The sequence below is a fragment of the Diadema setosum genome, chromosome 13, assembly GCF_964275005.1.
Source record: "Diadema setosum chromosome 13, eeDiaSeto1, whole genome shotgun sequence".
NCBI lineage: Eukaryota > Metazoa > Echinodermata > Echinoidea > Diadematoida > Diadematidae > Diadema > Diadema setosum.
In genome coordinates this window covers 12,816,321-12,888,409 of record NC_092697.1, presented here as the reverse complement: position 1 = coordinate 12,888,409, position 72,089 = coordinate 12,816,321, and the positions used below count along the sequence as shown (strand labels likewise).

Here is a 72,089-nt window from a genome sequence, read left to right as displayed (position 1 = left end):
CCCTTTTCAAACTGCGATATCTCCATGACTAATCAATGCTTTTCAACGATTTCTTTTGCATCTTTATGTTTAAGGACAAAATGTACTAGACATGTAAAAATAAAAATTTTCCTCACTCAGAAAAATATAGTAAATGGAGGATAAAAGTGAGATCAAAATCACAAGATCAAAAATTGAGAAAGGACTGTATATTTCAATATCATTTGCTTCTGAGCCCACTAAAATCATACATCATTCGAAGCGAAATTTATCTAGGTTTTCAGAAATACCACTATCTTTTAACCATTGCTTGTAGAAGGGTCAGGATCCAGCAAAATAGCATCCATGTACACATCCAAAAATGCTCAAAACTTGGCGAAGTCGCAGACGACCTTAGTTAGCCAATCACAACCCCGCGCTGTGACATCATTGGCATGGCGATTCTGCTGAATGAACGAGGGCAACTCGAAGCACTCCAAAAACGCTAGAATCGCTTCAAATTCTGTTCATTGTTGCTTTTTTGTGTAACAATTATCAGAATGATATTTTCTGTCTTTTCTTTTCTTATATCACTGTCGTAAATGAGAGAAAATGACTCACGTCCACAAAAACTTACATCAGTCCCACATATTGAAAATTGTGCTGTTCAGTTGCACTACCAGGGGGCCATACATACTGTATAGCTCGGCCTTGGTCGTGTGATCGTGTACATCACGACTTGTTGACAAGATACAAGTGTTGCCATGTAATTGTTGTTTTGATATATCTAGTTAAAATGGGTATCTGATTCTACACAAAAATTAACAGTGGCCAAGATAAAACTTACAGGTTATAAACCCTGTCAGACTTTTATACTTTTTGTGAATGAATCGTTTGTTATGAGTTATATGATACCAGTATGTAGAGTCGGTGGGGGAATGGTTAGCATCTTCAGGGAATTTACCGACACATCTGCACAAGAAACATACAACATATCAAATTCGGTAGAAGCATGCATATCACACACACACACACACACACACACAAGGGTAACTAATTGTCCTGTAATCGAGTTAATGACGACTACCGTAGTTGAGAAAATACTGAACAAGCATAGCTGTGCTATTCAATGTGTTGATTAAACAAGTTTTCTTCAAATTACACATGTATATAGGAACTGTATTCTGGTTATAATTATTTGTTTGTCTTGAATTTTGACAAGCTTCTTTTTTTTGATAGTTGTGATTCTTTGTTATATTGCGTGTTGAATTGTTGTTATTTATTAATAGGCTTCTAAATTTCAACCGCTGATTAGAAAAAAAAAAATCTATGTAGATCATTTCATTGAGATTATACTTAAATAAAAATGTGTGACTGTAAATATACACAGCTTTAAATGGGCAAAATATAATCACACCCTTGTCACACTTCATACAATGTACATTTGTGAATAATAACATTTGATGGTACATGTACAGTTTATGAAGGGATAAGCCTATACCAGGTAGTGCTGGCGGTGGAGGTGGTCGAAGTCTTCAGGGAATTTATCAACATACAAACTGATATTCTCATTCTGCATTGGAGACATGCAACACACTTTTTTCCCCAAAAGAAACATGCTCATATAAAACACAAGAAGCAAGTCCTTCCAATCATCACAAAATAACATAGAGACAGCACACATGAATCCCAACATAACTTATGTTTAATAATATATGTGAAAACAAAATCACATACATTGTGCCAATAACTGCTTCTCTTTCAGAAAAAAAAAAATCAAATGCAAATACAATGCACCAAAATACTGTATGCACTTATCATTTTGCTTAATCATGCAACACTTAGAAAACTAACAGTTTTTCAAAATCGGTAAACTTTTGTAATGAAATCTTGATAATGTTAATTGCATTTTTAGGAAGCTCAATGTGCATTGTACATGTACATACATGTATTATATCTAACTTTACTGAAACGGACTTCCGGCTTATATTTTGTACATTATACAGGCATACCTGTGGGTGCCTATAGAATCTTCTCGAACATAGCAAATGATTAAAAGCAAGAATGTTTATTTTTACAATGGCTTAAACAGGAAAAGTGTAACAAACACATACTTTCTTTCACTGTCTCACATTCCGTTACTGTGTCAGCATCCGTCTCCAGATGAAATATACAGTTGTACTCATACGGGATGTAAACCCCTTGAAGGGGTTGGGTGACTGAGTTGGAAATCGGGAGGCTTTAGAAGAGGGGCCATCCTTCTTCACCGGCCACTCTTACGTTTTTTCCATTTTTGTTTGTTTGTTAGTTTGCGATTTTTTTTAAAGTTTCTTCTTTCACGCTTCCTAAAGGTTGCCTTTTCATGAACAGCCTTTGTATTTGCTGTAATGAACAAAGTAAAATTTTACACAAGTTGATGCAAGAGCAGTTGAACAATTTGGTTGCAACGTATTATCATATGTACCGGTAAACCCGGGTATCTATCGTGCAAACAATCACAGCCCAACCTGGCAAGAATTCCACTCAAAAGGAGTTTTGTTGTTGGGTACTTTTCACGTGCTAAGTTATATAACTTCTGAGAAGAATGTCTATCAATATTCCGCACACTTGACGAAAGGCCGTTTGTACCTACATACGCGTAAATGTGCTGCATCACCTCCACTAGTGTCAATGTCACACAGTTCAATCTTTTCCACTAAATAAGAGATTTTTTGCTCCAGGGTAACAAATACTTGTGCATCATTCCGATCCAGTTCCAGATTCTGTACCATTGAAACACCATAGATGTGAACCTTCAGCCATCTGTAAAAGAAATGCAGAAAAGGAAAGAAAATAAACATCATGACTGCACTGTTAAACATCAAAGAAACTCAAGAAAAATATTTTCAAAAAAAAAATGTTTCAATGAATCTATAAATGCTATACAAGCAAAGATAAAGAACAAATTTTATATTTCAGGAAAAGATTTTAATGAATTTCATAGTTTTAAATTCCAGTGCAAATGATTGGACCCCTCCCCCCCAAAAAAAAAAAAAAAAACAAAAACAAAAACAAAAACAAAAACAGAAAAGACAGAAAGAGAGAGAGATAAATTCTCACAGGATTTTGCTCAATACCCGCCAACACACACACACAACAAATGTCAGAATTATTACCCTTTTGTTTAGTGAGTATCATTCAGGAAAATGATGGGGGGGGGGGGGGGGGGTTGACACCCCCTTTCCCCACTGTTATGCTAATGGTACCAGCCATCTTCAAGTGCTATGGACATTAATGTTGACATGCATAAACAAACAAAACCCTACAAAAGTATAATTATTTTATTTCATTATTTAAGGACATAAGTTACAGTACTATAGACTTTCTTTTACATACAGTGTGCCTACAAATTGTACATAGGACATTAAAAGATGAACAACACTACTTGTGAAGATCAGGGTGAAAACCCCAGGTGGAGTAGTACACTATACAGTGTTATACATATTATATCTTCATATGACAACCCAGACTACTGCAAGAATCTTCAGAACTGGAGTCTGAAGGAGGGACTTAAATCTGCAGAAGAAAAAAAGGAGGAAAAAAAGAAAGATCAGAACATGAATTTACTTACTCAGTCATTTTGCTTGAAGGAGCTATCCCACAGTGGAGTTTCTGCATTTCTGGGAACCGACTCAGTAAGTGGAATGTGCTACATGATGAAGTTCGAAGCCAGGAACTTTCCTTGAATGTCCAGTATTTTGACTGCAAGGAATTCAGAAAGAAGATGTTAAACAATCAAAATACAATGTATGATAGATTCCAGTTACCATGGTTACTGATCTATTCTCTAATACTTATATGAATGTACAATGATAGCCTAAAGCTTCGAATTGACGGGTAAATATAGACACCCTAAAATTTTTTAACGCGGACATACTTGTAGTTAGCCTAATTGAAAACCAAGGTCTACATGTACACATTAGCCTGAACAGATGCAATGCGGCAACAGTGTACAGCTGTTTGTACATAACAACCTGTGTACAGCCAGGAAAATAAAACAAAAATTAATTTGATGAAAAATAAACTCTGAAAACAGTCAATCAATGTGCTACATTTGTACATGTAGGCCCAGCCGTGTGCCTTTACTACAGTTGTACATTCAGTTCTTCTTCTTCTTCTTCTTCTGTATGTGGTATATATCACTTTGTAAAAGTTAACATAAAACAATTTTTGTTTGTTGCGATTGGGATGAAACTATCATTTGGTGAGGTACCAAAAAAAGTTAGACCGACAGTATCTGTCTCTTCACGACAGACTTCTTATCTTACATTGGGACATGTATGGTCAGCTGTACGTGTCCCAATGACAGTGATGAATGTCAGTAATTTATTAAGAATCCCACAGTGAAGAGACGGATACCGATGGTCTAACTCTAAGAAAATATTACGCCAAGGACCGTACAATTTTTATGATCGAACCACATGTAATTCACGATTAATAACTCTTGGTACTAGTACTACTACTTTATTTTGCTTGATCATGATTCATGGATAATTATAGCACTGTAAGAAATATCACATGTGGGTGGGTAGATCTTGTACAACTGTAGATCAAACTTCAAAGAAAGGCATGCGCGATGCGCAGATTAATAGTATGAAATAAACAGACAGACCAAAAACTTTTTTAAAAGTTACCATTTGCATTCTTTATCTTACCGGACTTCCACAAATTTAAACATTTAACTAGGCCCCCTAGCCCTACATAAACTTGATGCATCGGTTTTATAATAAGACTCAAGAGCATCGGCTACAACCTACTAAATCTACAACTTTTTTTTTATAAGATCTATCTAAAGGTTACTGACTGTATTCAACACGCCTTAGATCTGTAAATTTATAGATATTTCATGCAAGTCAGAAACAAACATGCACGAATTACGAGTGCAACCTACAAATTGTAGGTTACTGTTACCAGTTACACTTACAGCTAATCTACAAGTGTGTAGAACTTCCGTTCTACGGTTTTTAGACTTTTAATAGACAACTGACAGTGTGTTATCTACACTGACTTTAAGCTAAGATAGTTACAGCTGTATTAGATTTAATAATCCCCCATGGTTCTTTATGTACGGGACTACAGTCGCACAGAATGCACTGCGTCGCACAACTAAAAAATAACGATAAAGTGACGTAATATGGACACGTACCGTAGAGTAACAGTGGAAGCCGGTTTCGGAGTCCGCGTCGTTTCACAAAATTTCCGTCACTTTGAAGACAAATAGCGAAAATGTTTTATTTTTGAGCCCAAACGAGACTGCTATCAAAATGTTCGCTGGAGTTTTGGCTTTCCAACGATGCAATTGGTGTTACCGTCCAATTTGTAGAAGGGTCAGGATCCAGCAAAGTCTGACACCTTACAAAATGCAGAAAAAAAAAAAGAAAGCCAGTTTTCTTCCTCAAATAAATTGTTTTGGTTTTGATAATATTTTTTTTAAAAAGATGTACATATTCTGTAAGGTATTATTTCAATATTTGTCTAAAAATAATGCGAGCAGTGTACTTCTAGAAGACATCAGCAATTGATCTCGCAAAGCCTGTTGCCTTCTCTCATAATCTCGTGCACCGAAATCTGCACGCGAGACTTCGCGAGACGAAAAATAAAATGTTCACGTTTTGCACAGTGCGAGCGAACGCTGCCGGTAGACTGGTGTATCAATTTGAAGAGAGATAGCCCATTGAGGACGGACTGATTTTGCTACAACACGCATTTCCCATAGACACCTGCCCGAGTATACTCAGGACTTGTCCTGAACAGGTTAATGGTCTTCAAGAAAAGATGTAGATCAGAGTCCTGTGATGAGTTATGTGATGTCACAGAATATGAATATTTGCATATGAAATACATATTTATGAATAATCATATTACTTATTAAAAGATACCACTTATTAAATCTTTTTTTTTCTTTGTATGGAAAGACAATCATCTTGAAAGTGATCATGAGGTATTAAGGGTAGGGGATACATTTTACAGACCTCCCAAAATGCAGCAAAACATTAAATATGAACCTCAGGGGACTTGTTTAGGCCACTGCTGAGAAATTTGGAAGTCAACAGTTATCTACAGTTTTAATGCACAAAACTCAACTACTCAGTAGTTCTGTGTGTCAGCCACACTTAAGCCCTTTTTGTTGCAGTCTTCTGTATTTTTTTTTATCTATAAACACAAATCTAAAAGTATAAGAGCTGATGTAATAACATATAGAGTGTGTGGCAAGAATGTATATCTAATGTTTGTAAGTTTTGATGAACTTTCTTCACAAAATATACATGATGGACACACATGCAGTGCATGGGTCTGCAAAGGTAGCCTAGTAATAGACTGATGTAAATTCTTCTCATTCATCCAGTCGAAGTACAAGATCAAAGATTAGTTGAATCAAGAAACTGGAAATAAACTCACTGTTGCGACGTTTCGCCAATTATCAATTGGCTTCTTCGGGCGAATGAAGCTCCCGATGATGGAATGGCCCTTAAATAGTGCGAGATTGTGCAGAGCGATCCACGAGATCCACAAGGAAGGTGGTTTCAGCGATAGACAAAAACAGTTCTTGACTCCACCTACAGAACCTACAGTACCAGGATTTTATGGCCTGCCAAAGGTACATAAACCTGATCCCATTCCAGTGAGACCTATTGTAAGCTGCATTGGCTCTGTGACTTACAGCCTTGCCAAACACCTTGCCAACATTCTAAGTCCCTTAGTAGGAAAGTCCCCTCACCACGTGAAAAACAGCCAAGACTTCGTTGAGAAGATTTCACACATCAAACTAGCAGATAATGAAACATTAGTATCATATGATGTAAGTGCCTTATTTACATCGATTCCCTCATCTGAAGCAGTTAATGCGGTTAGGACATGTCTTAGTTGGGATGACAGCTGGAAGGATCGTACTTCACTTTCCATAGATCAGATTGTTGAAGCGCTAGGGGTTTGTTTGAGTACAACCTATTTTTCTTTCAACGGCAAGCACTACATACAACAACATGGATGTGCTATGGGTTCACCAGTTTCTCCCATAGTGGCCAACATCTACATGCAAGAGTTTGAGGCCACAGCACTGAGTACCTACTCTGGACACAAACCACGTATCTGGCTCCGCTACGTGGATGACACTTTTGTCATCCTCCATGAGGAAGAGAGTGCGTCTTTCTTTGGTCATATCAACTCCTTGGACACGCACATTTCCTTTACACAAGAAACATGCAAGGATGGACATCTGGCATTCCTAGATGTTGAGGTCCACGTCGATTCAAATGGTACCCTCTCCACTTCAGTGTACAGGAAACCGACCCATACGGACCAGTATCTTAATTTCCAGTCACATCACCCCTTGGTTCACAAACTTGCAGTCATCAGGACCCTCTTCCACAGAGCAGACACCATAGTTCACAGTCCACCTGAGGTTGAAAAAGAAAAGACCAACATCAAAAACGCCCTGGCTGGATGTGGATACCCAGACTGGGCATTCTCTAAAGCAGACACCCCGAAACGACAAAACAAGAACACACAGAGAACCCACGGTACACAGGGACGGAAAGTCACCATCACTATCCCGTACGTGCATGATCTGTCGGACAAGATCAAAAGGCTGTTTCAGAAACAGGGCATCACTACTGCCTTCAAGCCCCACAACACATTAAGGCAGAGATTAGTTCACGTCAAGGACCGAGCCGCCAAAGAAAAACAGAGAAACGTAGTCTATGGCATCCGATGTTCCCAGGAGGATTGCCATGATTTCTACATAGGGGAGACACAACAATCACAAAAAGCTCGTATGAACCAACACAGAAGACCCAGCAACTCAGAAAGCATCCCGGATTCAGCAGTATACACACACATCAATGCCAGCAAACATTCGTTTAACACCAATCAAGTGATTATTCTGGATAGAGAATCCAAGTGGTTTGAGAGGGGCGTCAAGGAAGCCATCTGAGAACGTGTGGAGAGACCTACACTTAACAAGAGAGGAGGTCTCCGCTTCAATTTATTGCACGCGTGGGACCGGGCCGTTCGCAAAATCCCAAGCCGTCTTTCGCGCGCTGGACAAGGTCCAGTGCGCTCTGCACAATCTCGCACTATTTAAGGGCCATTCCATCATCGGGAGCTTCATTCGCCCGAAGAAGCCAATTGATAATTGGCGAAACGTCGCAACAGTGAGTTTATTTCCAGTTTCTTGATTCAACTAATCTTTGATCTTATAGCCTAGTAATGTACTGGAATTTACGGTGAGCCCCGAAAAAAATTCAATTCAAAATCTAACGGTCAATAAAAATGTACTAAATGTTACCTTCCACTTTTAATACTTTATGGGAGTTTCTAAAATGATACTCTCTTCAACATACCACTGTATTTATACAACTCTTCATTTAAGGCATGCAAATGGGATTCCCTACCTTTAAAGCTTTCCATTAGTATATCAACTCTTGGGGTATTAATGCTTATGCACTTGTCAATGTAATGACTCGCCCCACTACCCCCGGATATGGGTGCGTCATTTCCTCGTTTGGTCCATCAAATTTGTGACCCAGGTGTTCGTCATTTTACCAGCTTTGTCCGTCAAATTTTTGACCGAGGGGTGCGTCAAAATCCCATCATTGTCGGTCAAATTTTTGACCGAGGGGTGCGTCATGGTACGTCACTTGGCTATGGAAAATAACACGCATTATTTTGAACCGAGGGGTGCGTCATGGTACTCACTTGGCTATGGAAAACTGCACGCATTTTTTGCACGCCACCAGCAGTGCCCTACGTACCGCGAGTGAAATTACAGTGAGCGCTTTCCCACGGCAAGTAAAAATCAAAGTCGGGAAGCGTTTTGGAATAAGAGGGAAAAATGCTTGCCAGAATCTGGCAAGCAAATAAAGAAGCCACCCTTTCTCCTCACATTTTCCCTCCAACAAACCCATGAAATCATGCATAGATAGGCAATCTCAAAGTAACAAACCAGGGACTGTTCAGCGATGTAACAATTTCAACCTTACTGTCAAACTTAGTGCCTATTGCATATTGCGATGCAACACGTACCAACACACATTGCTATCGAAGAAAGTTCATTTATATTCCAATACAATGTGCGTCTAAATAATGTTCTGTGCATGTGGTGACAAAGGCGAATTTTTTACAGTAAAAGAAGCGGCAGTAGAAGAAACTGCCTGCAGCATGCCATTTTCTGCTCGCGGGAAACCCTGACAAGACGCACGACGCTGTTTAGTACGCACCCGCTGTGCGAATCTCTACGTACAGTAGCGACTGGGCTCGCGGGAATGCCGTAGCGTGGTGTGTAGTTACCTGCGCTGCTGTATCATCCACCGGACTAGCAATGGCCGCGCACACATAGCGCATCGGCACACATGTGTTTGTATTGTCATGTACATGTATGGATTGCATGCACAGCATACATAGGTACTACTAACTGTACGGAATATCGTAGCAGCAGCGTGATGTACGGTGAATGACGGTACGGTGCTTACAGGGCCAGGGTAAGGGAAACTTGCCAAAACTTTTACAAATTATATTTACGAACCAAAAGAAAATGAAATTGCTTGAATAAAACGTACAGTATGCAAAAATCGTTTCTGTACTTTCGGGGGTGCGTCAAATGTACCGAGGATGTCCGTCAAAAAAGTGACCAAGGTGTGCGTCACTTTCAACGTGTTGTCCGTCAAAAAAGTGACTGTGGTGTTCATCACTTGCAGCGTTTTGTCCGTCAAAAAAGTGACTGTGGTGTCCGTCAAAAACCCCGTGTTGTCAGTCAAAAAATGACCATGACGCACCCATATCCGGGGGTAGTGGGGTGCGTCATTATACATTGACAAGTGCATTATAAATAAGATATGAAGAAATGGAAACTACTATGTGTAGATAGCTGTGGACTGGTGTGGTCTGTTTAAAGTCACTATCCTATGGATAGGACTACAGTAAAGTAAAGTACGCTTTATATGGCGTTGTTTCGTTGGCTGTAAACTTCAAAAGTAATTTCTAATCTAAATGATAGTGACAAGAAGTGAGACCAGGGACTGTGGGATGCTACTGCAAGTAGCATAGCCGGGGGCGGTCCAAGAGCCTTAATTATTGTGTCTACATGTATAATGTGTACTATGTGTAGCAGCACATCATTTGATCAGCACCTTATTCAGATAGCTCGCACACAGTCATACTCCACGTCTATATACGGGCATTAGGACTCACTAGGTGCATTAGAAACCAGGCATTCTCCCAATTAACCATACAGCAACCCATTCACAGGGTCTAGTACCAAAGACTACCAGTTGCAAGAAGGAGGCTGGTGTGGAAACGACAGTCCGAAATACATTCAGTGCAGCATTGCTATATTGTAGTTCCTGCTGTTACAACCGATGGTTTTCTCTCTGCTAAGCTCTGTTACACTGGCCTAGTGGTTCCCCATTAATTTTATAATTTATTACCAAAAAGGAGAGTGCTGTGGACCCGCTCCTACCCCCCTACCCAACTGAAAACTTCTGCAGTGAGCTCGCGGTATTTATATCCTCTCTAGCCAGAGTCACCTGACTAATCCTGTCTTATTAACCCATCATGTATCAAAATGTATTGGAGTACTATACAACCCGACTTCGATGGCTTGATATTTTCCGGGCCCTTTTCCCTAGGGCTTCTGGCCTTTTTTCCCTACTCAAAACATCGTTAATCTTGGTCTCTGCACAGTAGTATCATAAAACTATAGGGTGTTCCAAAACCTTGTATACAATTTCTCCATTGGAAAAGCACAGGGGCAAACTCTATGGGATTTTTACACATGTTCAAAAATTAAGGGCATGAGTCGCATATTTTAAAAGAAAACTGTACTGACATTTTCTAATTGTCTGATAATTCTAATCTACATTTTTTGACGCCTACTACTGGAAAGAGAGGATTGTAAAACCCAGGATAAGCCTGTAATGATTTTTTGAAAAAAATGAAAACGAGCAAGCCATGGAACGATCCATGCAATTTGGCCTACGTCACAGGTCCTCTTTGTGCACAACTCCGACATTAGCAAGACGAACTACATAATGCCAATTTACTGATGAAATCTCACACGAAGCACTCCAAAAGCTGTTATTCAGTATAATTGCAATATGGAGCTATAATAAATACGTTAAACAAGATCTATTAATCTTTAAAAGCATTCTCTTCAACAGCTTTTTATTTAGATAAAACTTGTGGGGAAATTCCAGATATGCAAAATGAAATTGGCATCGTTATCCGAACGTGCTGCCCATAGAAGACCGTGTGTAAGTAACATTACGCATTGATGATCATGATCGAGCGATGGTTCGCCAGTTCAAACTATCTGACGTAGATGAGGGCTGGGTGAATCTCGAAAATCCAAATGTAGATAGACTCTCTTCAACGGCACGCACGATTTACGCTTAGTGAGATGAAAGCGGTACCCAGTACACATAGACTCTGAAATACTAGAACTAGGACTAGGACTACTGAGCAGTCAAGGAGTAGGTTCTACGTGGTAGTCCAAGTTTTGATGAGTAGGCCCTACACTCACTCACCGTCGACATTGCAGCTGTAGGCCCTATGTGCACAGCGCTAAGGCACAGCGTAACATTACATACCCTGCTGCCAGAACTTCAAGAAAGTCCAGACGAAAGTCCAGACCCCGGATCTAGATCTGGACCCTTGTCCTGCAGGCACTGTTGTTCCTGTGCTGAATTTTTCAGGTAAGGTATCTGCTTTATGGATTTCCGATGTTTTGTAGTCGAGTAAATCTCATAGTGGTGTTCTTTACACCAAGGACTAATGTTAGATCTAACAGTTTGTTTCAGTAGGCCTACTAGGACCCATATCTCGGAAGAGTGGCCTAGCGCCTGACCACGTAGATTCTACCACAGTGTCGCCGCTTCGCGATCCCAGCGCTGGTGTAGGTATAGTGCTAGCGTACTTCCGTATCCATGTAGATATCTCAAAATTCACCTTGCCAAATGGCACCAAACTCACAGGAAGTACTTTATGATTCATATCCAACAGCTCACATTAATTGGAAACAAATCACGTGTCGGGAAGCGTAAGTGTAGATGTTGACTTTCCTGTCGGCGTCGCTAAAAATAATCTGCTCTACGAGTACGACTATCAAACATGAGTGATTGCGGCCAGGCCCTACCTAGAGGGTCTATCTGCTGCGCACGCACAGACTGAAGTTAGCCATTTAATATCATGAGACAAATCTTTCAAGTAATCGGGGGCAATAAATAAATTTACAAATTATTTGTGGTAAGTTGAATGAAAAATGTAGTTCCTACATCACACGAGTCGCACAAATCATTACACTTTTGAGTTCAGTTCTCGCGTAAATTCCCCGTTCGCACAGTACTAGTCGGCTAACTTCAGTTCTAGATTGTGCATCTTGCGTTCGACAAGATCTCTCGCGAAGAGTGATTTTTTTTTTGAGTGACGACTTGAAAGTCGGCGTCAATATTGATACTTCTCGATTACTGATTGCGTTCAAATATAAGAGAATACTTTGAAATATGCTATTAAGTATATCCTGTAATTTTGGTGCGATTTGGTTTAGTGAAATTTGAGATATCTACATGGATAGAACAGAACACAAGCGCCGCCTGCTAGCTAACTTAGGCCTAAGCGTCGTCTGCTACTCGATACGAATTAACGCACGCGTATGCAAGCACTTGTAATCAGTAATAGTGAGAGCACCTGTGACATCATAACATCCGGGCTTGTCAGCTCATTAGCATAATACTCACCTAAAAAGTTCCATTTTTAACATTAAATTACATTATGAAATTTTGATTCTGTTTGCACCGCTGGGTCTTTTAGAATTAAAAGAACAACATATAAAAAAATTAAAAACCGGTAAAATGCCCTTTTAAAGGTGCTCTATCGCATTTTCGCCACACTACGTCCAAGTTCTCTAGCTATGAACAGCTATTTAAATGACAGCATTGTCAAAGTAATTTCTGCTATGCGGATTATCCATAGATGGGTGATTGCAGTGTTTGTGCATACTATGGCATATCCCGTTGATTGGCATACATGTGTTTTTAATTACATTTTTGACCACATTTGAGTACTGAACTGAAATGTGTATAACACTACAGGGTTGTTGTTGTTCGGTTGTTGTTGTTGTTCATTTTCCATCTGTGAAGATGGCTGGATAGCCCATATTCAGCTACACTAAGCTGGTCTTCCATGGGGTTCAGTTGGATGTGGGGTGGGGACCACTTCACCGGGTTAGACACCCTGCTCTTTGCGATGAATGAATGAAGTGGGATCTTTTACGTGCATGAGCTGCGACTCTCTCATACACGGGACCTCCATTTTATGTCCTATCCGAGGGACAGAGTGTTTTGCCTCTTGCTAGAGGGGACGGTATGTTTACACACAACATTGCTCAGTCCAGACTCGGGTTCGAACCCGGGCCGCGTGATCGTGAGGCAGACGCGCTACTGACTGAGCCAACTCACCGCCCTGTGATTCAATGCAGGTTTACTTGTACTTTTAGTGGCCTTCAATCTGCTATGTACCAGCACACATTGTGTACGTTGATTGAAAAGAAGCAAATTCAACACACAGCTACATTGTACATTAGATGAAATGGCCTCAGTTTTTAACCCTGTTTTCACTGTCTTTGGCAATGTATCTTGCATTGTACTTCAAGCATCTCCAGATCTGATAACTTTGAGTCTTGCCAAAAGAGGTAGGCTACCGTACTAGTTGAGCAATGTTGGCACCAAGCTGCTTGGTCTTACAGGGAGGAAATTATGTGATTTTGTCCGTTCAGATTTCTGTTTGTTAGCATGAAAACAACACTTAACCCGTTTTCGAGTCCCCTGAAACATGACACAATCTCTGGAGGTTGTGCTATGTTCACACCAGACGATGGGGACTCTAAACGTATGCAGCAGAAAGCATCTAGCACGAGTCTGGAGTCTCCATATCATACTGCTTGTTATATGTTTGTTGTGATTGATTCACAGCCCAAATGAGCTGTTTTGATTTGATTGTAATCATTTGATTAGATTTGATTCATTTTCTGTGTGACAGTGCTTTACAATTCCATCAATTCAATTTCAGCAATGTTATCAAAATGCGCACAGTATGATTGTTTTGCACAACTTCAACCATTTTCATCACACTTTTTCAACATCTTTGATATAATTTCATGGGTTTAATACTTATATATTTGCTCAAAATAATTTCCTGAATGCATAACACGTCCCCAAGAGAAATGCATAAAAAGAAGCCATCATATTATTGCAGCACATCCCCTCCATATCATTAGGCAGAGGAATGCCTACATACTGGTAATGAGTCTGTACGTGATAAGCATATTATATGACAAATATCACAGTGGAGTGTTTCCAAGAATCACAGAATAGGGACTGAGGTATGAGAGGGATTTTGAATTACCTTGAGTATGCGGCAGCACTTGGATAATGTTACCATGTACAGTATAGCCTTTGTCAGGGGCCCTCTTACTGTTGCACAGTAATGATCACAAGAGGAGAAAGCAGAGGATTATGGCATAAAAGTAGTCAAAGACCATATTCACATGTGCAGAGAGTGCATTTTTAAACCCTGCAAATGTAGCAATTGAAGATTCAGTACATCATGTCAGAATGGCTCCCTGGGAGATATAGCAATATTGCTCTCATTTCAACAATTTTCTAAATGATGTATGTAATAACTGACTGCATGTTTATTTGTCTTTTGTAAGTTATATTTATTTGAAAGACTATTAAGACTTTAATTACCAAGAGAATTGTGTATTACAGAAGTATTACCTCCACCAAGGGAGGAGGTTATGTTTTCGTTACCGTTGGTTTGTTCGTTAGTTAGTTCGTTAGTTCATTTGTCCGTGTGCAAAATAACTCAAAAAGTAGTGAATGGATTTGGATGGAACTTGCAGGAAAGGTTTAGAATGACACGAGTAACAAACGATTAACTTTTGGTTGTGATCTAATAATTTTGGGGGAATTTATGAAGGATTTTTGATATTGTGTAGGTAGGTTCATTGAATTTGGGAGTTCAGGCTGCACGTATTTGAGGTTTGCATGCGCGCACTAAAGTGCGTGCTCTAGTTTCTGCTAGGGCAAGGCGCGCCGTGCAACTGTGTTTATAACGTAACAAAGGCTTCTATATTGGGAAATCGGGAGACTTTCAGCACACAATGCTATATTAGTAAGTATGGGTGGAAATCACTGATATCTCTATGGAAGAACAAGATCAGTGAAGGAAATGAGCTGCATGCTTGGCGGAGATCTGCGCTCTCAGAGTGCTTTTCTAGCTCTGACATACTTTTATTGACCTTTGACTTCTTTCCAATTATGTAATTACATATTCTATATGAAAGCCCCGAAAAAAATTGTACAGCATAAAACTATTGTAAAAAAAAAAAAGAGAGAAAGGATGGGGGGGGGGGGTTCAGTGACTAATGGGTTTCAATAATGAGTGATGATTCTAGAGAATGCATTCTTAGAATCATTGTGCTAATGATGCATTTTGGCCGCATGTACTGCAACTGAAATCTCGGAGGGAAATTTAAAGTCGCACGATCCTAACCACTAATGGTACGTTATTATGTAACTCCTCCGAACGAACGAAATTTGTGCATGCAATTGCGCAGTGCCAGACTGCAGTGCTATCCATAAACATGTGGGACAATTCACATGCAGCCGCTGAGACACGTGTGCGTGTGTGTGTGTACGCATCATACTCAAATATTGTGACTGCGAGCTGCGGTGATTGGAGGAGAGAGGCCAGAAGACGAGTGGCTCTTTTGGTCTCTCTTCATGCGCATGCGCACTGTGAGTGTGCGTCCATTCGGAAGCTCGTGAGGCTCGGACAGCCATTTTGGGTCGGGTGATTTTGAGACCAGTGTGTGTTCGCTGACCCATTGAGCCGGCGCTATTCTCATGCGGTGTCACGACATTTGGTAGAGAATGGGGGAGGCAGCGTGTTGCGTTCCATCTCCTTGCTGCACAAACCACTCGCCAGGATTGTAAGGCTTTAAAGGGACTGCACAGTAGGCTACTGGTTGAGGTGGGGATTCATGTTTTGAACATTCCTAAGTGAGATAATGAGAAACCTCTTATGAAATATGACAGAGCATGTAATGTTAAGAAGGATTCAACATTTATTAGATGAAAATTGGTTTTCAAATGGCTGAGATATCCAAAAAAAATGATGATAATGAAAGGCGGCAGGCCACACCTTTTATTAGGATCTCTTTGTTTCACCTTGTTTTTGGATATCTCAGCCATTTCCAAACCGATTTTCGTCAAATAAACTTTTGATACCCCTTAGAATTGCATGCTCTTTGACATCTCATAGAGTGGTTTCTGAATATCTCACAAAACGTTAAAAGTTAAATCCTCACCTCGACCAGAACTGTACACACCCTTTAAATTGTGCAATTCAAATGATGGTTCGGAGGGTTTGTTTGTTTGTTTGTTTTTGTGTTTTTGCTTTTTGTTGTTTTTTGTTGTTTTTTCTGGTGACGATTCTCTTGAGTGATGGAATAAAACAGTCACGTGTACCAACTGACCTCAACATTTTGATTTGGGGATGCAGCTTACTGTGACCTTTCAACTACATAGGAAAAACATTCGCCTCAACTGCACGCACTTCATAAAGTTTTACTGTATCTCGAGTGCTGAATTCGAATTTGGATGATGCACCTTTTGCATTCTTAAGGATTCTAAGATATTCAAGATGGCTGCCAAAAATTGAAATCCCGCATATTTCCTTTGAGATGATGTGAAAAAGATTTTAAATATTTGATTGGCTTCCCCTATTTTAGGGGTGCTCACTCTGAATCTTGATGAAGCAACTCTTTTATCCTGATGTTTTTGAGATGTTCAATATGGCCACCAAAAATGTACATTTTGAAATAGGTATTTCCTTATAAAATGTAAATGAACTGGAAAGAATATGATGGCTTTACCCAATTTTGAGTGTGCTGAATCCAAATCTGGCTGATACAAGTCTTGCATCATTGAGGTTATTGAGATATTCCAGATGGCAGCCCAAATAAATGTATGATAAAAATCTTGAATATACATATCTAAAAAATTTCAAAGATTCAAAAGTTGCATCAACCAGATTCAGATTCAGCACCCTTGAAATAGGAAAGGCCTCATTTTTGTATTGATTTAATTCATCATTTATATTGGAAATGCCTAAATTAGAATTTCAACTTTTTGCAGCCATCTTGGATGTGAAAATATCCTCATTGATAGAAAAGTTGCCTCATCCAGATTTGAATTCAGCATCTTGGAAATTGGGTAAACCAATCAATTTATTTTCAGTTTTGTATGATTTATACAGAAATATTCAACATTAAAATTTCAATTTTTGCTGGCCATTCTGGATATCTCAAAACCCTGAGGAAAAAAAGTTGCTATATCCATATTCAGATTCAACACCCTTGAAATAGGTAAAAACCATCATTTTTTTTTAAATAAAAAAATACATAAATACATGAATTTAAAGGACAAGTTCACCTTCATAGACATGTGGGTTTTAGTGAATGCAGCAATATTAGTAGAACACATCAGTGAGAGTTTGAGTAGAATCGGACAATCCGTTCAAAAGTTATGAATTTTTTAAGTGTCTGCTCAGTCACGGCTGGATGAGAAGACTGCTATAGTTAGTGATGTCACATGTGTACAATGATATAAAGAAAATATAAAGAAAATTCAACATATTTTCACTTTTCTCACATAACTAAAGAGCACTCGACCTCTCTCTTTCAGAAGGCAGGGTGAATAATATTGCCCTTAACATACATCAGTAACAAGTTGATGAAATGTGCACTTTTTTCAAAAAGCAAAGTTTTGTGAAATTCTCTTTTTATTTTCCTTATATCGTTGTATGCATGTGACATCATACACTGTAGTAGTCTTTTCATCCAGCAGTGATTGCGCAGATGCTTTAAAAATATATAACTTTGAAACGGATTGTCAGATTTTCTCCAAATTTTTACTGATGTGTTCTACTAATATTTTTGCATTCACTCATTCAACATGTATATAAAAGTGAACTTGTCCTTTGATTTTTTGGCTGCCATCTTGAATATCTTAGAATTCTCAAGACTGCAAAAATGGCATAACCCGTATTCACATTTAGCACACTTGAAGTACGGTAAAACTTCATTTTAGTGTCAAACGTTTCACCATTTATAAGGAAATATATAGGAATTTCAGATTTTGGTGGCCATTGTGGCTGCCATTTTGAACTCTCTAAACCCTCAAGGATGCAAGAGTTTCATCATCCAGATTCGAATTCAGCACCCTCGAAATAGGGTAAAACCATCAAAAACATTGAATGGACAATTTACAAGGTTAGGCCCAAACTCTGACTTCTGCGCCCAGACTAACAGTGAAGTCAGAGACTACTCAATGACATACATATTTACTCCTGCTACTACTAGTGGATCATGCTGAACAGTTAAAAGAGAAATTCATATTCACTGCTTGTATGTTGTCGCAAGCTCTGTTCAAGAGGGATGGATGGATACACATATTTAAAGAAGATACACCTCCTCTTCTCACTCTGAAATGCAAATGCAGAATTTGTGTTAAGCCTTCCTCGGTTGTGTGTATGGACAATGATTCTAATAGCGTAATTATAATTCAGCATTGCTTGGCTATAGTGTGAAAATGGGGAAAGCCATCAGCGGGAGCCAGTAGAGCCAATTTAGACCTTGTGCTGATGTGCTCTGGTTCAACTCCCCAAGGTGCATAATTATATCAGTAATGATATCACCCATCACCTTTCTCCCTGGATACAGGTACTGTAACCCAACTTGTTTGGCATGTTAGTCTTGTGTTTGAAGTGGGAATGTCACCTTCCTCAGCCTCAACTTTGACATTAATATTCAAACCAATGTGTGGACGATCACTAGAACTTGTCTTCCCCACCCCCAAAGAAAGCAGATCCTAGTCGAAGTGTGGTTTTATATGCAGTCCCCCCCCCCATAATAATAATTTGATAATAATGATGATAATAATAACTACACACATTGTAATAAACAAAGAAAGATCTCCAGTGTCTATGACTGTCTCCAAAACCCAGGGTCCAATGTGAATTAATGCACTCCCTTGGAAAGGACGGGCTTCACGTCTTCTAAATTTTTGTTTTGTTGTTGATCAGTAAATTTAATGAATTGTGATGAATTATAAATTTGTAATGACGTATGTGTTTATTGTATTGTGAGTATCGTATTATGCTTGTATGATTGTGTATATTGAAAATTGTATTTATTACGTGTACATGTACATGAATCTACGTATGTATGTATGTATGTAATATGTAATCTACGTATGTATGTATGTATGTATGTATGTATGCAGATATTCCTATGTGTACACCCATATTCCAACATGAAGAATTTCCTATATGGACAATAAAATGAATCTGAATCTGAATCTGAATCTGAATCTGAATTAATGCAAGGCAGGTCGCCAGTTCTAGGCTCACGTGAGATTTTCGGTATGAGGGCCTTTTAAGAAGACTAGGGTACACTTGGTGGAGCCGTGGGTTCATGACATCTATTCCAAAAACTGGAGAGGCTACTCATGATAAATGATGGTATCCATGTATCAACAGTACCTCTCTAGGTTTTTTATGGGTCTCAAGGGCATTTTCCTGACTCAATCCTGCCTGGTTAATGGCAGAAATGTAGAATGTCTATCACCAAAATGTCTTTGCATAAGAAGGTAATTAAATCATATGCTCCAGCTCTCAAATCATAGCAAAAGTTGGTACAGTGAGCATTTCAATTCAGTATTTTATATGCCTGTCTCATATAAGAATAGAATATAATAAGAATAAGAATAGAAATATATTAGAATAGAATACATCGATCCCAAGGCACAGCTGTAGCAGAGATTCATAGAAATAGAGGGATTGATAATAACAAACAATATACTGTGGAAGTATCGAGTTGTAAGTCAAATTGTCATGTACAGCAGATGAGGGGTGCCATGTACAGTGTATTTGCATGCAGGTGTGCAGTGGCGGGTCCAGGGAGGACCGCACTGGGCGCCCCCTCCCCTTTATTTTTTGTAAAAACAAAAGAACTAAAAAGGAAAAATGGGGGAGGGATGCATGCGCTTATGGTGCACCGTTTGACCAATAATGCCGATAAACACTATTTATCGCCGAAAAAACAGTGTTTATCGGCGATAAACAGTGTTGGTGATAAACAGTGTTTATCAGCATTATTGGTCGAACGCTTCCCTTTGATTTTGTAAAGGCGCCCCCTCTTTACAGAATTCCTGGATCCGCCCCTGGGTGTATGTTTGTGTGTCCTCGTGTGTGACTGAATATGATAAGAAAATTTTACAAAATTTATGATTAACAAGCATGTGTATGTGATTGTTAGTGCATGAAATTTGACTGAAGTATAGTATACTAACATGGTCGTACATGATCATCCTACTGCTGAGTCAAATTTCTATTTAAATGACAGTGATAATCATATCCAGATTTCAAAGTGAAATAAGTGAAATACAACTCTATTCTCATTTACAAATTTTTAGACAATATGTCTTTCCCTGTATACACAATTACAAATTTAAATGCATTATAATTAACCAGTGGAACAAAATTGAATAATGGAATATCTGAAATAAATGCTTGTTGCAAATTGGAATAACACTTGAAGATGAAATATACCACCAAAAAAAAAAAAGAGATGGAATTAGGAGAGAAAATGAAAATACTAATGGGTGTGAATAATCATGAAAACTCCTTAATGTGTAGAATTTGCATATGCTCATAGAAAGATTTTAAAAAAAAATTATCTTACTGTGAAAACATATGCTTGAATAACAAAATCAACTGTGTAACACTTTGCCCCTCATAGAACTTATCCTTAACATTAAGGATTACCATCTAAACATAGCTTCTTTGTTTTGAAATATGGGGACTACACTGTATTTGACAGACATCTAATGGAGAAAGAGTGTAAAAATAATCTATGCAGTATACATTGAACAACTTCATTAAGTGGTGCAAGACTAAGTCTTTAGAGCTGAACACGACAAAAAAAAAAAAAATAACAAAATGATTATTGACTTCAGAAAGCATAAACCCGTGGAACCAAGCAGTTGCCCAATGAAGATTAATGGTGAGATTACTGAGATAGTAGACACAATGAAAATAAAAATGAAGATACGAATGAGAACCTTACAATATACAAAAGGAAGGTTGGCAGGGATGACATTATTTAAAATTTAATTAAAGGCATAATTTACCATTTGCAGATGAAAGCATTAGTGCTTTAAAACAGTTCTAAAATGTGAGTTAGGGATAGAAACAACCACTGTAAAAATATGAATCCGTATAATCGATGTTAAGTGTTGTTAAATACACGAAATGTGAACAATAGTTATAATAAAAATGTTTCCAGACTAAACCGTATACAGTTACGGTTTATTGAGAAAAACTCTGATATTTCCTTATATTTTAGGTTTTATTGCAAATATTTCATATGGTAGGTTGTTTTATGATACAACAGACCTACACATATGCATCAAATGTGATATCTTGAACATTTTTGAAATCACTGCTCCCAAAGGTAAACTGGACCTTTAATTTCATGTTGAGTGCTCTAAGACTTCTACAAAGGTATTAGAAGTGTCCAATGTATAGTTTTCTTCGTGCATGCAGGAATACCCAAAATTACTAAAGCCTTGCATTCCATCAATAATGTTTACTACACATTCCCACTTTGTTAACAAAAATGACTTAGTTTTTTTTTTTTTTTTCAAAGTTTTCTGGTAATGTTTTCCTTGATAGTAAACAAAAACTACGTGAGATTGCACTTTCAGTTCATGTTTTTCTTGTATCAAACATTTGACACAGCCATAGAATATGGAAATTTGATGAATACTTTCCTTTGCACTTTAGTGAAAGGGATAAGTGCTTGGCCACTTACTTTGCGGTGTTACATTATCTTGTTTACAAGATATATGTAGTACTTTGCAACTGCATTAACTTTCCACTGTCAGTATCCAGGGTAGTTTTTTCCTTTGCCATAAACAATCACATCTCTCTCCCTTTCAGAAACTAGATAAAAATGACACTGCAAATTCTCAGACCGGATTCGAAGGTAATTTGATAGAATCATGATCATATACATTTCTGCTACGCACCATGTTATGCAGTGGCGGGTCCAGGGGGAGGGCACCAGGTGTGTGCCCCCTTTTATTTTTTATTTTTTTAAACAGAAGAAATAAAAAGAAAAAATGAGGGGGCGCATATGCCCCCTTTTATCTTGTAATGGTGCCCCATCTTTGTGGAATTCCTGGATTCGCCCCTGTTATGTGACACGATGTCATGAGGATTGAGTGTAGCTGCTGAAGGAGGCCTATATAGTCTCATCCACATTTTTTTTTTCTTTTTAATGATTTAAAAAAAAAATATTGAGATGTAGTTTCATTTATGAAGATGCTTCAAGTATTCTGAGTGTATTTTGGGTAGTGTTCATGAATATACGTATACATTTCAACCCATGCCTTCCAGGAACCTGGTATGCCAGGTTCCCCTAACATCAGCTCATAGATTGGAACTAGTATACCAGGTTCCTGAATTTGATACCAGAATGTCTCCTTCACGGACTCAATTCATGTTTGTATAATAATAGTAATAATAATAATAATAATAATAATAATAATAATAATAATAATAATAATAATAATAATAATAATAATAATAATAATAATAATAATAATAATAATGATAATAATAATAATAATAATAATAATAATAATAATAATAATAATAATAATAATAATAGTAATAATGATAACAACAACTTCTTATAGGGCATTTCAAACATGATAATAATTTCAATTGGCTTTACAAACAAATTATACCATAATACAAAATATATCAACAAAAATTGCAATTTATCAAACACAGTATATTACTCTACAATAACTATTTCTCATACTTACATAAATGGTCAGAGTTGCCAATACATCTGACATAATTACATTGATAACTTCAAATTCAACAAACATATGCTATTTTGTATCTATAGATAAGTTTTGAGTTTTTGTTTGAAATTGTATCAGCATCCGACTTCTCAGTGGGTTTGGCACAGAATTCCATAAAGTAGGTGCTGAAGTGGAAAAAATATTGTACTAGAAAGATTACAGTTTCTGCCGTCAATATGTTCTTTTTCTGACTCACAATTATGTGTATTTTTGTGTAATTTACTGCATACCTTTTGTGACATAGGAGCGTGCTAGTTTTGCTGCAAAACTCATATGAAGTCATACATAGCTATCAAGGATGAGGTCACATAGATTTTGACTTTTGCTTACCCCATTCAAGTTCCCTTTATGTCCAGCAAAAGATTTTGCAAGCCCAGCGCACACTGTATGAATTTCACTGATCATTCTCTATCCCATACTTGCCAACTAGTAAGATTTTATCAGATTCAGTAAGATTTTTTACATTAAATATAGCAAAATCAGATTTTCTGTCAGAGAAATCAGATTTTTAAAAAGTATTCAGATATACCTTTCATGTGTATTTTCTGAAGATTTGACCGAAAGTAAGATTTTTAACTTCAGTTTGCATAGAAAATAAGATTTTTGCAATCCATGAGTAAGATATTTCATCTTGAAATGTTGGCAGGTATGCTATCCATACCTCACATAAAAAAAGGGTCTTCACTGCAACTTTCTGGTGCAAAGTTATTGAGTACGAGTGATTATTGGTTTTTGATCTTGGTCAAATGTGGAATAAAAGAACTAAAAGGCAATCAGTGAGGATGAATAACAAATTACTGACAGGCACGGCAAAATAAATGGGCATTTTCAAGTTAAAATGCATGCAGCCTTGCTCTAATGCCCATTTGGGCACGTTGAGAGGACAAACTTTTGTTGCTGTTGTTTTGAAATGTCCTTTGGTTATATTGTGAATGGTTATTGCTGACTATTATTTTTTTTTAACTATTAAATGATGATCATATTGTGATTATCAATTATTGTTATTGTTATTGTTATTATTCCACACAGGAAAATGGGTGAATGATGCTGACCTCTCTTGGTTTGCTCCTTGATAATACTTGCTGACTACTGCTAGTCACCTGGACCTAGTCACCTGTCCAGGTGACTAGCAGTAGTCAGCAAGTATTATCAAGGAGGCTCATTTTGTGCCCTACACTATTGTTCACATACCGGTAATCATCTTTCAGTGTATGTTTTTTTTCTCTCCTGCAGCCATCAAAATGGTGTGGGGAAGATATGGACTCTGCCCTCGTCGCATCACCAGTGGCTGGCTGGCCAGTTGGCATCTCCACCGGTCAAGAATGACTTCAAAGAGAAGTACGACCCCTCTCACCTTGCTCATCCTCCTTGCCGTAGCAGTCTGCGGTGATGCCAAAGCTACGGTTACAAGTAAGCATCACTGAAATTGTGTGGCATGATCGTGGGGTTGCATGATTGTGTAGAATAACCGGTGAAATTAGTTGACTTTTATCTTCAACAATAATTCAAGTCACTCACACACAAAGCGTCAGTAAGCAAATGTCATTTATTTACCCCGATCGTGGGCTTAGTATGTGACTTTCAAAAGACATTCTGATCCATAGAGCTCAAACCTGTGATCTCTGTGTTGTGAAAGTCATGGGTGCCAATCTGTTACTTCTTTGTGGGACATTTTGCACTGTTCTGTGGGGGGGGGGGGGGGGGGGGTTGGCAAAATGCTGTAAAAAAAATAGTCTTTTCTCAATAGTGACCGTGCATCACAAAATGAACAAAAAGTCACACACACTGATTTTGCGTGAGGACTGAAAATAAGTGAAATGGGACAACCTAGCCGTTCTTGACTTTTTCATATTTTCTGAAAGAGCAAGTCTTCTTTTACATTATGCTAAGGTTTGGGATCATAAAACGGGCAGGAAAGTGTATTTTTTTAGTTCGATCTCAAAAATTTTTGGTAGAATAGTGTGATTAGGTTTGTCTTTTGAGTCCCCTTTTCATTTCTGAAAAACCTTGTACACACTCTTCACTTTTAACTCTAATAACTTTTGAAAGGATAATGCTACTGCTATGAAAGTAGGTATTAATTATGGACAGAATGTGTTAATAAGACATGCTCAATTTCAATTTAATCTGATAATCCCTTCATTGTTGTTACTCCTGTGGTTTACTTCCTGTTTTTTGTCCCATTCATCGCACAGCCAACACGGCTTGGTAAAGATTAAGTGCTTGAACAGTCACTGTACTTCAGAGCCTCTTTTCTCAGCTCACTTTTGCCGAGTTTGTGCTTTCTTTGTAATATTTAGACACGTTAAGAGAGTCCATTTGATTTGAGTTATACATCATTTTAAAGCTTAAAGTCTGCTCTTTCAGAATATGGTCTTAACTAAAATTTCATGTTTGGCGACTTTTTGTTTGTTTTGTGGTGTAGGGTCACAACTTGTCTTACTAGTCTTTGACAGGAATAGTGAAAATGGTGTTTTTTCCCACTAAACTTACGTCTTTTCAGCCCTCTGAATATAGCATTGCTTATACTCTGCTTTTCAAATAAAAAGTAGCCATAATCATTCTGTGGGATGGTGTCATTCAATAACTTTGCTCCTATTTCATCAGTTGGCTTTTCATATACATCTATATTTCACTTAGATTAGTCGGCCAAAGTTTCATTAAAATTGTAGTGAAGTGCTTTCCTAGGAATTAGCAACTTTGGTGCGAATACCACAAAAGTGCAACAAAGTTCAGTGTAATAAAGTTTTTATGTTTTGGTTCGTCTTTTCAGCCTTCAGAATATAGCATTGCTACTCTGCTTCTCAAATAAAAAGTAGCCATAATCATTCTGTGGGATGGTGTCATTCAATAACTTTGCTCCTATTTCATCAGTTGGCTTTTCATATACATCTATATTTCACTCAGATTAGTCGGCCAAAGTTTCATTAAAATTGTAGTGAAGTGCGTTCCTGGGAATTAGCAACTTTGGTGCGAATACCACAAAAGTGCAACAAAGTTCAGTGTAATAAAGTTGTTATGTTTTGGTTCATTTTTTCATCGTAAAAAGCAAAACCATAGCCCACATTTTCCTACAATTGCCTTTGAAAAGAATCTGGGTAACTAAATTCAGGGAAATAATTGATAAGAGTTTTACTTCCTCATGTTGAGGAGTGGTACTAAGTATTATGTTGAACTGCATACAGTAGGGTGGCATAATGTTGGTGATTATGTGGGGGTGCTATCAATTTCTACTTTACATTGTACCCATAGCCATCAGTGTGAGTGTGGAGAGTGGGCCCTGTTGCATAAAACCCTTACCGCTGGACTTACCGCTCCTTTCTAGCGGTAAGTCTTCAAATTAGCGGTAAATTTTAGAATCCTTGATGCTGATTGGCTGTGAGGCCTAATTTTGACGGTAGTTACCATTGAAATTCAACGGTAAGTTTTATGCAACGGGCCTTACAGGGCTGCCAACACTGGAAACTACATGCCGTCAATCTCTCGTTTGAGACGAGTCCCCATACTGGTGTTACCCAAAGTGGGGTGCGTATATTTGTCGTTTGGGAGTTGGGAGTCAAAGTACTTGTCCATTGCAAATAAACTTTCTGCTCAGGCGTGACAAACCTGGAGGCCAAGCCAGGGTTTGATGACTCCAGCAGCTGTCGTATTACGTAAGAGCATGATAAGGATATCTGCCTGTAGCAGACCATTCAAAGTGAACTCAATTTTCTCTATCCTTTTTAAAGTTTTCAATTTTATATTCTATTGAGAAATTCTATGGTCATCCATTTTACATTTCGAATGAAAAAAATTGACCCGTAAATAACGAAAATACAGGAATAAGAAGGAGAGCATTGCCAGTTTGCCGGTGCTATTTGGCAGTGAGTTACAACGGGGAGGTGAGACTACTCCCTGGTTCTGACTGGATCGTTGAGAAAGCAGCTGTCGTATTACGTAAGAGCATGATAAGGATATCTGCCTGTGGCAGACCATTCAAAGTGAACTCAATTTTCTCTCTCCTTTCTAAAGTTTTCAATTTTATATTCTATTGAGAAATTCTATGGTCATCCATTTTACATTTCGAACGAAAAAAATTGACCCGTAAATAACGAAAATACAGGAATAAGAAGGAGAGCATTGCCAGTTTGCCGGTGCTGGCAATGTGCTATTTGGCAGTGAGTTACAACGGGGAGGTGAGACTACCTCCCTGGTTACAATCAGCCTGCTGACTGGATCGTTGAGAAAGCAGCTGTCGTATTACGTAAGAGCATGATAAGGATATCTGCCTGTGGCAGACCATTCAAAGTGAACTCAATTTTCTCTATCCTTTCTAAAGTTTTCAATTTTATATTCTATTGAGAAATTCTATGGTCATCCATTTTACATTTCGAACGAAAAAAATTGACCCGTAAATAACGAAAATACAGGAATAAGAAGGAGAGCATTGCCAGTTTGCCGGTGCTGACAATGATTTGGCAGTGAGTTACAACGGGGAGGTGAGACTACCTAACCTCCCTGGTTACAATCAGCCTGCTGACTGGATCATTGAGAAAGAGAGAGAGAGGGAGAGAGAGAGAGAGAGAGAGAGGGAGAGCGAGGGGGAGAGAGGGAGGGAGAGGGGGGAGAGATAGTTTGCAGGCACAAACCCTTGTTGGTCGTATAGGAGTCTGCATGCGCCAAGACTAATACACGCACCACTAAACTAAGAAGCTACAACACAGGGCCTATGGGACAGTGCCGAAGTGGTGCATATAGTAGTCTTGACGCAGACTCCTTTACGACCAACAAGGGTTTGTGCCTGCAAACTAGGGGAGAGATGGGGGAGGGAGAAGGGGAGAGCACAATAGTTCCGGTCACTACAGTACAGGCATGCTCTGTCTGCATACGCTGAATGTCTACACTCACACACACACACGTACACACACACACACACACGCACCATGGAGCTACATGGCCCATGCCAAAACCAAAACAATCTCCTCCTCTCGCGGTGCCCCCCCCCCCCCACCCTCCTGTGGCGCTGTGGTGATGACTGACGCTTAGATTAGGCCAGGGTCAAGAAACAGGTGTTTTTTTATCTTTGACTTTAAGTCATTGATTGCCAAGATATGCACTGGCATTATTTACTGGGGTGTAGCCTCTTCAAACGAGAGATTTGCGTCATGAGTTGAGAGTGAGACTCCCATAGGCCAATGCTATAATCTAGGAGTCAAAATGAGTGAGATCAATAGAAATGCATGCAAATGAAATAAAGTTTTAGAGTGAGAAAGGACCAAAATTGCGTGAGTCTCACGCTCAATGCGTGAGAGTTGGCAGCCCTGAGAGTCACAGTTCTCACATGCTGTCCATACTTTGTGTGTGTGTGTGTGTGGAAATCAAATCTGTTGAAAGCGAAGGGTATAGAGTGCTTATTTCACTGAGTTTCAGTAGTTATGTTCAAACGGTGATCCTTAACCTCAAGAATAGCTAATCTTGAGGATAAGTTCTATGGGGCACCAAGTGTCGCACGGTTGATTTCATAGCAAAATCACATGTTGTAGTCACACCTCTAAAATGGCAACATCTGTAAATATGTGTAGTTTGCTATGAACTTTCTGTTAGCTGATAGTTTGATAAGAATTGTCATGTTCCAAACCCTAATTTCCTGTTACACAAACAAACAAGAATGATCCCAAGAAATGCCAGTGTGGAATTAGGATCATTCTTAAATCAATTTTCTTGTCAAAATCCAACATGATACTGTGCTGTAGATCGTTCAAGTCGATCGTTTGCCATTTTGTGTGATTCCTTCTGTAGTAAAGTGTGTCGTAACACATGTAGGTGCCCCATGCCATGCTGAAGTGCCATATGCATGTTGTATAGAGAGAGTCTGGCCAACTCGGTTTTCAACTAATATGAGCTTTGAAGCCTGTGATTGGTCAATAGCTGGTCTTGTGACGTACATGTGGCGCCATGTCGTTACCAAACAGAGCCCATATGCAGTGCCCGTTGTTTTATGCTCCACTCAGCTTTCTTTGATTATGACATCTGAGTGCACACTAACCCTCTATTAAAAGCGCAGAGCTACCAAGTCTCACGCATTCTGAGTGAGACTCAAGCATCTAGGGGTCGTCTCACGATCTCACGCATGGCAACCATTTTTCTCACGCATCGGGCAAAGTCTGCAATTTGGGCCCATAATAAGGAGCATAGCTCAAAATATTAAAGTGATAGTTACAATTAAAGGTATATTTTCCTTTTGTCTTTCAAAATAAGTAACAATTTGTCACTTAAGTATGCGCCTGATCGCACCATTATGAGCTAAAAATTGAAAAAGCTCCCTATATACCGTGGGAGGCAACAGGGGGGAAAACTCCTCCCACCCCTCGGTCGCGCGCACATTTGCATGCCGAGATGCCGAGTCATGGAAATCTCACTCAATTTTTTGAACTTGGCATCCCTGAAAGCGTAATACGCTGAGTAACAGCATGGCGCCCATTATCGGCAGTCAGCTGGACTCTTTTTATATACTGCAAAGCCACACTGCAGTGCCATATACAGTATGTCCCCAAAAAAATTACAACGGGGCCCTCCGCAATGATATCTTTAAAGATAGTGAATCAATCTAAATACAAATTCAGGGTATGAAACTATAACTCATTGCCCACATCTTACAGAAAACCCCACTCGATTTGCTTCAGTGGTCAAAGAGAAATACGGAATTTTGTAGAGGATGTCGGGAATCTCTTCTGTCCAAGTTCCGTCTATTATTCACACACAAGATCATCGAAATACTAAACTCGGAAGAATTCGATTTATGACATGCTTTACAACAATCCACATTTCTCTGTGACCGCTTAACCAAATCGAATGGGGATTTCTGCAAAATAGAGCTAAAATGTTACATTTTAAGACCCTGAGGTAGCATTAAAAAAATGTAATCATATTGGGCATTATCAATGCGAAAATCTGATTGTAATTTTTGGGGGGACATACTGCAGTAAGTCGCCCCCAAAATTACAACCAGATTTTCGAATTGATGACACCTAATATGATCAACCTGTTTAAGTGCTACTTCAGGGTCTTAAAATATAACATCTTAGCTCTATTTTGCAGAAAACCCCATTCAATTTGGTTAAGATGTCACAGAGAAATGTGGATTGTTGTAAAGCATGTCATGAGTCTGATTCCTCCAATTTTAGCAATTCAGTGCTCTTGTGTGTGAATAATAGACAGAATTTGGACAGAAGAGATTCCCGACATCCTCTACAAAATTCCGGATTTCTCTTTGACCACTGAAGCAAATCAAATGGGGTTTTCTGTAAGATGTGGGCAATGAGTTATAGTTTCATACCCTGAATTTGTATTTAGATTGATTCACTATCTTTAAAGATATCATTGCGGAGGGCCCCGTTGTAATTTTTTTGGGGACATACTGTATAGAGAGTCTGGCCGACATACCAAATTGGACGCCATGTCGTTACCGTGCGTATTATGCCTTAGAGTGTCAGCTCGTACGCTCAGACGTAAAACTATGTGACCAAGCCGAATAAGGTGTAGTTTAACAATGAGCACTGCGTATGAGCGCATTTTGGAAACGACATGGCTTCACAAAGATTACGGAACCAGTTTTGACCAATCACAGGCTTCAAAACTAATGAGCCAAAAAGCAAGTTGGCCAGACTCTCTTTATATTCGGCATTATATTCCACATACTATGAAAGAATCTTGCTATAGGATTGGTTAAAAGCTGATCACGTGATAAAGCGTAGTTTTGCCCATCACATCACCTGAGAATAAAAGTTTATTACACTCTATGATGATAGTCATTTTGTTTCGCTGATCTCTTGGTCCACACAGTCCTAACGCATGATATAACTTACAATTTTGAGTACGCGCAAAATGAAAGTGCATTGCACTGTGGTCTATCATTTGACCTGGGTCAAGTAATAGATCACAGTGCAATGCACTTTTTTTTCAGTGCCACTCGCGGGGCGCGGAGCAAATTCGTTGTTTTGTCATCTACGCGCATCTAAAGTAAACTACGTAGCCTAAGCCCCAAGGATACCCTAAGACAGCTAAAACGGTTTCAGATGTGGAATAAAATGGGAATATCTAGGAACCTAGTATGTGGAATATAAAGCAAATAATCAACTTTTAGTTTCAGGCAATGAGACAAACTATCACTTCCTCAGCGATCTGAATGTGTATGCTATTTTTCCTCAGCTGTGCTTCGGAAAGATAGCTACATCCAGATCGCCTCGGAAGTGATAGTTTGTCCCATCACCTTCACCAACGTTGATTATTTGCTTACTAGGGCCACACTGTGATAGACGAGTGCCCTCTGGAGGGAGATCCAGATCCCTGGGTACACTGAATTCTCATTATGCTTGCATCTAGCCATCTCACTGTCATTTGTTTGCCTTTGCAGCTTCCTCCCTGAATATGACTTGTCACAGTGATAATTTCAAGAATGTCACATGTAATTGGACCGTGACGCCAAGGACCAACCCCCCAAGAGTGGCATCATGTGAAGTTATTGACCCACAAGATGAAATTTCAAACTGGTAAGCATGTGTTGGTTGTTATGTTATTGCATAAAAGTATAATTGTTACCTCCGGTTATGTTTTTGTTACCGTTAGTTTGTTTGTCCGTGTGCAAAATAACTCAAAAAGCTGGAAACAGATTTTGATGAAGCTTGTAGGAAAGGTTGAGAATGACGCGAGGAACAGATGATTAAATTTTGGTAGAGATCTGGAATTTTTATGGATTTTATGAAGGATTTTCAATATTTTGGCAGGTAGGGTCAAAGAACTTGGGAGTTCAAGCTGCACATTTTTTAGGTTTTCATACGCGCACTAAAGTGCATGCTCTAGTTTCTGCTAGGGCGAGGCGTGCCACGCAGCTGAGGGCTTATGACATAACAAAGGCTTCTATATTGGGAAATCAGGCGATTTTTTTCAGCATGTATAATGGGTAGAAATCACTGATCTCTATGGAAGAGCAAGATCATCGGTGTAAAGTAGCTGCTTGGCAGAGGTCTGCACTCTCAGAGTGCTTTTCTAGTTCATTCTGAAATGGTCAGGAAGTATTAAGCATTAAAGAATAGATAACAAGAAAGACTGAAGTTTGATATTCAAGGATTTATGTGGAAACAGTGACAGTTTCCCTTGATACTGTGAATTACCTGGTGGCTTTGTAAATCACACAGATTGACAATTTTTAAGTCCAATATTTCAAGTCCAGGTTGTGATGTTTTCAGCAGATTGCCAGTTTCATTATGATTGCCTGAAATAACCTAGAAATTCCCTCTCTTGTCTGTGGTAGAATTCTCCCTTTTTTTTCTAGTGTGGGATGTGATCTGTGGTCTTCCATCCCAGATTTTATAGCCATGTTAATACCTTTCATATACTAATCTGCGTGTCTGTGTTACTGTGGCAGGTACTTACTGTAAAAGTGGATATTTTTTGTGTGACTAATTTTTCGTGCTTGGCCGGGTGAGAAGCGTTTCGCATGTTCTTAATTCCGCGGAATCAAGACATCACGCACAGGAACATATGGCAAGCAAAAAATATTCGCATGCTTTTATTTTCGCACTAGTTTCTGGTTGCGTGAAACGTGCGAAAATTTCAACACCGCGAAAATTTCCACTTTAACAGTAAATTGCATATTTTGTATCTCACAGAGGCTATGTCCTTGAAGGACTCAGTATTGATGTCTTGCATTCATTACATATTATGTGACCGTGCACCACAAAACAAACAAAAAGTTGCACACACTGATTTTGTGTGAGGACTGAATGTAGGTGAAAAGGGTCAACCGAGCCAAGGTTGACTTTTTCATATTTTCCGAAAGAGCAAGTCTTCTTCTACATTATGATAAAATTTGGGATCATAAAACGGCAGGAAAGTGTGCTTTTTAGCCGTTTTTCTGGAACATTATTTGGCAGAATAGTGTGATTAAGTGTGTCTTTAGAGTCCCGTTTTCATTTCTTAAAAACCTTGTACACACTCTTCACTTTCAAGTCCTATAACTTTTGAAGGGATAACTCTACTGCTTTGAAAGTTGGCATTAATTAAGGACAGAATGTGTTAATAAGGCATGATCAATTTCAATGTGATCTGATAATCCTTTCATTGTTGTTGCTACTATGGTTTACATCCTGTTTTTTGTCCCATTTATTGCACAGCCAGCATGGCTTGGTAAAGATTAAGTGCTTGAATAGACACTGTACTTCAGAGCCTCTTTTCTCAGTTCACACTTTTCCTGAGTGTGTGCCTTCTTTCCAATATTTAGATAGGTTAGGAGAGTCAAATTTGTTTGAGTTATACATCATTTTAAAGCTAAAAGTCTGCTCTTTCAGAATATGCTCTTAAGTAAAATTTCATGTCTAGCGACTTTTTGTTTGATTTGTGGTGCAGGGTCACATACAATGTATGATGACATTGATTTCACCATATGTCATTTGTCCTATTCCATGCATTGAAGTTAGTGAAAAAAAAAAAAGAGACAAATTGGAGAAGCACTCTGAGAACGCAGACCTCCGCCAAGCAATTCATTTCCACCACTGATCTTGTTCTTCCATAGAGATAAGTGATTTTCACCCACACATGTTTATGCATGCTGAAAAATTGCCCAATTCTCGCTATGCCAATGACGTAAAAAGTACCCAGATGTGGCTTTTTCGTCAAGATTGAGTGCATTTCCGGGACTGGGGCACTTCCGGCGTGGGGCATATTTTGCACAGCGCTAGCGTGCGCGTATGTGTACCTTACCTATAGCGCTGCGCCTACCACGGATACTCTGTACAGTAGGCGGCTGTAGGCGGCCGAGCCACTATCCAGTGGTCAGGCCTGTCATATACTCGTATCGTACACTGTAGCTATAGCCCCCGCATTGCCCTAGGCCGGCCTTGCATTAGCATGCACCACCGCACGCATACAAGTTAAGCTAACACATATTACTGGTACATCGCACTGCTTGATCATGCTATCGATGTGCACATCACTGATCAGTCATCTCTGCATACGCTGAAGATATGCTGGAAAATATTCATCCACCTGGATATCATCATGGAATGCCCATCTTTTGTTATTTGTTCTCTGTCGAGTTGTCGCGAACACAATCAGGAACGAACCGTGATCTCGAACGTATCCTGTCTCAGAAGCAATTTCTTCCAAGCAAGTATACTACCTGGTACTACTTGTAAGTTGAGCGTGCACTGCGCTGTGAAGTCACCCGCAAACTTCGCCCACGTGGCCATCTCACGTCTCGCATGCCACTAAGGGACCTTTTTCTGTAGAATTTGTTCATTTATTGTCGTGCGAACAACACATGGCAGCTTCGCAGTAACAACCCATAGTCGTATTAACAGCAATTTCTTAAGAATGGAGAAATTTCAAATCATATTAAAGCTAAAATTGAAGTGGAGAATCCAGTCAGTACACGTAGAATACAGTCGGTTGTACATGTATGTGTAAATAGCATTAGTCATGTATCACGCGCGTACGAACGGAAGTGACTTTGCTACCGGATTATCCCATAATGCACCGTAAATGATGCTTAAATCAACATCTGGGTACTTTTTACGTCATTGGCGATAGCGAGAATTTCACAATATACAATGTAGAAGCTTTTTGTTACGTCATCAACTTCCAGCTGTGTGGTGCACTTCGCCCATCAGAAACTAGAGCACGCACTTTAGTGCGCATATGAAAACCTCAAAAATGCGCAGCTTGAACTCCCAAGTCAATTGACCCTACTCATCAAAATATTGAAAATCCTTCATAAAATCCACTAAAATTCCCGGATCACTACCAAAATTTCGTCATCTGTAGCTTGTGTTGTTCTCAACCTCTCCTGCAGGTTTCATCCAAATCTGTTCACAACTTTGTGAGTTATTTTGCACATGTACAGACAAACCAACACCAATGAAAACATAACCTCCTCCCTTGACGGAGGTAACAAAATAAAGCTTCAGATTTAGAAGTGATCGTGGTTGGAATTATACATGGCTGTGTGATATAGAAATGTTTGTGTTCATTCAAAACTTTTGACAAGTGGCGGGCAGATGTCATTCTGTACCAGTATTTTCACCTTCGAAATTTCTGAGACAAAGAACATCAATTGCCCATGTTTCGCTAAAAAAGTTTTGCAGCGCTTTAAACAGCGTTGATGTTATTATGTATTATATTTTGGATCAAAAACTTATCCTCTGGTGATTGGTTGAAAGAGCTTCATGCGATTATAGGTATTTTCAGCTATTTCAGAAAGTTGACACTCCATAAAGTACTATTTGCAAAATGACGTCACTTTTGTGAAAAAATTTTGCAAATAGTATATTATTTGCAAAATGATGTCACAAAGCAATTTTGAAATAGTGCGCATCACTCTGTGAAATGTAAATCAGTTTCTAACAAAACAATTGTGACACCACAAGCAATTTTGACATTGCGCATTGTTCGTACCGTCACTCTGAAAATGTATCAATTTCTATGCGCACTGCTTGTACCGTCACTTTTTCTAACAAAACGATTGTGACGTCATAAAAATAATTCTGACATTGCGCAAATTGCTTCGCACCATGCGTCGCGTCACGCTTGTCAAATGTAACATTTTTAGCAAACATCACAAAGCAGTTCTACATAGTGCACTGCTAGCTAACTGCATGCTTAATGGTCAATGTAGGATCCCTTCACAACATCGCATCCACCATACGACTTCTCGCTTTACATTTCCCCCATTTCTCTTTCTTTTGTTTGAATTTTTGATCCAAAATATAAAACAAAAGGATTCTCCGCCTAATTTTGAGTTTCTTGTTCAAACTATAGGCCTCGGTGCCTTCAAAAGAACTATTCACTCCGCGCTTGCGCCCCTCAGTTAACAGTTCTTTTGGAGTCACCTCTGCCCATAGTTTTAACAAGAAACTCTCAAGGCAAAGTATATTTGTATACTAATGTGACATCACAGGCATGAAACATTCATGACTGTGTTACTGTGCATTACAGCCATGTTACAGATCAAAGATCCACTGTAACTGAATTATGTAATGATCAACATACAATGTACCACAGTCATTCTGTCAACTGCTGAATACAAATCTAAAGCCAAAAGAAGTGGAGAAAAAAGAAATTGTCTTCAACATCATATTTTTTCTTATTTGTGTGAAGTAGACTGTATTATTACTGAAACTTACTGCTTTGCGATTTAACTATGTATACATGCAGTGACCTGTTTATCTATACTGTATGAATGTATGTATGTATACAGGTATTTATGACATTACATGTATAATATGTGACCCTGCACCTCAAAACAAACAAAAAGTCGCCAGACATGAATTTTAAGTTGAGACCATATTCTGAAAGAGCAGACTTTAAGCTTTAAAATGATGTATAACTCAAATCAAATGGACTCTCCTAACCTGTCTAAATATTGGAAAGAAAGCACAAACTCAGGAAAAATGTAAACTGAGAAAAGAGGCTCTGAAGTACAGTGTCTATTCAAGCGCTTAATCTTTACCAAACCGTGCTGGCTGTGCGATGAATGGGACAAAAAACAGGAAGTAAACCACCAGAGTAACAACAATGAAGGGATTATCAAATTAAACTGAAATTGAGCATGCCTCATTAACACAGTCTTTCCATGATTACTGCCAACTTTCAAAGCAGTAGTATTATCCTTTCAAAAGTTATTAGAGTTGAAAGTGAAGAGTGTGGACAAGGTTTTTCAGAAATGGAAAAGGGATTCTAAAGACACACCTAAATACACTATTCTACCAAAAATGTTCAAGATAAACTGCTAAAAAACACACTTTCCTGCCTGTTTTATGATCCAAAATTTTAGCAAAATGTAAAAGAAGACCCACTCTTGCAGAAAATATGAAAAAGTCAAGTTCAACTAGGTTGACCCATTTCTCTTATTTTCAGTCCACACGCAAAATCAGTGTGTGCGACTTTGTGTTCGTTTTGAGGTGCACGGTCACATATATACATTTATACTTTTGTATATACTGCATATGCACACACACACCCATCTTTTATTTTGTTTTTCTTGTTTTCAGTCAAAAGTCATATTCCGTCCGGTCTCAGCAGCCGTGTTCCAACTTCAGTGCTAGTAGCCGCGAGTATCATTTCACTGTTTCTTACACGGTCACTGTTGCCTCTCTATTTTTGGAAAGACCTAATGGAAATGAGACAGTATGCATTCTCTTTAATAGATTTAAGCATAGTAAGTTGATTTCAGCATTATTTTTTTCCTCTTTTTTTTTTTCGTTGATTCTGATTAAAACTTCGGTGTTGGTGTGATATCAGTCACCTGTTTTGATTGAAAGTACATCACTTAATAAATATTAAAGTCAACTCTCTTTGAGCAGTTAACTGATAGAGCATTAAAGGTCCTGTTTACCTTTTGGAGCAGTGATTTTAAAAAATGTTCAAGATATTACATTTGATACATATGTGTAGGTCTGTTGTATCACAAAACATCCTACCATGATAATTTTCACAATATAGCCCAAAATACAAGGAGATATCAGTATCTTCTCAATAAACCATAACTGTAGACAGTTTTAGTCTGGAAACATTTGTATCATTATGATAACTACTGTTCACATTCTGGGTATTTAACAATTACTTACATTGTAACATCAATTATATGGATTCAAATTTTTTACAGTGGCTGTTTCTATTCCTAACTCACATATTAGAACTATCTTAAAGCACTAATGCTGGGTTTTTGTTTCATCTGCAAATGGTAAATTATGCCTTTAATAGGTTCACCCATCTTGCAATCAGGTAATCAGATACCAGACTTGGGACTGCTTCATAGGTGGCATAGTGATGCTGTTTATGTGTGTCAGATCAAAGCAGAAACTTTTAAGGAAATAAAACCCATTGTGTTGATTTAGTATCAAGGTTGAGAACATCTCAATGAATCCCATGCAGAATCTTGACAGCTCTTATAATGAAGCTGGGAACAAGTTGTGGACACTTTTCTTTCTTCTTTTTTTCATTGTACTTGTGAACAAGGTACACATGATCTCTTTTGTAACCAAGATAAAATGTGCAAAAATTTATTCTTTTAAACCTGTATAGAGTGGGTTGATGAAAATAAGTGAATTAAAAGGAAATGAAGGTGCTTTTACTGTATATCATGTTTTCTGATAAGAAGGTTGAGAGCATTTGTGTCTTGACTGTGGTCATCAGTCATTGGGATTAGCTTATTCATAGAGAGGTTTTGCAATTATTGTTATCTGCAAAAATTGCAGTCTAATACCATGATACAGGGTTCTCGCCAGGAATTTCTTCAGGCTTGTCGGCATTTATGCGCACTGTTCTGGGGGTGGGTACGGGAGGGGGGGGGTTCCCCCTCCCGCGCGAAGCGCGGAAGCCTTCGCTAATGCCCAATACAACACAGATAAATCGCCGCTAAAATGCCACTAACTGCGACATTTTCACGGAGATGTAATGAACGTTGTGAGGGGCATATTCTCACAGAAACAATGCAGAAACTCCATACCTTTTGTTAGCGGCAGTTCCTAAATAATAAATGAAAGAGAAGTAGGTGCCGATGGTGAAGGTTCCGATTTCTTTTAGGCCTTTCCTGTTTCACCGTTGCAATAATTAGCCGTCTCTGCATCGCAACAACGCGCGCCGTGTTGCTTTCTCGCCGTCTGCTCGACCACGTGGTAGGCTTACTGCATGCAGATGCGCGAGAAGCGATCGAGAACTTAGTTTCGGGACATCGTTGCACTTTCCTTTCTGGGTATACTGCGGTAGTTTGGCCGTGACATCAAAGAGATATCATACAAAAATGTAATGATGGTCATTATTCCGAAGGTTTGTTTAATCATAAAATGAAACTATTCGTTACTGAGTACTTCAAAGGTTTGTAATCGAAAACAACAACACCACCAAAGGTCGGTACTACAGATGAATGTTCAAAATAAAACTGATTTCGTTCGAAGATTAACAAGCATTTTTTCTTTATTATTTTCCGATCAACGAACCTTCAGAAAGGAATTTATCATCTATCATCGTTACTGTTTCGGAATAACAAACCTTGAGAATACGAAAACACCGTTTTGGAGCCGTTGTATTGCGAAATTATACTGGCAGAACATTCGAAATAACAAAATTGATTTCGTATATAATCGAATATTTTCTCCATTATCATTTTTCTATTAACGATCATTCAAAATTAAGAATGTAGAGTATTATTTTGCCATTATTCTTTCGGAGTAACGAACCCTCAGGGTAAGAAAACTGTAACCGTTTTCATTTCTTCTTTATCGATTTCCGATTAACGATCGTTCAGAATAAAGAATCTTAAGTATTTTATCGTTATTCTTTCGCAGTAACGAACCTTCAGAGTAAAAGAAAACTGTAACCGTTTTGGGGCCGTCGTTTTGTTCTGGAATTTCACTGACATAAACGTTCGAAATAACAAAACTGATTTCGTTGTGAAATGAACGGACATTTTTTTAAAATCATATTTGGATTAACGAACCTTCAGAATAAGGAATCTAGCATTATTTTATCATTAATCTGTCGGAGTAACGAACCCTCAGAGTAAGAAAACTGCAACTGTTTTTGGGCAGTAATTGTTTTATTCCAAATTTCACTGCGGGATGGCAAAACGTTCGAAATGACGCACTGATTTCGTTTTGAAATTTACGGACATCTTTCTTTATTCAATCTTCGGTTAACGAACCTTCAGAATAAAGAATCTGCAATTTATTATTTTTATCATTACTACTTCTGTCGGAATAACAGACCCTTAGAGTAAGAAAACACGCTGTTTTGTGCCGTCGTTTTATTCCGAAATTTCACGGCAGAACGTTCGAAATAACAAAACTCATTTCGTTGTGAAATGAACGGACATTTTTTCTCAATCATTTTTTAATTAACGAACCTTCAGAATAAGGAATCTAGCATTATTTTATCATCAATCTGTCAGAGTAACGAACCCTCAGAGTAAGAAAACTGCAACTGTTTTTGGGCAGTCGTTTTATTCCAAAATTTCACTGGCAAAACGTTCGAAATGACGCACTGATTTCGTTTTGAAATTTACAGACATATTTCTTTATTTGATTTTCGGTTAACGAACCTTCAGAATAAAGAATCTACAATTTATTATTTTATCATTACTATTTCTGTCGGAATAACAGACCCTTAGAGAACGAAAACACGCTGTTTTGTGCCGTCGTTTTATTCCGAAATTTCACTGGCAGAACGTTCGAAATAAAAAACTGATTTCGTTGTGAAATGAACGGACATTTTTTCTTAAGATTCTGAAGATTAACGAACCTTCAGAATAAAGAATCTATATAGCATCATTTTATCATCAATCTGTCGGAGTAACGAAAAAAAAGAACCTTGGTGGTGATAACTGATGCTGGTGTAGAGAAAAACAAAGACAGCTCGCTCAAAAGATGCTTCCTTCTTTCAGTTTATTTTCTCCCCAGTCATTCCTATCGTTCTCCCATGAACCCCTGCCATGCACGGACGATGAACAAAACAAAATGTTACCGATGCTGCAGTGAAAAAAAAAAAGAAACAAATCCTCGACGCAAATTATCTACACTTTTCAAGTTTAACAAATTGATGTTCGTAATGAAGAATAAAAAAAAAAAAACACGACCACAAGCAGTGGGGGAACTTGATATCATGGCTTGTGGAAATTTCCACGAAATTTCCACGAAAGCCACGTGTCAGATAGAAGAATGCCGCGCGTACTGCCACCTTGCTTCAGTGGTCGTAAACAGCGTGTACATAGCATGTAAACCAACTGGGAACATTGATGAATGATCATCATTATTTTCTGCCCATGAAGGCCCCTAACCCACCTGTTAACAAACCAAGCCAGAAGCACGTGGAGCATTACGTACGTTGAACTTGAAAGACCATCATGACAGAATTACTATAAATTTCGGCCCGGAAAAGGAAAATGGAATATTCACGAATGACGTTTACAAATCCATGGAAATTGAAAAGAATAAAATGGAACGCATGGCTTTTTAGATTAAAAAACAAAAACAAAAACAAAAACAAAAAAAACCCACTAAAACTACCAAAGCCAAAATAACAATTTGCATTCGCTTACTCCATCATAAGTTCTTTTTTCTTTTCTTTTTTTTTTAAACGAAAGATGGAGTTAATTTTCTCTCTGCGGCAATGCTTCGAACGCATCTAATTTTGCGTCATTGCCGATGGCCAGCTTCCTAAAGAATTGATACGAATCCTTTCAAATATACGAAACAAAGTCTAAAAATCCTGGATCCTGGCGGTGAATTCCGGTGGTATAAATCCTGCTCACTATCAAAATTTAATCATCTGTTCCTTGCGCCATTTTACCAACCAAGTTCTTGAAAATTTCATCGTAATCTGTTCCCAAATTTTGACTTATTTTGCGAATAGAGAGACAGACAGGCAGACAAACTAACAAACAAACCAAAGCAGCGAAAAAAAAAATACAACCTTTGGCGGAGGGGGGCATGCATTTCATATCGTTTGTTTTTGCGTAACCCGACAACAAGCGTGACAACAAGCGAGCACGTGTCAGCCTTCCTCAGCCTCCTTCGGCCTCCGACCCTCTCTTTCCGTCCTCTCTCTCCCTCTCACAATACACTGTACCGTTGTACATGCAGGCGGCTGTCTGGCCGGCTGCAGTGCATGTGTGTGTGGATCCCAAATCAGAGCGCATGTGAGTGAGCAAGTGTGTGATGTGGTGTGTATCAGCTAGCACGTCGCTCTGTTCAGCCGCGTTGTTGTGATCGGTGCGGTGATTGCGTGTATAACTTTTTTTTGCGCTTGTATTTGTAAACTGCTGCTCCTTTCAACATCTAGCTTCTTTTCTAGCCAGATAATAAAGACTAAAAAAGGCGAGAAATTGGTCCGAACTTAGCTCGTCAAGCAAGTCACCCTTGTCGGCAAGTTCACGCGTGGTGTTACCCTTGTCGGCAAGTTTTACCCTTGTCGGCAATTGTTTCTTCAAACCGCACGCTTGTCGGCACCGACAAGGGTGATATACGCTGGCGAGATCCCTGTGATAGCAGCCAGGCCACACATTAAAGCCAGCACCTAAATTTATTGCAATCATTACAACCTAGAAAAATGTTAAAGCTGATCCCATATGAATTAGACCCGTGGTCATCTAGTGTAAACTTTCCACCATTATTCTTTTTATGTGATCTCTCACCACAGCTGACCCACTTCCTCCATATTTCAACGTCAGTATTCTGCCTTCTAGGGGGAGGTCAAAACTGACTGTAGACTGGAGTTATCCTCGGCGGATTAAAACTAAATATTTGACATTACCACTTGTGGAAATCACAAATGACTACCGGTATGACAATTCAACGGAGCCAGTGCCGGTATGCAATTTTATCGTGTAATTATTAATAATTTTTTTTTTGTGTGTGAATGATACATGTACATACACTGAGATTCTGTTTGCACACCAGTCTAATCTGTCTTCATTCTATTCCTTGTTATTCTTCTTGTTGAAATCCTGTTCATGCATCATGCAGAAAACGCATGACTGTGAGTGAAAAAAAAAAAAGTCCGTATTGAATAATTCAGATTTATTGATGCAACTTCAGCAATTGATGCAACAAAGAGTGTCCAGTGGCAGAAAAAACATAAACTTACAGAACAAAAACTGAAAAACCCTGAAGACTGAGGCAGAAGGTAGAAAAACATGGTAATGAAAGATGAGAGTGCATCATCGATGTTCAACTCTTGTAGCATTACAGAACATTTAGGAGATTAATCTTTAAACAAAAAAGTAACCACGTGGGATACCCATACTCAATGATGTGGGCACAAATGTGCCTTCAACATCAAAGTTGAGACTTAATTTGGCAGTGAAAAATTATCTTGTAATGATACTTTTGCCTGCAGAGGGTCTACACACTTCATTAAATGGTAGCTTAGTGCAGGAACAAAGTTCTCCCTCTAGGCAACATTGCTGGGGCATATTGAATAGCTTTACTCTTGCAATCCAAATTTTCTGTAAATTTGAATCTTAAGGAAAGGAGTGAAGACTCACCCCATCCTTTGCCGTGTTACTACACCCTGCAACAATGCATCATCCAGGCATAGTTCACAAGGTGCAGCTAAGATCTCTTAAAACAATATTTTTCTTGCAATCAAACATTTGACAACCCAACGTCTTGCGAGCAATCAACACACAACAACAGCGGGGTATGCGTACAGTTACAGCCTGGTGTATGGAGTATGGATGCCTCGAACATTGACTATAAAATGTGGTCAACTTTTGTCTGCTTCAAAAGCTTCGTTCTTGAATTAACATATTCGGTCACATGACTCATGTCTGTCAAAAGTTTACTTTTTAAGGGGCAGGGCTTAGGAACTTCGAATGTGCAATATCACGGTGGCAAAAGTGGTTTCTCTCTCACACAGGTGCTTTCTACAAACAATGGGTGAAAGAATATCAAAGACTAAATGCATCTTTGCCCTCTCAGAGCTCAAATTTGTGAATTTCGGGGACCCTTTAAAACCCTATGACAAATTTTGCTGAAAAGATTCATCTGATTGGAAAATCAACCGGTTGAAAGTTTGTTTTATCAAAGTCAGTGGAAATTACCTTTGCTTGATAAGACTTTAGCCTGCTGGATCTGCAGGCTTCTTCAGATCGAGCGCTGTGAGAAAGACTTCCCAGTAGCCGACGTAGCTGGCTTAGGAAGATACACACGGGACAGTACCTGAACTTCCAGTCACACCATCCACTCCACCAAAAATTAGGGGTTATCCGCACACTCATGGACAGAGCACACTGCGTCGTCACTGAGGAGGCAGACCTGAAGGCAGAGGAAGAATACATCCAATCCTCTCTCAGGAAATGTGGATACCCTGGCTGGTCCTTCAAGAAAACCAAAAGAAAAAAAGGGGGGGGGGGGATCAGACCAAGAAGAACTCACAGACCAAACCAACCAGTCAGAGGAGGAAGTTGGTAACCATCCCATATGTAAAGGGTACCTCTGAAGCCTTCCAAAAGATTTGCCAGAAATACCACATCTCCACAGCATTCAGGCCACACAAAAAACTCAGAAACTTCTTGGTACACCCAAAAGACAAAAGATCCATTGATGACCAAGCGGGGGTAGTTTACCAGATTCCATGCGGGAACTACAAAAGAAGATACATTGGAGAAACAGCCAGGAAATTTGGTACCAGAAAAAATGAACACAAACAAGAGGTGGACACAGTTAGTGCATCCTACTTCACAAGAGGAAAAAGAAAGGAATCCACCTCCCACATGCACAAGTCGGCCACCAGCGACCATATGGCCAGTGAAAATCATCACATCAACTGGAAGAAGTGTTCCATCCTAGCCAAAGACTCTGGGAAAACCTCACACTGGATAAGGGAAGTTATTCACATTTGCAAACAACAAGGGAAAACCTTCAACCGAGACCTGGGGCAATACTCACTTTCCTCAATATATGATCCCATTCCCTCAGATCAGCATGTGCCAGCTACGTCGGCTAGTGGGAAGTCTTTCTCACAGTGCTCGATCTGAAGAAGCTTGCAGATCCAGCAGGCGAAAGTCTTATCAAGCAAAGGTAATTTCCACTGATTGTGATAAAACCTATGACAAATTTTTTACCAAACTTGCAGGTAGCATCCCTAGGGCAATAGGATTTCAATTTGTTCAAATGGCACCATGCCCCCCCAAAAAAAAGAAAAAAAAGAAAAAAAGAAAACTGTAAATATCTTCTTCTCTAGCACGAGAAATAATAGAGCTGAGTTGATACTATGATACTATTGATGACTGTAGTTTCAAGTTGATGGCAGTTCCAGGGGTACCCCACTTGGAGGAGGGAGGGTCCAAATTGGGTGTAAATTGTTCTTCTTGAAAACCTTATGGTAAATTTACACCAAACTTGACAGTTGTCATTCCTTGGGGGTTGGGATCTCCATTTTTCAAATGGGCACCATGCCACACCTGAGGGGCCCTCACCCCCTCCAAATTAAGGAATTGTAGAATATCCTCTTCACTAGAACCAGAAGTGCTGCCAAGTCCCCCCCCCCCCCCCCCCCCCCCAGCAAGGGGAGGGGGATCCAAATTGGGGCCTAAATTGTTCTTGAAAACCCCACGATGAGTTTTCACCAAACTTGGCAGTTACACTTGTATCATACCTAGAACCAGGAGTGATAGACCTAAGTTAATATTAGGTTTCGTATTTCATGGCTGTAGTTTCTAGTTTACTGACATTTTCATCTTTAAAACCCCATGACAGATTTTCACCAAACTTGGGGTGGTATTCTGAAATCCTTCCTAGGAAGAAATTTCTTCCTAAGTCAGGATTTTTTCCTAAGTGGTATTCTGAAAATCTTCCTAAGTTTCTTCCTAAGTATACTTAGTAAGAAACTTAGGAAGGGGGCGGGAATATGCAAATTTCTGACTTAGGAAGAAGTTGGTATTCTAGAATGCACTTAGGAAAGAATTTTAGGAAAATATTTAGGAAAGCCCCACCCCTGTCCTAAGTACGTTGTTAAGAATAGCAAACTGCAAGCATCGTGATAGGCGCGCTTGTCAGTCATTGCGTGCACATATACTTTGATGCGCGAAATGAGCGTGAGAAAGGGGACATGCCACGCACTCGTGTATTTGACCCTACGTCATAGTAATATGCGATTGTCGTTGGTTAGTTCCTTATGATACGGCATTTCGTATTGGCTTAGGAAAGGACGTGGGCGGGGATAAGGATGGCCTAATTTGCATTAAGAAGTGCCTAGGAAGAAATTTCAGAATACCAATTTTGTCTTTCCTAGGCACTTCCTAAGTTTCTGACTTAGGAAGAAACTTAGGAAGAAACTTAGGAAGATTTTCAGAATACCACCCTTGATCCCTAGGGGATAGGATCTCAATTTGTTCAAAGGGGCAGCATGCTGCCCAGGGTGTCCCCAGGGGGACCCAACCAACCCCCCCCCCCAAAAAAAAAAAACAAAAAAAAAATGAATCTTCAGAAATCTTCTCTACAACCAGAAGTGATAGGTGATAGAGCTATGTTAATACCAGATACTGTAGCTCAAGAGTCTGTAAGAATGCGTGGAAGGTAAATTTGTGATACTCGGGTGAACGCAAGACCCCGGGTCTCTTGTTTGGATTATGACCATAGCCTTTGCGGGTGAAAGTCTCATCAGAAGGTAATTTTTCACTGTCTGAAATTCCAATCAGGTAAATGTAATCACATGACTCTTGAGTCTTGCTGAGCTTGTGTAGGAGAATATCAGTAAAGAATGGTTTCATGCATTCCATTCCCCTTATTTTGTTTTGTTTTGTTTTGTTTTGTTTTTCAAGGATATTGATAGGTCACAGTATACTCTGACGGTACCGGTAGGCTTCAGTAACGTGAGATACTGTGTAAAACTGAAGTCTACTTCTAGGTCACACAAAGTCCTGGGACCTTGGTCTAAGCAAATCTGCACATACACGCCTCCACAAAGTAAGCTACATTTAGAGTGCAGTTCCATACTGTGCTCACAATAATATTATTTGAATAAACTGTTTCATTGAGATAAATTGTCATCTTTAACAGCGCATTAAAAACGTGTGTTTTTGACTGCTCAATTTTTACCGTTCAATATGAGAGCATATTGAACAAAATGCATATGTCATTGTATTAATTCCCCATAGGCTACCATTACTGGCCGTTCAATGATACACCATATTTTATCTTGCCTGTTGCATGAGCGCTTGCTGAGTGCACAAACGCTTGTTACTGGTGCGCAAAATCTTGTTATTAGTAGTTGCTTCATACGTGGTTCGTTGCATGTGTAGGTAGGAGCTACTCCTTTTTCAGTGCTGAGTCAACTTCAGAGATGAGTAGAAATATGGTACTTTTGTGCAGTTTATGCTTTCTCTACATAATGATTATAGATGATAATAAATATATTGGATGACATTAATTCATGGAATACCAGGGAGTATTGCACTCATTAGGACCAATATTTCACTCATCTTCGATTTGTGGAATATTTATATTATATTGTATGGCTATGAATGGGATACCAGGGAATATTGCTCAAGTTAGGGCCATTATTGCACAAATAGAAAATGAGTGCAATATTGGCCTTAACAAGTGTAATATTCCCTGGTATTCCATGAATTAATGCCATCCAATATCATTGATATCATCTGGAATTATTATGCGGAGAAAGCATTTACTGCACAAAGGTACCATACTTTAACTCGTCTTTGAAGTTGACTCAGCACAAAAAAAAAGGAGTAGCCCCTACACAACTAAATGCTTATGATCTAGCAAGATGTTTGTGCGCTTGTGAATTGTAACAAGATTTTGTGCACTAGTAGCAAGCATTCACACGTTCACCAAGCACTCGCACAAGAGACGAGACAAAATACGGTGTATTATTGAACGACCAACAATGGCAGCCTATGGGGAATTAATACATTGGCCAATGCATTTCATTCAATATGCTATTGAACAGTAAAAACTGAGCGGAAAATAATAAACGTTTCTGGAATCTGATTCTAAAACTTCCTATATACATGGTAATCCCTGGCATCCCATTCATAGCCATCCAATATGATATAAATGCAATAACTTGGTCTATCTCCAGTATGGAAATGCAGTAAATTTCAGGGTTACCTATTCAATGAAAACGAGATAAAATTTTCTGCATCAAGATTCTCAGGGCTATTTGGATTAAAGTAAGACAGAACAAAAACAAACAAACAGACAAGCAAAATGATAAAATGTTGGGATAACTGATTTCTGTTTTATACTTTGAAAGCGATGCATCAGTTTCTTAAGTACATGTATGTCATCAATTACATAATGTAATTTCGCATCAGACTGCATGGAAGAATACAAAATGTTTGATATATCCCATGAAATTCTTATTTTCTACAGTATTTGTGGCTGAAAGTTTAACAGATCCGTGGCTTGTCCCAAATTTGCTGAAATGAGCAATTCATATACAAAGTTGACAACTTGGGTACCTCATCTGAATTTGGATTTGAAATAGGTTTGTATGTGCTATTCTTTGTTTTACAGAGCCAAATGTTGATATTACTGATGTTTCCCACAGCAATGAGATGAACGCTGACCAAAGTTTGGGCAGGAACGTCACTGTATATTGGAATGTAAGTAATGAAGTGGGCTCTACTTCAGTTTCAGATTCCTTTTCATATTAAAGAAGAATGAATTTAAACTAAAAAATTAATGAATAGTATCTTTGTCGCCATGACAACATTACTTTTTGTTTCTTATTGATATATGAAGCACCCTTTCACACAGATGTGCATCAGTTTTTGTCGAGCCCACCGGAGGTGCAGGGAGACTATTGGGATCACCTGTGGCATCTGTCCATCTGTCGCCCGTCTATCCGTCCGTCCGTTCATCCGTCCATCCATCCGTCTGTCCGTAAAGCTACAAAAACTAGAATAACTCTCTACAGAGGACTTCAATTTCAATCAAACTTGGAGGGAAGAGTGGTCATGCAAAGTTACACATTTTACCAAATATGAAGTACACCTCAAGGTCAAAGGTCACAGGCAGGGGTCAAATTTAAGGGCCCAGTGTTAAGTTTTTACGGCGCATTTCGATTATGGCTCATAGTCATAACTTTTGAGCTCAAGTCATAACTTTTGAGCCCTATGTCCGTTTGTGACCACACTTGGATGGTAGATGTCCCTTGGGGAGTTGAAATTCATCACAAGGTCAAAGGTCACAGACAGGGGTCAACAAACTTTTAGTGCCCAATGTTAAGTTTTTCGGCGCGTTTCGATTATAGCACATAACTTTTGATCCCTGTGTCTGTTTGTGACCAAACATGGCTGGTAAATGTCCCTTGGGGAGTTGAAGGTCACCACTAGGTCAAATTTCATAGGCGGGGTCGATGAACTTCCTGTAGTTAGAAAATATTAATTTCTACTTCACGAATGGTCGAGACACATTTTGGCAATTGCCTTGTTCACATTTGAAATATTTTGATCTTTGGGTACATTATATGTGTAAAAGATTAAAAAACATGTGTGAGTGAACCAGACCCAACCTCAGTGAGTAATGAGCATGTGGAGAGAAGTGACTGAACCGTGCCTTTACAACCCATACTTTGTTTACCCTTAGCACATCCCCTGGAGTGTGCCCTTCACCAAATGCCACAGATATCCAGAAACTTTAAATTGCCAGTAAATAGACATTATTTAATCCTTTAATCCCTTTTGTTTTGTGTCACTACGGCCCTAGTGTTGGACTGAGGCATACCGTTACACCCAAATGGGCTGGCTAAATTACAATTGGGTCAAATTTGCAGGAATTACTTGTAACTGCATGGCATTAAAAAAGAAAGAAATATGACAAATTGTGGCTAAAAGTATGGTAGTTTACAGTGCTGCAAAAGATGACTGAACACAACCATGCCATTGTATGCCATGTTGTGTTTTCATCTTATCTGCACAGTATCATTATTTGGCTATATTTGTTTAAAAAAAAAAAAAAAAATCACACTCAGCAAGTAATGTGATGTGTAATGAAATGTTGAACCTGGCCAAATACGCGTAAAACTGGTTTCAGCTAAGCATGACTATGTTAAGAGTACGATCCAGTTTAAATGTGAAATTCTTTATTTACACACAGAAAACAATGGTAGAATCTTCAATCAGGACAAGTAATTCAGGAATACAGCTCATTGCTGAATCAAGTCTTTCTTTTTCACACTCGAAAAGATTGTCGTTCAAATTCATAAAATTCTAAAACACTGATCAATTTATTGCCTATTTACATCAATGAAAGGCAATTTGTCAATCAGGTGCAAGATTGTTGTTGTGTACAAGAAGGTTACGTTGCTGATGTTTTGTGACTGAGTAAAGTAGCTAGGAGGATGAGCAATATAACATCTGAATGCATAGGGTACATACACCCTGGTTAGTTCTGTCTGATGCAGGGCAATGATCTTTGACGACAACCTTGACCACCTCATCCCTGATGACAACCTTGACCACCTCATCCCTGACGATGAGTGGACACAATGCAAATGTAGTGAAGCTCTACAGTATGTCCAAAAAAATTACAATAAGATTTTTGCATTGAAAACACCCAATATGATTAAACCGTCTAAATGCCACTTCAAGGTCTCAAAATATAACATCTTTGATAGCTCTATTTTGCAGAAAACCCCATTCAATTTGGTTAAGCAGTCACAGAGAAATGTGCAATCTTGTAAAGCATGTCATGAGTCTGATTCTTCCAAGTTTAGCACTTGGATGCTCTTGGAACTGCATATTAAAGTGTAAACACAATAGACAGAACTTGGAGGGAAGGGATTCCTGACATGCTCTACAAAAATCCTCATTTCTCTGTTACCACTGAAGCAAATTGAATGGGATTTTCTATAAAATATGGGCAATGAGTTATAGTTTCATACCCTGAAATTGTGTTTGGATTGATTCACTATTTTTATAGGTATTGTTGTGGAGGGTACCGCTGTAATTTTTTTTGGGACGTAGTACATTGCACTCTTTAGTATACAAATAGTGAATGGTCACGAGTGTGATGGTACTTGTAAGATTTCGCACGAGGTGAAAGATAGAGGTGCTCTTGTCAAAGAGGCGGTAGTGGGTCTCATCTTTCACCAAGTGCGAAATCTGGTTCCATTTCACGAGTAAAGACCATACACTATTTGTTTTATACAACACCTCGAACACCAACAGATGTGGCAACCATTTTCCATGAAAGACGTATGCGTAGCTGAACAGTCACGGTCACCATATGTACGTATGCAAAGCCGATCGGTTGAAGTTGTTTACAAAAATGAGTGACAAAAGTATGCGCTTGTAAGCACGCTTGTAATTGTTGAGTGTGTGCGGCAAATGTATGTTTATTGTGACATCAGAACAAAAACTTCCGAGTCAATCGTGAGTTTAACATGGCAGTCAATGGAAATGGATGACGTCAGCAGTGCGCTGTCCATTTTTGCTCTAACAAAATTGTACGGTTGACAGCCACAGCGTGCAATTGAACTTTTGACTGAATGTCACGTGATGAGCAATCGACCAATCGCACAGCTACATTCTTTGAAGGTGTTGTATAAAACGTATAATCCGTCAGTCCCAAAGTTTTCAGGCAGCCAAACTTGTATAATCACCATCTCAGATTGATGATCATGCATCTTTTTTCCCCAAGGTGGAAATGCTAACTGCTGGACCATATCAAGGACTGCTGGGCTTCGAAGTGAAGACAAAACAGCTTTCCTCAGGAGCAGAACGAGCCCAAAACCTTACCCTAGCAGAGGAATACAAACATAATCTGGTTGATAATGGCAACTTTAGCCTTGAAATACCAGGTGAGCGAGCAAAGTATGTACACTATGTATGCAGAGTATATTAAAGGGATGGTACAGTATTGGTGGAGATGAGAATTGGGCTTTTAACTTTTTGCGAGATACCAAGAAAACACTTATGAAATAGTACAGAGCATGCCATTTTCGGAGGAGTTCAAAGTTTATTTGATGAAAATCGGGTTTGAAATAACTGAAACATCCAAAAACAAAGTAAAACAAAGCGATCGTAATAAAGTGTGGGTCCCACACTTTTTAGAATCACTCTGTTTTGGATATCTCAGCCATTTCAAAACCAATTTTCATCAAATAAACATTGAATTCCTCATGGAATTATATGCTCTTTCATATTTCATAAGAGATTTCTCATTATCTCACCAAAAAATGTTAGAAACCTGAAATTAGGTCTTAACCAAAACTATAAGATCCCTTTAAGCGAATTATGTGAAAAGCCCTTTTTCCTGTCTTTGTCAGCTTTTCTTGCCTCCGCTCTGAAGGATGCTCCAGGCATTACATTCAAATTCTCAGGATGTCTGCTATCTGCCCATCGGCTCATCCCATGTCGTGTTATCACAATTTCAGACAAGCTGCTCAATGGATTTTCTTGTTACGTAATTCAAGGAGCTATTTCACTATCAGCACTAGACATCAATCCTAAGTTCAATTCAACCAATTATAGGGACAGTATTGGAATCAGTAGAATAGTCCTTTGAAGTATGGAACTGTTTCACTAAGCTATTCGTGACCGCCCAAGTCAAAAACCCACAAAAAGTTGCAGATTAGGTTTCTTTGTAATAGACCAAAATATGTCATTTGGGTTGACCAACTCAAATTGTTAATGTTTGTCTTACCTAAAGGAGTAATCTTTTCTCTACCTACAATATTGTACTGTCATTCCTCCCTCAGTTCTCCAAGAGCCTTCAGTGCCCCCAAACAAGTTTCTTGTATAACCAGGTTCCCATATATCAGTTGGCACCACAGGAATTTGATGTACTAGGTTCCCATAAGGAACAGGTTAAACAAAGCTGAAATAGAGATATTAGCAGGTTTTATTGTGTGTTTTTTTTAACTGGACCATACTTTTTTCTTTTTTTTTTTCGTTGATACTTCTGCCCAGTATACCTAAGTGATCCCAATTTTTAAATCCTCTTTTCTCCCCTTTCTATGAAGCTGCAGCTCCTAACTCTCTCTCATTTCAGTCCCTTTTTTTTTGGGGGGGGGGTTTGGATGGTCCACTTTCAACAAGTTAAATATTTTGTTAGTGCTACAGGTTTACTCTTTTCAGCTATACAAAAACCTGGAAATTTTTTTGGCCTGCCTTTTGCTCGTGTTGAGCAGGGCGTTCACAACTGCGAATAATATTTTGCCTCCACCTTGCCACATTGTAGAGTACATTTTGAATGTCAATATATCCTTCCCAAGTTGATCCGAACCACATCTGTCTACACGTTCGTGTTCATTGTTTGGCTTGATATAGCTCCCATGTTTAATAGTAAAACATGGCCCAGGTATCAGGATGCTACATAAGCTCTTGCCAGATTGCCTGGGGCAAGTCAAAGTCAAAGTCGGGCAAGTGTTTTGAAACAATAACAATTAAAAAAAAGTGCTTGCCAACATTGGGCAAGCAAAAAGGTTTGAAGCCAAATTTTCTTTTTACCTTTTCCTCCCTATAAACCCACAAAATGGACCATACAGAAATCCAAAGATAAGGACTTCTTGTTGAGGCTATACACTAAAATTTCATTTCAGCAACTTTCTATCACGTATGTGTAAAATATGCGTGAAGAAGCCCCAGTGCAGTATTACACCAACTCTAAATCGAACCAAGTTTGTTACTCAAATCAACATGTGCTGTTCATTCAAGTGATTGTGTTTCATTAAGCCCTTGACTTGTAATAGTGATTTTCTTTATCATTTTGTTATTTACTGGACTTTATTTTCGGGCAAGGATTCTGCTGCAATTTGAAAATCTGGTTTGCTTGACCGGGCAAGTGGTGAAAAAACAAGTTATATAAGCACCCTGGAGGTATGCTATGTGACATATACAAGAGCTGATAAATCAAGGTCAAACCCTCAAGTTCAAAGGTCTCTGAACTTTGGCTGGATTTGCAATTTTCAGAGCTGTAACATCATCTTGGGATGTCTAGTGCTTGTATGATTTGTTAGGAAAGATTGAAGTGGATGATAATGTCCATTAAGTGACAATGATTGGTACAAGTTCAAATGTCACTATACTTGTGGGAAAGAAGGGGAAAAAATATTACCAGTCATTTCCACAGCTCAAAATATCAGATGATTATACTGTTTAAGTTTGTGGACAGGGTAGAAATTAATTCGCATTTATTTGTATGAACATGATGGTGGTGACAGGTCAAGGTCAAGACCACTTTTCTTTGGCTAAAAATCTTGATTTGGAAAATTTATTAATCAGTGCCCATCGTTCATGTTATGTGGTAAGAAGGAAAAAAATATCGAAAACTCAACAATAATTTTCCTGAATTTGATACAGGGAAGGAAAAAAAAAAATTCAAGTGAAAGATCAACATGAGTTACCAAAACTGTTTTCTGTTTTGTTTGTCTGTTTCCCTAAGTCTAAGTCCAATAGTAGTCCTGAGGGTGGAATGCTAAGAAATGAATTGGAAAATATTTGCTTTGTGTGGAAAGGGTAAAGGTCTATCCTCAATCGATAGTCATGATCACTTAACTTCCATCAACACACAGATGAAAGATGGTGTTCTTTTTCTTATGGCAGATGTAGTGATTACATGAGAAGTAGAGGCATGAAACTTGATTGTGCACGACCGTCAAATTGCTCTAGTTTGGTTGACATTATTTCTCCATATTGAAAGAAACTGCTTTTACATGCAATTCTAGATTCCATGTTCTTTGATTTCATGTGAAGAATTTATGGTGCAGTAGATAAGATATTGAAAAAAACAAAACAAATGTATCCTCAATGTGCATAATATTTTCTCATTTTTATCTTCTTTCTTTGTTTCTCGACAGACCTACGCACAAATGAATCATATGATATCATGTTAGCTGGTTACAACAAAGTTGGGTTTTCAGTCTCACAAAGGCATCCTGTTGAAGCTGTACAAGTAAAGAGTGGAGCAAGAAGTAAGAAGGAGTGGTGTAATTTATGTCACTCTCTGGTTAACCCTAAAAAGGCGGGGGTGGGGGGGGGGGGGGGGGGGCGACATTTGTCACAATAAATCTTTGACATAAAAATCTTTGGCAGCAATGTTTCATGACTTTTTTCTTTTCATGCAACTTTTGAGACCAAATTTGTGATGCGCGGGTACGCAGTTCTGAAGTTCCCCAATATTTTGTAAGTGCATGTCAGACCCTAAATTGCTCAAAAACATTATTTCATGTACAAATACAATGCACATTCAGTTTCTAGCCAAAATTCATACATTTATCATTATTTTTACTTTTATTGAATACTAAAATCAATTAATTTCATTGTGTTTGTAATCACTATAGGCAGAATAGTGTTGCTGATGATTTCCATAGAAAAAAAAAACAATAGAAAAGTTGAAAGCAATGAAATATATAAAAAGTATTGAATACAATAAAACACATAGGAAAAAAAATTTGATACTGCCATTTTTTGGATGTATATTCAATAAGGATCCTAAAAAGAGTACCCAAACCACAAATTAGCAGTTTTGGACCTTTATTTACAGATTTACAGCCAATTACCTATTCCATTTTTGTAGATTACATTGTGGGGGCCACACGTGCCAATTTTCCTTGCAATCACGCGGTCAATAGCCAAGATCTTGTGGGGGGCTGGAGTCTTTCATTTGATTTTCTTGTCAAATGTTTCCCGATTGAACTGATAGAGCACACATGATACAGTATCTGAACATCAAACGTGGGTGAGGTGATCCTTTGTGTCAAGAAGGTAGTTCATGATAACATGAAGATGCAGTGCTGCATATGGTATATGTGATGCCCAGGTCAAAACCCGCAAAGAGGGACAGATAAGGATTATCTGTAATGGACCAAAATATGTCATCAAGGTTGGCAGACTCAAACTGTCATCATCTGTCTTACCTGGGAAAGTAATCTTTCCTTCACCTAGCGTCAAAATTTGGTACTCAAAAGGAAACTGAAATGAAGATTACAGCAGTTTTTCTGGACCACATTGTTTTGAATAGGCACTGCTATCCCTTGGAAATTGAACATGTTTTCATTGATGCTTCTGCACAGCATGTCTGAGTGACCCTAATCTTAAAATCCCCTTTTCTCCCGTTTCTGTGAAACTGCACCTCATAACCCTCACAAATTTATTTCAATCACTTTTTGACTGGGTCACCAGTGGTCTCATTTTAACAAATCTCTTTTAATCTATGTAGAAAAGTGGAAATTTATTTGGCCACCTTTTGTGAGCCAGGTGGTCACATATTTTTGTATGTATCACTGACTGATAGGGACTGGGTAGGACAGGACCAAGCATATTTGCAAGTGAAAGGTACCAGTACAGTCTTTGCTGTGTTGAGCTTAAAGATTCTCTAAAATACGAATGCATGTTGATTTGTGTTGATTTATGCTACCCTCAACATCACTTTTGCAGTGTAACAAATATCTAGAAACATTTCATATATTTTTAACTAATTTTTCTTCTATTTTTCTTCAGATTACTTGGATACGCTCACCAAAAAAAAAAAAAATCCTTCCAAACCAATATTCCTGTTGTGACCTCATCTGTCAATCATTGCTAAAGTACTGATATGTTTAACAAAAGACATTGGAATGCACCTTCCCCTCAACTCAGCATAACTTGCATGTTCCCTCGCTATGTCTTTTGGTAGTCAAATTATGTCACAGAAACATGCAAATACTGTATACGCTATAATTTTTGCGTACATAAATTTTCGCGAAATGCCGCTGTCACACATTTTCGCGAGTGGTTAAATTCGCGATTGGGGGACCAGAGAAAATATGAAGTGGCAAAGAAAGTGTGAATTTTCAACTTACTAGCAAATAAGAATGATACTAGTTATACACTGCATGAAGAAAACTTACCAAACTCTGCGAACTAGTAAGTTAGAATTCAACATTTTTGAAGTGGTTAAGTCCATCCGCTAGATTTCTGACGAGTGGTCCCCTTGCGATAATGGATTGGCTCTCTACAGTATTCGTAAGTAGACGTGGACGTGCTATATGTATGTAAACAAGCTTAGCCAGTATAGTCTGTTCGGTAAGCCGTGACATGGTATACTAGTACTGAAATGTTCGTATCATCAAGGCAAGGGATTCATTTTGGAAGGTAATATTTTCGCGTGTTGTTAATTTCGCGAATAGCTCCCGACTCGCGAAATTCGCGAAAATAAACCCCCCGCGAAATATATAGCGTATACAGTATATGGAATGTTTCTAGATATTCGTTTCACTGCAAAAGTGATGTTGAGGGTATCACAAATCAACATGCATTTGTATGTCACGGAACCTTTAGATGTCAGTGACTCATAGCTTGATATCTCTGCAAACAGCACCTCCCAAGATGGATGCCTGTTGCTCATTACGTGGGAATACTAAAGTAGACCTGTGTGTCGTCACTATAAATCATTGACTCAAGACCACGAGCCTTGATGATGTAAGAAATAGGTGCACTGTGCAGTGTGTAGAAAAGTGCCTCTATGGATGCGTTCAAGAGCTCTAAATCGAACCAAAGCAAACTCAACCAATGCATACCGTACTTAACTGTGCCAGATTTGGAGCATTCGAGCGCTCTGTTGAGAAAGCATCCCTCATGAGTCATTTTTGGAGGGGGTCATGCATTTTGCAGCAAGAGGGTCATTCACCTGGCTTGCTTGAATTACTTACAGATGTCTCGAACAAAGAGAATGAACACTTCGCAATATGACGTATTTGCATGTTACACACATTCTTCACATGCAAACTTTGGTACACTTTTGGTACCCTTTGGGAGCACATCTCGAAGTGGTCCACTTTTGGCTCGATTCAGTACGGTATGGCATGCTTTAGGAGGGTTCGAGTGCTCCCGTGGTGCGGGTACAGTACAGTAACAGTTCACTTTAGGAGAACACACCCTATAACAGAGCCTTGAGGCACATCACAATCAGCACTGATCTCTGAGGACACAACAAATACAATTCTATAGTTTGCATATCACCTTGTATCCCTATCCAAAATATTTATGAGGTGACATTCCATTTCCCTTTCTGTGATATTGTTCGAGTTTCTTTTCATTCCTGTTCCTCTTTTGTTGCTGCAGGATATCTCTTCATCTTCTATGTAATTGGTACCTTGGGTGTTCTCATTCTGTTGGTGCTGTTTGCGTACTCCTACCAGCGACTGAAGAACAACTACGACCAGTTTCCGGAGCCAATTTTTACCACGGTCAGTCATATTTTGCCGAATAAACCTCCATCCTGGCTCTACTTATAATTATTCCTCACTGTCCCTTTGTCCACTCCCCCTTCCTTTCCCTGTTCAGTTCAAAAATATCTTTGAGAGTTTCCTTTTTTTTAAGTGACTCAGAGTATGATATGGTATCTCTTACAGTAATATTTCTAAAAAGTCACAGACCTTTCAGCATGGAAATTTGCACAGTAAAATAAAAATTGGAAATTGGATATTTGTGATCATGCATCACAAAACGAACAAAAAGTCGCACCCCTTGAGTTTACGTGAAGACTCAAGAAAGGTGAACGGGTCAACTAAGTCAATATTGAGTTTTCCATATTTATACCCCCGCCAAACGAAGTTTGAAGGGGGTATATAGGAATCAGCGGACGGTCGGGCGGTCGGTCCGTTGCAAATCTTGCGTTGCGAACTACTTCCTCGGTTTTCAACCGATTCCCATAAAACTTGGCACAGATGTGTGCCTTGGGTTGTAGATGTGCAAGACGTATTTTTTGACGGTACCCAAAAGTACGTTGCCATGGTAACGGCATATTATGGGCAAAAATGGGTACAAATCTTGCGTCGTGAACTCCTCCCACAGTTTTTGATCAATTTTTATGAAATTAGGTACAGATGTTCATCTGAATATATTAATGTGCAAGACACATATTTCCGCAGTGGCAAAAAAGTGCGTTGCCATGGTAACGGCATGTTATTGATAAGATATAGGGCAAAATGCTTCATGGCAAAACTACTTCATCAGTGTTCTTCCAATTCTCATGGAATTCATATTGAATGTTTGTCTTAGGATATAGGTCAGCATGACACATTTCTTGACAGTGACAAAAAGTATGTTGCCATGGTAACAGCTCACATATTATGAGCCAAAATGATGGAAAATTTTGTGTTGCAAACTACTTCCTCAGTTTTTGCCCAATTTCCATGAAACTTGGTACAGATGTGTGCCTTTGGTTGTAGATGTGCAAGACGCATTTTTTGACAGTACCCGAAAGTACGTTGCCATGGTAATGGCATATTAATGGCAGAAGATTAAGGAAAGATCTTGTGGATTTAACCCTAACTAGGCCGGGCTATTTAGGTAGATCATAGAGCCGGGGGGGGGGGCCTCCCAGGCCCCCCCTCCAGATCTTGGCCGTCGATCGCGCGATCGCGATGAAAATTGGCACACACATTGCCTGTGACGTAATCTAAAGTACCACAAAGTTAAATTTTAAAAAAATTATCATTTATGCTAAATTATGCTAATATATGCATAATGATGCATGAAATCAGACAATTTGGTATAAATCACTAAATAAAGCTCAAAATGAGCACATTTTTTGTGTTAATATTCTTTTTAGTGTCCTGAGCAACTATAAGAGAAAAAAGTTGCGCCATTAGAAAAAATTTCTTAAGTATTGTATTGTTTTTTGAATTTCTTAAGTATTTTATTTTTTTTGAATTTCTTATGTATTTCCTTGTTTTTTCGACTTTATGTTTTTCATCGTTTTTTCGATGAAACTTGTCCGCGACATTGTTCCGAACAAGAAAATACGTTATGAATTGATTTTAATCAATAAAACCCCAAAATAATCATGCTTTTATGAAATTTGCCTGTAAGCACAGTTTGCATTGAAATTGTACACGAATTCACGTTTTTGAGCAATTTTTGGTCTGACATGCACGTACATATTTATGCGCTACTTCAGAACCGCGCGCCCGGGCATCGCAAATTTGGTGTCAAAAGATGCGGGAGACTTGAAAGAAAAAAGTCATGAAACGTCGCGGCGATAGCTTTTCGCGTTAGCGATACATCGTGCGGAACGTCGAGGGGGGGGCTTCGGAGGCCCCCCCCGGCCTAGTTAGGGTTAACTACTTCCTCAGTTTTTTGACCAAAGCTTATGAAATGTGGCACACACCTTGATCTTGGTGGGAAGATGTGGAAGACATATTTTTCGGACGTGTCGGAAGCTGCGTTGCCATGGTAACAGCATATAAATGGCAGAAGATCAAGGAAAGATCTTGCGGATTGAACTACTTTTTCTGTATTCGACTGAAGCTCATAAAATGTGGCACACACATTGGTCTTGGTGGGAAGATGTGCAAGACATATTTTTTGGATGTGTCGGAAGCTGCGTTACCATGGTAACGGCATATTAATGGCGGAAGATCAAGGAAAGATCTTGTGGATTGAACTACTTCCTCAGTTTTTGACAAAAGCTTATGAAATGTGGCACACACAATAGTCTTGGTGGGAAGATGTGCAAGACATATTTTGCGGACGTGTCGGAAGCTGCGTTGCCATGGTAACGGCATTTAAATGGCAGAAGATCAAGTAAAGATCATTCCTTGGGTAAGACTGTCGTCACGGGGCGGGGGTATTAATCACCTACAGTGATATTTTTTGAAAGAACTATCCTTCTTCAACATTATTCATTATTTTGGGATCATAAAATGAATGGGAAAGTGCACTTTCAGCAGTTTTTCTACAACTCTTTTTTGTAGAGTGGTGAGATCAGGTATGTCGTAGAGGCCCCTTTTTCAGTTCTTGATAACCCTTTGCACACTCTTCTTTTTCAAGTCTGATAACTTTTGAAGGAATAGGGCTACTGCTTTGAAAGTTGGTATTAATCATGGTCAGAATGTGTTAATAGAGCATGCTCAATTTCAATTTAATCTAATAATCCCTTCATTGTTGCTGCCCCAGTGGTTTACATCCTGTTTTGTTGTCCCATTCATCGCACAGCTATATAGCATGGTTTGGTAAAGATTAAGCGCTTGAATGGACAGATAGACCCTATACTTCAGAGCCTCTTTTCTCGGTTCACACTTTTCCAGAGTGCGTGCTTTCTTTCCAGTATTTAGATAGGTTAGAAGAGTCCATTTCAGTTGAGCTTTACATCATTTTAAAGCTTAGAGTCTGCTCTTTCAGAATCTATCCTTAACTGAAAATCCGTGTTTGGCGACTTTTTGTTTGTTTTGTGATGCCGGGTCACATTTGTTTGCAAACTTTTGTGTGTAATACCTTAAGTATGTATTAACCAAAGTTCCAAGTGTCTGTATCTTTTAAAATCTGTAACTGTTCAAAGCATGTATTGTATTGAAATGACTTCATCTCCTTATTATTATTATTATTATTATTACTATTATTTATAGTGCGCTTTTCCCACAAGGCCCAAAGCGCTTACAATCAATTCAAAACATGTACGACAGTATGTGTAATTGGATAAATGTTATATATACAGCTACGAACTAGTTGCTACTGAAAAGATGTGTTTTCAAGACTTTTTTGAACACACTGACTGATGGAGACTGTCTAACGGTAAGTGGTAAATTGTTCCAGTGCTTTGAAGCAGACACAGTAAATGTCCTATCACCGGCTAAGGTGCGAGTAACAGAGTTTGTGAGACGAAGCGGATCACTAGATGACCTCAAATTTCTAGTAGGTGTATATAAAGTCAAACAGGCGTCTAAATATTTCGGAGCTTGATCGTTAAGGATTTTATAAACAAACAAAACTAATTTGAAAATTATCCGTTGCTTCAAAGGAAGCCAGTGCAACGACTTCAGAAGTGGCTGAGATGGGTAGTCCCTAGAAACCTGAAACACTAATCGGGCTGCCCAATTTTGAAGTCGCTGCACACGATCCAGTTGAGTTGAAGGAATGGAAGAGAGAAGCCCGTTACAATAATCTATACGGGATAGAACTAAAGAACGCACTGCGTTATGACATGCAGATTGATCAATAAATCTCCTAATCCTAGCAATATTTCTTAAATAAAACGTAACAGTACTACAAATTTGAGAAATATGTTGAGACATCGACATTCGACGATCAAAAATAACACCAAGATTTCTTATTGTTTCTGAGGGGCTAATTAGTGTGCAACCAACATTGAGCTGAATGTTTGAAAGACCGCGCAGATTGTGGGCTGAAGCTGCTACAAAAAACTCAGTCTTCGAATCATTCAGTTTCAACTTATTTGCTACCATCCATTTCTTAATATCTAAAATACACATTTGAAGTTTAGTGATGGCATTAAAAGAAGCTCCTGGAGTCTTCGGGTCATAAGAAATATATAACTGTATATCATCAGCATAAAGATGGTAATTAACATCATAATGTTGGGCTATCTCGCCAACTGGAAGAGTATAAATTGAGTATCCTATGGGTCCTACTATTGATCCCTGGGGAAGTCCAAACTCTAACACAGTGGGGTTTGACAAATTACCGGCAATGTCAACTTGAGAAGACCATCCCAAAAGGTATGACTGAAACCAGGACAAAACTGTTGACCTAACACCTGTTCGTTTATATAAACGGGAAAGAAAAATTTGATGATCAATCGTGTCAAATGCGGCTGACAGATCTAAGAACAGCAAAAACAACCTTGTTTGAATCAATGGCAAACATAATATCATTTTTCACTTTTACTAAAGCTGACTCAGTACTGTGCCGAGACCTGTAAGCAGATTGAAAAGAATCAAAAAGATTGTTAGATTTAATATGATGAACTAACTGTTTACAAACTGCTCTCTCAATAAGTTTACCTAGAAATGTTAAATTTGACACTGGTCTATAATTCTTAAGTTCGTTTTGGTCCAGGCTGGGTTTCTTCAAAAGTGGTTTTACTATTGCCGAGTGTGCTCCTTTGGGAAAAACACCTGTGGAAAGAGATTAATTGACTATGTTTGTAAGCAATGGTAATACATGATTGAGGTTCTCTTTCAGGAGCCATGTTGGAATGGGATCAAGTTGAAAAGATTTAGTAGCAGATGACATAATGATTCTGGATAAATCTGATTGTGTAAGCAACTGAAAATTCTCAAAAAGAGGAATATTTACGTTTACAGTATCACAAAACTGGCTTACAGTGATTCTGTTGCACGCATCTACTTCATCTCTAATTTTTTTATCTTTCCGACAAAAAACAAAGAAAATTGATTCGCTAATATGGATGCAGAATCATACAAGGGGAGATAACTTGCTTTCTTATTCAAAAGTGAGTGGATAATGCGATATACCTCCTTGACAGTGCATGAACTCAACTTGTCTTTCAAAAATTTCTCTTTAGAGACATTAATAACCCGACATACATCTTTATTTGCTGCAATGAACAGTTTACGATCTGAATCAAGTCTTGTTTTGCGCCATTTTCGTTCTACTTTACGACGAAGTTGGCGAGCTACAAGTGTGGACTCATTAAACCAAGGCATACGTGATTTCAAAGGGCGAGATTTTGTCTCAGATGGAGCATAGGTATCGAGTACCTTAGTAACTCCAGAAACATACCAATCAAACAAGGACTCGCTATCTAATCCTGCGGGTTGAGACGACACTAATTCCTGCAAAGCATTAGCAAATTGAACTTTATCAATTTTGCGATAATTGCGTAATGAAGAAGTAATAGAAATTAACTCTGATTTCTGTTTAGCCAGTGAGAAACGGATCATATGATGATCAGAGATACACGTTTCAAATGTATTACAATCTGATATTACTAAATCATCTCGGGTAGAAACTAAATCTAAGGTGTGACCCAGATTATGAGTTGGACCTTGGACGTGTTGGATAAGCCCAGCAGATGCTGTACTATTATTCATATGGAGCACATCGCTTTTAGACATGTCTTCCCAATGGATATTGAAGTCTCCTAATAACACCAATTTCCCCGGATACAAGGATATCTCACTTACAAATTCATCAAATTCGTTCAGAAACTTAGAAGATGTGAGTCTATTTACTGAAGAGGGTGGTGGTCTATACATAATGAAAAAATTGACCGAACATGACAAATCAGTAATGTGTGCCCACTCAAAAGTGGAAAAAGAGAGAACAGAATTTTTCATCATCAACTTAAGAGTAGACTTGTACAATACACCAATTCCACCCCCACGTGTACTTGTATTTCGTGGTGAATTTATAAAAGAATACCCTCTAGGAGTCAACTCCCCAATTATCACATCATCCTGGGGGTTAAGCCACGTTTCTGTGATAAACATGATATCGAAGTCATGTTCGTGAACATATTCAGCAATGCATATTGTTTTGTTTCTTACAGAATGTGCATTCCATAAACAGACATTACAATTAGACTCTACAAAAGAATTACTTAAATTTGGCACGACTTTAAGATTGTCGACGTTCATCCCTCTCAGTTTCTTGTACTTCAGTTTCCTACATGATGAGGTGATCACTGGTATATGTGACAATGAAGGGGCACTTAGCATTGTGCTCACTCGTGTCCGTGTCTTAACATTCTTCCGACGTCCCCATCTCTTCCCTCGAAGATGTGTCTGAACACCTAGCTCTTTGATTCTTCTCCATACATTCTCATTGAGCATGCCCCTGTTCTTGCCTGTTCTATGAAGAAAATTGGGCAAATCATTAGTCACTGTCTCCAGACTCAAATGTCTCCATGCAGGGTTGCACAGCAGTAGAATCTCCCTGTTGTATACAATGCGTTCCCCAGTACCAAGTCTATTGTAGGATGTAGAATGTATCGGAGTGCGACAGCTCAAGTGAGAATACTCAGCTGTTGGTCCTGGGTTAGGGGCGACATCTCCGGCTTTCAGTAAATTGAGCTGAAATGTTGCAGAGGAATTCCTGTAGTGTATGGCAGCCGGTATTTAAAGTATTTACTATGAAGAAAGGGCTCTCTATTCCCTGAATACCCTTGTACACGTACATGATAGTTTGTGGTTGAGACTTGACAAACAGATACAATGTGAATGATGAGCCAAAGTCTCAATAGATCCATTATACTACCAGAGTAACAATGACTTAGAGTATGGCGGGCACTCTGTTAGAGTTGAGCGAACATGAATAAGGCGCAGATGAAAGTGAAGTGCATAGTCACTGTGTACACAAAATGGTTTACAAATTCAGTGTAGCTCAAATCAGAACTTGTAAGAAAATAATGCATAAAATATCTCACCAAATACAGCAAAATACAGTTCCAGATTTGGCCACCTGTATCCATGTACGTTACAAAATAGGATGATACAATCGAAAATCCAATATTTCACAGAAATACAGTGAAAATAACACAAAATGTCAGAGCACAAAATAAGAGCATGTCAACCACGCAGGGCGACTTACAAGACTTAATGTGTGAGTGCATCTTAACTTCAGGCTTGTTTTGTCCTAACTTCATTGGTTGTCTTCTTGCTGCTTTTCTGTGATAACCATGTAGAAATGAAGCGAGAGGAAAAAACAGTCAAACCCGCCTTAGTGGTCCCCTGTCTTTATCAACCACCTGCCATGTACGGCCACTGAAAATGTTCATCTTGGTTGGGTGACCATTATTAATAGGTTTGACAGTAAAGGGCATTTGGAACTTCAATATCTAGAGAATTTGAAAAAGAGAGAAAAGAGCCAGCATCAGTAAATAGATTTGAAACTGTTCTTCCAGGGTTTTGTGGTGACAACTTTTAAAGAACAGAGAGAGAGAAATCCTTCTTGGCATACTCCAATGCAGTAGTTCTGAGATGCAGATACCAATGAAAAATGCACATGAATATCTTTGTATAATCAAGAATGATGGTAAGTTGTACGCAAAAGCTAGCACATCAGGGTTTAGTCAATTTGTTGCTGTATTTTGCAGACGGACCGTGTGAACCTGAGACCGAGACCTGAACCAGAAGTGTTTGACCAGCTGGCTGTTGCAGCCACAGCAGATGAGGAGGTAGCAGTGGAGAGCAAGCTGCCTCAAGAATATGTCACCATGGTACCTTCAGGAACTGCAAAGGTGCCCCTTCTGGCTCAAGATAAGGAGGCCAGTCATCAAGCAGATGGGTATACTCGGATGTCGACAGATGGCATTAGCTATGCCCAGATTGCAAGGAACTCCAGAGGAAATGGCTCCACCTCTCCATACTTACCAGCGAATGTCATGCAGGACTCTTTAGGGAAGGGAAACCCCTTAGGCATGTTGACCACTTCCTCTGGAGGACTGACCATTGATGGCTATGATGCCCAGCATGACATATCTCCAGGACAAAGTACACCTGGTCAAGGTACTAGTGGCATGAATCCAGAGGTGGACAAAACTGAACCGACCATGACTCCTTGGTTGCCTTTGAATGGATCACCAACACAAGATGCCCAAGGTGTCATCCTATCTGAGAATGCTCCTGATGCTAATGATGAGTTTAGTTTACCATGTGCAGCTACCAGCTCTTATGTGCCTTTTCAGCCCAAGGAGAACGAAGTGGCAGCTTACAGTCCAGCTCCTGTGATGTCATCTGCCCTGCCTTTGGACTCTGGGTACGTGGACAACACAGCAATCACCTCAGGGACCAGTGCCGGTGGAGGAAAACCTTTGGGTGGCAGCAAGATCAGCCCCGACACCTCACCAGTGCATGCAGTAATAGACCATGCCAGGACCAGTGCAGGCCTGAAGTCAGGATGCCACGGATCCAGCGATGAGTTGGAATCATGTCTCCTGGAGGACGAGGACCAGAATGCATCATCTCATGATGAAATTACACCCCTTGTAAATGAGAGGGATCAACATCAAAGTTTACTTCAAAGTCCAGAGGAATATGTCAGCAGAGCCCCGGTAGCAGCTGTTGGAGGCAACAGTACTCCTCCACAGCTGACTGAGAATTGTGATGAAACTTTAGGCGCGGGACATGAAATGCCGGCATTCCCTCATAGCGGGTATGTCACTCAGGCACAGATCGTACCCAGACTTCCCAGGAACCCCGCCGAACAACCTAGGGGAATGCAATCTCCATACCATCCACATTCATAAGTTTTCTAATACCACTCCTAAGTTTTCTAATACCACTCCTAACAATGCAATTGCAAAGTGTCGATTATAGATGTGACAATCAAGCCCACAGCTTGTATAGGGCTCATCTGAACAGTACTTGGCAGATACAAGAGAAAATGAATAGTAGTACAAAATAGAGGGAAGCAAAGGAAACAAGTGTACTAGTAAGTAGTAGAACACATTTTGTGTGCTGCTATTATCAAACTTCTGTAACATTTCTGTATACATTAACACGTGATGTTGAGAAATGATTTAAGAACTGGCAATTTTTTATCAATGTAGTAATGTTCTTGCTTTGCTCCAAAACTCATTGAAGATTTATGTAGCAATTGAGGCTGATCTCTCAAGATTTTGACTCTTGCTGACCCCAGTTGAGTTGCCCTTATAATGTATAACAAAATAACAAAATACTTTGGGAGTGCAGCTCAGGCTGTCTTCGTATCTCACATCCAATCGATATTTTTCATTGTTTTTTGGCACATACAGTTGACCATGGACAGTGAGTACATGTACTGCTCGATTGCTTTCACACAGGCAGATTACAGACCTGTCTGTTCTTTTTCTCAACAGGCAAAAAATGATCTTGTCTGGGGGCATTGAAGGTTCCTGGAGGATTGCAGAAGAAACAGGTTAATTATTCAGTATTGATATAAAATTTGATTTGCAGAAAATTAATGAGGTTGACCTTTGTGTGCAGTATCTTTCTGACATGAGTGCGTCCCTCAAATTCCAACCATTTATTCATCAGATCTGTTTAATAGACATCATTACAGAAATGAGACTTTTAATATTATGTATCATATTCTCAGGTAGCCATTGTATAAAAAGCTGTCAAATACTTGTTAAATCCACACAAATTTTGCCATTTGTCATTGATAACAAAGTAACTAAGTTTGAAAAACAATGTTGATGAAATATCTTGTATACTGATGTAACACGGGTATGTTGGAGAACATACAGTTGCTCTAGTCTGAGTTCAAGTTCCCTCCATGGTAAACTCTTTTGTTTCCTGATGAAAAGGCCACCAGGCGACCACCTTAGCACCCGGCGTTTATTTGGTAAACAAATCCCTTTCTTACCTGAGAGCTGAATGAACATCATCTGGCGTGGGTCAGCACAAGTTCTTCACTTTGCAGAACTGTGTTGATCAAGCCAGATGTGTTCTCCCCCTGCTCTCTATACAGGTAAGAATTATTCTACTTCATATACTCCCTTGCTGTCTCTGTTATGTTTCACATATTGCTATGTTATTAATGATGTGTGTTTTGATTTCATAATCACAGGGTTTCCAAATCATAGATATGGTTGAGAATCCGTTATATTAATTTATAACATATGAAGTTATGATTTTACTCATCAGTTAACTTTTGGTCGCTGCCCTGCAATAGTAGTTTATTCCAGTCGTTGAAAACAACCAATGAGATATATACATTATTCTCAGCTTTCTATACAGGCTTGATATATTCAAGGAGTTGAGGAGTGATTTGTAGTTGTCTTAAAGCGATGTGCATTTGGTAACTGGCTCAGTTGCAAGATACTATGGAAGTAATTACGAATTGCTAAGTTAGGCGTTAGCGACTGTGGAAATGCTGTCATATTATCGACAAATTAATTTATTAGTATGCCGGTGGATATTTTATTAGATATGCCCTTCTCAGTATTTAATGTATATAGAGGGTTAAAATCTAAGTAGGCGTATATGTATGTGGGAACGTGCCCCATACTGCTGTATATAATGTATAGCTTTTCGTTTAATCCACAAAATATGTTGCATGTGAAGGAACTCGTGGCTTTTCTTAGCGTACTATACAATATCATGTTATGGAGAGGGTAGTGTGTGTGTGTGGATGTGCATGCGTAGTATGTGTTATCGGTGCCCCGTGCTAGTCACTAGCATATGGAAGAAGTAGTTGATTTGATGTCGAGTAGGACGCTAGTTTTCCTGCTCAGGCCCGCTCATATTGTTAAAGTAAGTTTTGTACACAAGGCATTGACAGGGTGTGCATTTGTATGTTATATCACGATAGGTGAATGGGGTCTGCGCGAGTAGACTATGCCTGCTGACCACGGCTTTTTAAGACCGCACTACGGCGGAGGGCCATTGTCAAGTTTCTTTACTTTTGAGGAGGCCGGAAAGATGTGCTGGTAGCTCTTTTGTTTCAAAGTCTTAATGGGGAGAGTCTCTCCCCATCTCCTTTTCTCTAGGCCTGGAAGAGGCGAAAAGAGGAGCTAACTTTTTGTATAGTATATGTACAGTGCATACGCTGTTTAAAGTTTCTTTCGTATACTTGGTTGGCTTTTTATACGCTGGGGAGCCCAGCGTCTTCTCGCCTTAGCTTTTATTTTAGTTTGTGAGTTTACAAAGTGCTTAATCCATGGCAGGGCTCTGCATCAGGGATTTTACCAATGTACAGTATTAGTAGAGCAGATAAGCCGAAGAATTGTGCAAAATTTGACTAAAGCATGAAACTTTGACCATTGTTAGTACATGCTATAAGATTAATTTTAAGATCGGGAGGTAAGTCTGAATTGACCTCTGATGACCTCTAGAGGTCAATGACCTCAAAATCTAAGAAAATTGATATTTTGAGTCATTGGTTAATGATAAACACAGTAATGATGTACTAAAACTTAGTATTTGTCACAGTGAAATTGTCTTTATGTTCCACAGAGCCCTGACAGGTTTCTACCTTTGACCTCTGATGACCTCCAGAGGTCAATGACCTCAAAATGTCAGAAAATTGATATTTTGCATCATTGGTTAATGATAAAACACAGTAATGATGTACTAAAACTCAAGTTTTGTCACTGTGAAATTGTCTTTATATTCCACAGAGCCCTAACAGGTTTCTATCTTTGACCTCTGATGACCTTCAGAGGTCAATGACCTCAAAATGTCAGAAAATTGATATTTTAATGCGTCACTCATAACTGAAACACGATAATTATGTACTAAAAACTAGTTTTTGTAAGAGGAATTGCCTCAATGTTCCACTGAGCCTTTCGAGTCAGATTTCTACCTTTGACCTCTGATGACCTCAGATGACCTATGATGAGGCCAATGACCTCAAAATGTCAGAACATTGATATTTGGTGCAATTGGTTGATGACAAACATGATTTAGATGTTATATTCATTTGTATTACAATTGAATTGTTTTCCTATTCCACAGAGCAAGAGAAATTACTCACGTGTCTCTACCTTTGACCTCTGAGGAAGGTGACAGGTCAATGACCTTAAAATATCAGAATATTGATATTCTATGTATAGTCAATGGTCAACTTTGTAATACCCGATGTACAATCATTTACGCTATAATAGAAGAATCTTGTCATTCCATGGAACATTGGTCATTAGCCTGTGCATTATATCCAACTTTGACCTCTCAGGACAATGAGAGGTCACTGAGGTCACATGTGTAGGCTTACCTGTATTGATGTTTGGCTTCATTGGTGTAATCGTAAATGCTTAATCATGTACAAATCACGCATTGATGTTTTGATCAAAGTATGTATGCATATTCCACAGAGCATTGGTTTATAGTAACAGGTCTCTGAAATGTGAGAGGTCAATTACTTCAGAAATAATGCTTAAGTTTCTTGAGTGATGGCAGTGACCTCAAATACAACTGTTATGTTTGGGTTAGTTATGTAGACTAGCAAATATGGCCATTATCTCGACACTCGAGGAAAACAAGGCCCACGAGACTGATATACAGAGTGTTTAATCTATTCAGTGTAAGTCTCATAGATCTTTTCCCCCATTTGTCGGACTCATTATGGGACTGGTTTGTTTAAGTGTCAAGCTCATGGGCAATATTTGCTTAGTTTCCAGCTGGTGTGCCTGTATTGGCCAGTGTAAAGCTGGTGGGTTGTTACAGTATGACTGCGATGAATGACTCATGGTCCTGGAGTATACAGTCCACAGCTGCGACATCATGGACCATCTTGAAAACTTCGACATACTGTGAGGCCCAACATGCATTCCACATGAAGCAATCCTGTGTATTGCAACTAGCTATTGCCATCCGAGACCTACCCAGGGAATAGATAAGCATTCATGGCAAACCATGGAGAAAGCGGATTGTGCAAAATATTTTGGAGTTCCAATAGGAGGCTCAGCTGGAATCAAATCGCCACAGCAGCTTGAAAAAGGTTATACTTCAACCAAAGACTCTCTCCAGACGAAGATACGAGTATCATAAAGTTCAGGTGTTTTGCTACTCCATGCCGCTCAGGACTGTCCTGGAATATGCATGCATAATCTGGGATCCATTCACCCAGGTGAAACATCATGAAGTTTGGAATGATCCAGAGAAGATATGCACTCTTTAGCTGCAATGACCATCATATGCAAAACAAGCAGTGTTACAGCCACACTTGAAAAACAAAACAAAGCAAAACAAAACAAAACTTCAATGGCAATCCCTGTAAGAAAGTACATCTCAGGCAAATTCAGCGACGATGTTCTGCATCAAGAAGAACACAAAGTAGGCCTACTCCCAAAAAAGGTGGCGGCTACTCTCGGCCACTGTCTCTTGTATCTCTTTGAAACACTTCAGGAGCGAGATACTCAATATTCAGCTCTGTTATTAAAGATACATATGTCTCTCTTTTTGTTTTTGCATTTGTTTGTTTGTTTGTTTGTTTTTTTTGCTTCATATAGCTCTTTGGATACCTTCTTTAACCAATTAAGAAAAGGCTCCATGGCAGAATATTACAAGATTACACAGTATAATGAAGAAGAAGAAGAAGAAGAAGAAGAAGGAGAATAGGAAACGAGATCTGCTGTCAATGATGCAGAGCCAATACCAATCAGTTCCATGGCAGATCTTAGTCGGCACTGCAAAGGTTTGGATGTCTCTCTCTGTTGACAAAGGATATTCTAAAGCTCCAAGTAAGTCCATGGGGTGGTTTACATTGTCTGGGCATAGAGGGTTGGGTTGGGTATATGAGGATATGATGCTTTGTTATAACAATTAGGTCTGAGATATCAATTTTGTATGTTTGTTTTGACCATCCCGCATGGATCTCCAACGAAAAGGAATGATAATGTGTTAGACCCAGCCGCCACCGTGTTTTTTCAATAGATTTTGATATTACAGTGTAGTTGAGAAAAAAGTAACCGCTCATTGTCCGAGATGGAAGTCAAAACTGAACTGTGTGTGGAATACTCTGCATATAATTTTGGACACACACACACACACACACACACACACAAAATGCATTTTTTTTTAAATATAATTATTTCATAAGCAGCAGGCCATTACAAACCAATGAGACCAGACATCAATATTCTTACATTTTGATGCATGTATTTCAATATCCTCCAGAGGTCAGAGGATCATCGCTAATGTTCATGTGAAATGAGTACACGCCTTTTGAATTGCTCACTTTTATTGCTATAGAAATACACAATATGTGCAACATGTCAATCATTAAATATTGTATCAGTTTCATTTTCAGTTTTGGATTATTTTTTCTATGTACAAATAAAATCGTGGCAAAGTAAACAACTTTCACATCAAAATATAAACGAGAATACTAAAAAAGAAATAGATGTAATAACGTGCAAGGCAAATACCAGGCCTACATCATCTTAAGGTATACAGGTGAAGGAAATCACCTTATTGATAAACAAT

At 38.9% G+C, this 72,089-nt stretch overlaps 2 protein-coding genes and 1 long non-coding RNA gene across 3 annotated transcripts; 2 read left to right on the top strand and 1 right to left on the bottom strand.

The window, feature by feature from the left end:
- Positions 1-2,608: 2,608 nt before the first annotated feature.
- LOC140236879 (uncharacterized) lies at positions 2,609-5,266 on the bottom strand. The gene is made up of 3 exons (XR_011901807.1): positions 5,144-5,266; positions 3,569-3,699; positions 2,609-2,760 (listed from the first exon to the last, which is right to left on the bottom strand). It is a non-coding gene; the product is annotated as an uncharacterized lncRNA (long non-coding RNA).
- A 1,725-nt stretch (positions 5,267-6,991) lies between these two features.
- Positions 6,992-7,930, top strand: LOC140236423 (uncharacterized). The gene has a single exon (XM_072316349.1). The coding sequence runs from the start codon at positions 6,992-6,994 to the stop codon at positions 7,928-7,930; it is 939 nt and encodes a 312-aa protein (XP_072172450.1).
- A 16,386-nt stretch (positions 7,931-24,316) lies between these two features.
- Positions 24,317-66,672, top strand: LOC140237271 (uncharacterized). The gene is made up of 11 exons (XM_072317215.1): positions 24,317-24,404; positions 31,387-31,522; positions 37,019-37,185; positions 42,162-42,331; positions 46,288-46,432; positions 48,005-48,093; positions 51,134-51,293; positions 54,294-54,407; positions 57,538-57,662; positions 65,276-65,717; positions 65,796-66,672. The coding sequence occupies exons 1-11, from the start codon at positions 24,317-24,319 to the stop codon at positions 66,425-66,427; spliced, it is 2,268 nt and encodes a 755-aa protein (XP_072173316.1). The 3' UTR covers positions 66,428-66,672.
- Positions 66,673-72,089: the final 5,417 nt, after the last annotated feature.

Bases quoted from the DNA above. Each gene is read 5' to 3' on its own strand.
- LOC140236423 (XM_072316349.1), top strand. From the start codon at position 6,992: ATGGGTTCACCAGTTTCTCCCATAGTGGCCAACATCTACATGCAAGAG.
- LOC140237271 (XM_072317215.1), top strand. From the start codon at position 24,317: ATGACTTCAAAGAGAAGTACGACCCCTCTCACCTTGCTCATCCTCCTT. The intron at 24,405-31,386 runs GTAAGCATCACT...TTGCCTTTGCAG, and splicing joins TGCCAAAGCTACGGTTACAA to CTTCCTCCCTGAATATGACT. The intron at 51,294-54,293 runs GTGAGCGAGCAA...GTTTCTCGACAG, and splicing joins CTTTAGCCTTGAAATACCAG to ACCTACGCACAAATGAATCA.